A 62,764-nucleotide genomic window follows, 5' to 3' on the forward strand; every position below is an offset into this window, starting at 1 on the left:
TTTAGGGGTGAAATGAGTGCTAATGGAACCTAACCTAACAGGCCTAACCTAACCTCGTAGGCATACCTCGACCCCGTGAATGGATAGTGGGGCTATCGTGAACAGAAAGTGTAAAAAAAAAGGTACTTACCCGAAGAGGTGCCGGGTGCCGCACCACGATCTCGCACCGCGAATGCAAAGAAGCAATCACCATGCAGATAAGGACGTAAAGTAGAGTCTAGCCTCAATTTTCGCTTCAAAACCTTTCGTGAATAGTTTGTGCGGCATTTATCGGTTCATAAGTTTGGAAACACTGCACATCAGCTGACGGTACTGCATATCAGCTGACGATAGACAACGAGAGTCAAAATTTGCGCGCCGAATTAGCAACGACCAATAAATTATTATAATGTTAAAAATAACGCTTTTTTCATGGAAAAAAAGTTATCACCAGCTTATAATAATAATAATAATAATAATTTTTATTGTAGAAACATGTGAGAACATCACATGTATTACAATCGTCAGAAATATACATATAAAGTATCTATAGATCTTACAAAAAAAAAAAACATCCAAAAAGCATTTTAGAAAAGTAACACCACTTACATCAGAATAAAATCTTCCGCTATGCATATGAGGTAAGTATCAATGATTTTTATTTGAAAACAAACGAGTTTAATGTGTCTCCGGCTTATACTACTGTTACCCTAATCGGGACTGAACCTACAGTTTAAAGTGGGATCCGAACCACAGTACAATATGCCTCCACCAGGCATCGAACACGGGACCCCTTGTTTGCAAGGCGATGACATTACCACTACGCCATCGGGGAGGTTGCAAGAGATGAATCATATAGACGTATATGGAAGTGAAAAACCATTCTCAAGCAGTCATGCAGTAAAAGTCCTAAGTGTGTTAACATTAAAACAAAGTCCCCAAATGCATTCTACTAAGGTTCCGATTTACTTCTATATTCATTCCCACGCTTCTACGATAATTACTGTCGCTTGTCGACGGTGAATATTTTGTCAATGAGAAGTGCGTAAGGTAATTTTCAAGTTTTTTTTTCATCATAAATAACTTTCTTTTCGAGTCCAAACAGTGCTCATTACTTTAAGGAAGGTTCAAATTTCGTGTGAGAATGGTTTCCAAAATTCTACGATAATTAGTATTTGGGTAAAACTTCGATAGCGTCCTAACACCTCTCGCTCGTTTATTTCGTCATTTTTAACATTTTGCTTTTTTCACGATAAAAAGTTCAATTTTTGACATAAAGAGTAACTATTAAACCATTGACGTTAGCCTCAAAAATGCACGATAACCCCACGAACCATCACGGGGACGAGGTATGCCTTCGAGGTTAGGTTAGGTTTCATTAGCACTCATTTCGTTCAATTTAGCATATACGGACAACATCGTTTTTTCTCGATGAAAGAAAATACCAACAACAACTTCTAAATGCTGCAGAAACTCATTTCGGTAAGCAGTTTCTTGTGTAAAAATGAAGAAATCCGGGCTCGGGTACCCTTTTCTACACCCTCGATTTTTCGCACATTTCACCAGTCTTTGTGCTAGGAGAAATCATAAAACAAACGGAACCGTTACCCATTATACTCCTCGTAAAATTATCCTCGCTCTTATTGCTGACAGCATGTCTATAATTTTAATTATTAACACATACTAACTTTAAAATCCCGCTCAAAGGGCAGCAGCATCCATCTATACACCATAGCAGCACAGTCTGCACAGAGTACATAATCCCGCTCAAACAGGAACAGCCTAAGCACCTAGCTCCAGGAACGCTAACAGCGAGATACAGCAGATAACTTATCACTAAAGCAAAGTTGACTTTTAGCAGAAGCCATTATTCTGCACTTGAAAGTTGAAACAAAGGTTGAAATTAATGGAAGCATACTGGAGATGGGCATAATCGAAATCAAGTTAATACTTACTTACTTCCACTCACCACTCATCAGGTAATCCTCGGACAAAACCATGAGATTGAAATGATGAGTAAACATGAGTTGCAAAACATGGTCGCATATAGTCACAAAACCACAAAACGTTCGACCGTAGTGATTAACTGTAATTCTTATTTTGCCTGCTCTCGAAACACCCCTGCAATTATTTACTTTATACATCACGATCAGGAGCACCCACATCGCATAAATGTGAAGATGTAGATTCTTTCGTACTACTAGAAAACATTTATTTATGTGTAGTGTTGATTTGAAGCTGATAATAATGCGAACTTACCTTCCTAATAACATGAACCTGATATGTTATTTTTGTATATATAAATACAATGATAAACTAGAACAGTCTATAGTTTACGGAACACTTTAACATTTCGAATGGTTTCGCTTTGCATTATGTATTTTTTCCCCATTTATATTGCTCACTAAGAAAGTTTGCAAACTGCGTAAACAGACTCCAGAAATCAGGAGCGGAAATGGTACAAAATATGGCCCCACAAAATACAGACGAAAACAAATTGTCCGACGAAGGGTACCTTGTTGTGCGTGCAAAGGAAACACTAAAGAGTGATCCTTATGCTGCAAAAGCATGGATGATTACAGCAAAAACTTTGTTCCCTAACAATTTTGGCATACAGGTAAGCCCATCATCAATGAATTTCAATATATGTGTTCAGGGAATGCCCTATGGTACGTATGTAGGTGTAGTGGAGTATCCAGAAAAGTGTGAAGGGAGCAGTTAAAGATAGGAGAATTTCTTCCTGTAGCAACTTGTTAAATCTCGTACAATAGACCTACGGATCCTCCATGGTCAAAACATACATGTCAATTGTATTTTCAAATTTTGTTCTTTGTGGGCGGCAGCCCTAGTGAATTACCAGGTAAGAGTCTAGTTTACGTCCTTTTCATAAGGGATACGTGTCATATATCGTTGGAAAGGTTATTGTATAAGGAATTCAACAAACTAAGGTACTACTTTACTATTCCAGAGACACCTATTAATGATTTATTTCACAATTTTTTACATTGCTAACGTACTATTCTGCATTGTGGAACATTTCTTTAGGAGAAATAATGAATTTCTAACGAATATAATGTATATTTCTTACAATAACGAGTACTTATTGTTGTTCCTTATTTCCCACAAACCTTCCACGGGCAGCCCCAAAAACCATTGACGTTAGCCCAAAAATTCACGATAGCCCCACGAACCATCACTGGAACGAGGTATGCCTACTAGGTGAGGTTAGGCCTGTTAGGTTAGGTTCCATTAGCACTCCTTTCGTTCAATTTAGCATATACGGACAATACGAGAGCGTATTGTGCTCTCATGCAGAAAGCAAATGGCGGCAGCAGCAATAGCGTATCAAAAATAGATTTTCATAGAAAACCACATGCATTCGCATTAATATGGATCAAAACTACATTCCCGAACATCAACAACGCTACAGAAAATGATTTGTGTAAGTACTTTCTCCTGTAAATTTGAAGAAACCCGTCTCCGGTTTAGTAAAGTGTTACCCAAACTAAATCCCAAGGCGAGGAAAAATTTCCTCGAGGAGAAAAACCGATGTTGTCCGGATATGCGTGATTGAACGTACTGAGGACATTTTTCGATGATGAAGCACATATTTAGGGGTGAAATGAGTGCTAATGGAACCTAACCTAACAGGCCTAACCTAACCTCGTAGGCATACCTTGTTCCCGTGAATGGTTAGTGACAGAAAGTGTAAAAAGAAGAACTTACTTACCCTACTGATTCCAGAGCGCCAGTTTTCTGAACGTACTGAGGACATTTTTCGATGATGAAGCACATATTTAGGGGTGAAATGAGTGCTAATGGAACCTAACCTAACCTCGTAGGCATACCTCGTTCCCGTGAATGGTTAGTGACAGAAAGTGTAAAAAGATAAACTTACTTACCCTACGGATGCCGGAGCGCGGGTGTCTGCTAGCACGGTTTTGTAAACAGGCAAGAAGGACGTAAACTAGACTAGCCAATTACCACAGCTAGGGGTGATACCAAGAGGAAACCTTTTTCCTTTTGAAGTGTTCACCAATTTTTGATACAGTTTTCTGTAACAGTTGCCAATCGGAATAACGGATTTCTTCATTTTTATACAAGAAAGTACTTACTGGACTGAGTTTTTTTAGCATTTTGAGTTTTTTTTTTACGTATTTTCTGTCATTGTAGAATCTACTGCAACGGAAAATCATGTGTTTTTCACGAAAAATATCTCTCCCGATGCACAAATGCCGTTGCTGTTCCTTGCTTGCTAAACGTAAACCGGATCTTGATGATGTAACCTCCTGTAAGTGTTTCCAACGACACGCTTGTTTTACAAGAAGATGAAAAAATGAGATATACATTCCCAATATTACTACGACCCCAAATTTTAACTGTTTGCCTAACCGAAACTAACCTAACCTTACTGTGAATGATATGTGGGGCTATCTGGGAATGGTTTTTGGGGCTACCCGTGAATGGTTCGTGGGGCATTTTTCGGTTAAAAAGGTTGGAAACACTGTATACCCACTAACATCGATGCTACTGAAGCTGTACCCACCATATTGTGTCTTAAGCAAGCGAAAAAAATGACGAACAATAGTTACTGTTATTGACATTATTTTCGTCAGAAAACGTGAGAATAGCAAAATCACACCTTATACAATCTTTCGCAATGCACAATAGGTAAGTACGAATGTAAAAAGTGACGAAATAAACGAGTGACAGGTGTTCGGCTGATCCGACAACAGGTAATCAGTTTTCTTTCAAGTGAGTGCAGCTTAACTTCTTCTTTTCCATCCCCTTCTGCTATTAAGTGTCGGGTTCCATCATCCACTTTCTGTACACTTTTCGGTCCAAGACTAGTTTTCACACTTCCGGCATTGTTTTCCCTTTCTTCTTTCCTATCTTTTCCACATACTCTTCCCATTGAACTCTTGGTCGTCCTCTTTTCATCTTGCCTTCTGGTTTGACCTCCAGCACCTGTCTAGGCTTGCGATCCTCCTACATTCTTGTAACGTGTCCAAACCATTGCAGTGCCTTTCTCTCTATTGTTTCCAATAATGATTGTTGCTGTGACTGGTCTCTAATGGTGGTATTTCTAATCCTATCTCTTCTAGTCTATCCTACTACTTTTCGTTGGTATCTCATCTCCGCTGCTTGAAATCTACTATTCTGTTTTGGTAATAATGTCAAGCTCTTAGTTCCATACAGCAATGTGGGAATGTAAATTGTCTTGTTGTTCGTTTGTTCACTTATTTCCTTTTTTACCAATTAATGTGTTGTTGAGTTGATAGTACACTTGATTTGCCTTTTGTATCCTATTATTCACTTCTTCATCCATTCTTACATCTGACGTTATGACTAGTCCTAGGTATGTGTATCTGTTTACTTGTTCCAGCTGCTTCTCTTTCCACTGTATATTTCTCTTTCTTTGGTCACCAACATCACTTTACTCTTATCCACGTTCATGCTCATTCCTTTGTCTTCTATTGTAACTCCTCTCTATTCCTAGTGAGCAGGGCAATGTCATCAGCATATACAAATTATTGTACTTGTACTGGTCTCATCTTTCGGTTTCCTACTTTGTATCACCCAGTTCTTAGTTTACATTGTTTGATGATCTGGTTCATTAGGATAAACAGAAGGGGGCTCAGCCTGTCTCCCTCTTTTACGCCTATTTCTATCTTAAATTCATCTGAGCATTTCCCTGCTAATCTGACTGGTCCTTTCACTCTCTTGTATACACTTTGTATTCTCTGTACCAGTGCAGGAGGTGTTCCAATTTTCACCAGTGCATCCCATAGTTGTTCTCTTGCTATCGTATCAAAAGCTGCTCTCAGATCTGGGAAGGCCACACAAGCTTATCTTTCCATATTTAATGCCTTCTCAATGACTTGCTGCAATGTAAATATATGATCCTGTGTCTGACGATTCTTTCTAGATGTAGGTTGCTCTTCTTCTAGTCTGTTTTCCACATCGTTTTGTAATTTCATTTCCAGAATTCTTGTGTAGACCTTCGTAGCTACTGAGGACAGGCATATGGCTCTGTAATTCTCGCACTTGAGTGTACTACCCTTGTAAATTATATTTTTTTCTCCCAGTCTGTTGGTTTGATTCTTTACATATTTTCCCACAATCACAGTCAGTCAACGGCTCCAAAGGCGGAAGAAGGTGGATGGTCAGCTGAGGAGGCAGAGGAACCGGGAGGAGTAATACCTCTTGAAAAAAACTTGGTCCATCTGCCTCCGAATGATAATACCTTGTAAGGGCCCCTTGCCAGGGTTGCGGTGAAGTCCTCAACGGCGGAAGTGGCAGAGAGGAAATTCTCTCAGCACGGATGGCGGAATCAATCTAAATCTCACTTATAGTTTAAAAGTAAGGATCTGCTGCCTTGCAGATGGAAGAGGGATTTTCAAAGGCTAGGGGAAGAAATCCCAAAAGAAAATCTGGCAAGCCTAGAGGCCAAGAGGAGGCAGCGCCTCCATTAGGCTAAGCTGGCAAAGGGCCAATAACCCACCCAGAGTAAAACAACAAATATTCAGAGAAATCAAAGGAAAGAATATGGACAGATTCATTGGAGGCAACAAGGCAAGGAAAGGACAATGACATTTGGAACATGGAATATTACATCTTTAACAGGCAAAGAAACTGAAATAGTTGGATAAATGGGGAAATATAAATATTAGGTACTAGGAGTTAGTGAAACTAAGAAAAAAGGAAATGGATAGAAGATCCTGGATAAGAATTACGCACTTGTCTACTCGGGAATAAGCAAGAAAAACAGTGCTAAGGAAGGAGTAGGAATTATTTTAAAAGAAAAAGTAGTATATACAAGTATATTCCCCAACTCAAGATGCAGAAGAATTTGAAAAATACCAGTTTTACACAAATCTCCAAGAGACAGTGGATAAATCCAGAGATATTACAAGCCATATTGTGATAAGGAGCCAGAAGTACGATAGATACACTAGGACAATGAGAGTGCAGCTTAACAATACTTTAAATTCAATTGATGTACCTTATGTTTACTCAATTGATATAATGCAGAAAGTGTCATTATGTATCTTACACACTGGGAGAATAGTATGCCCTAAACTATTCAGGGTCTGACAGTTGTACGTAAGCAGCACTGAAGGAGTATTGCATTTTTGGGGTTGATTTCCAGCAGTATCAATCCTTTGACAAAGTGGAGCCTGAGCCAGCAATATAATCCTTCCTGGCAGCTTACATAGAAAAGCAAGTCTTGACTTGACCACTAGACGAAGTGGAGCCTGGGCCACTGATAATCCTCCCTGGCACCTTCATGTACAAGAGGTCCTTGTGACCGGCAGACAAGGTGGAGCCTTGGCCACCGAGAATAATACTCCAGGGCGACCATTTATTCTCACTCTATATATAGACACCGTTCCCAAACACATCATGTGTCCAGGGATTGAAGTATGATTTAGTATATTACACACTACCCTGAAGACGGAGGCAGAATCAGTCTCCGAAACGTTGGTATTTTTAAAATTCACACAGTGGTTAAAAATCCAACTAAGAATGAATTGGTTAATTTATAAATGTGACTGTTGTAGAGTGCTTTTTTATGTAAGCTTTTTCTTAATTGATGATACTCCTGTAACATCTCCATTTATTTGGCCAGTTTGCAACTGCAAACGTATAGATCTGTCTGCTTAATGTCATGATTTAGCTGACAACTATTTAGTTATGACATACTGAAGGATGGGGTAGACCCCATGGGACCTTGGGTAGGTGAGCAGGTTGGGATAATAGGTTACATTACGATTTGACATGGACAGATGTACCAGGCACTGTCGAGATCAGTGTTTCAAAGGACACAGATCCCGTTGCAGTAGCACTGACAGTGAGAATTCCAAACAGGCAAAAATCAGGTGAAGCCAGGACTGACTCAGTAGCTCAGTTGGTAGAGCAATGGCATGGTATGCCAGAGATCTGGGTGCAAGTCCTGTCTGAGCCTGCATTTTTGCTAAAATTTCTGCATAGGCTAGTAATATTTTGTTGGGCCAAGTTCCAATTTTTCAATTCTGAACTGATCACACATTTTTTTACATGGTTCAGTTTGAATTTTGTCTGTTCACACATACTTCAGAGCATGATTACTTACTGCATGTTTTCTGGAGAATTTTTTTCCCTTCTGTATACTTTGTATGTATGTGTTTGCTAGTGGAAATTCATTTACTGTCTTAGTATGTAGTCTGGCTGCTACTAGATCATGTGGCGTGAGGTGCAAAAGGTATTATGTCCTTAAATAGGGTTCTTAGCATTAAAATAACATAATCACATAATATTTGCTCTCAAGCACAAAATCCCCTTCGACTCTTACATGAAAACCTTGCAGCGCTCTGTATCTGAGAACTCCATAAACCAAGAAGGGTTGCTTACAGTGAAGCACAGATGCTCGCATAAATGCATTATGATGATTATTATATGCAAGCATGTAAACATAATTCAAACATTGAATCTTATTTTTGCATACACTGATCCGTTATTAAAGATTTGGCATCTTGGATGAGATGTTGGTCTCTGTGCTAAAAACTTTTACTACTGAGAATTTTTTACAAAGAGAAAGGTAAATTTTACAGTAAAATCTTTCCTAATTATGTATATTGCAAAGCATCAATGGTATTAATTTAGTAGGGCACCAATACTTCAAAGGATAAACTTGATGTGATGCTTACAAAAACATTTCTTCTGTAAGCAAAACTACTATCCGTGACAAAAAATATTGAGCCCTCGGTTTGCGTGCTTCTAAAATTGTACTCCGTGGGAGGAAAAAAGTCAAATATACCTCATTGGAAAGTTATAAGTGTCTGCTTTTAGAAAAAAGCAAGACCAAGTGATTTTAACCTTTTGAGTCCCAAGGCCATTTTCACAAGTAAGCCTCTCGGTCCCGAGCCGATTTTGAGCAAAATGCAGAGTTTCAATTAAATGAGTGTAGATCGGAGACTAATTGCCCTAGAGAGATGAGTGATATACCATTGTACGTGGAATGAACCAGAGATGAAATTTATGCAAATTCGGCGCATATGTGGCGGGGGGAGGGGGGCTAACTCTCAAAATTCCAAAATTTCGGAAAAAAAAATTGGTTCCCCCATCCTCCCCCCAAGAAAAAAGTACATGACAGTGTCGACATGCACATGGAAATAATCGCTGACATGTAAGGAACACAAAAATATTTGCATTATTATCATATGACCAATGTAACTTGAGTTGTACCCCAAAAAGGAATGGTCGGCACGCCACTGATTCAAGCTTCAAAATGCAGCGGTACCTTGAAATGACTATAGCTCAGAAACTAAATGCCCTAGAGATATGAAAGATATACCGTTGTATGCAGAATGAATCACAGATTCAGACGATATATAATTTATGCACATTCGGCGTATATATGGAGGGGGAAAGGGGGGAAATCCCCTGAAAATACTTTTTTTTAAAAGAAATGGGGTTTCACCTCCCCCCCTGAAAAAAAGGGTATGAAAAGTTCAAAATGCACATAGAAATTATCGCTGGCATGTAAGAAACAGAAAAATATTTGCATCATTGTCGTATGACCAATGTAACTTGAGTTGTACCCCCCAAAAGGTATGGTCGGCACGCCACTGATTCAAGCTTCAAAATGCAGTGGTACCTTGAAATGACTATAGCTCAGAAACTAAATGCCCTAGAGATATGAAAGATATACCGTTGTTCGCAGAATGAATCACAGATTTAGACGATATATAATTTATGCACATTCGACGTATATATGGAGAGGGGAAACCCCTGAAAATACTTTTTTTAAATGGGGTTTCGCCCCCTCCCCCCCCGAAAAAAAGGATATGAAAAGTTAAAAATGCACATAGAAATTATCGCTGGCATGTAAGAAGCAGAAAAATATTTGCATCATTGTCGTATGACCAATGTAACTTGAGTTGTACCCCCAAAAGGAATGGTGGGCACGCCACTGATTCAAGCTTCAAAATGCAGCGGTACCTTGAAATGACTATAGCTCAGAAACTAAATGCCCTAGAGATATGAAAGATATACCGTTGTACGCAGAATGAATCACAGATTCAGACGATATATACTTTATGCACATTCGGCGTACATATGGAGGGGGAAAAGGGGGAAATCCCCTCAAAAATACTTTTCTTAAAAAAATTGTTTCCCCCACCCCCGAAAAAAATGCACAAAATGCAAAATTTATGCAAATTTCGCGTATATATTAAAGGCGGATGGGAGAAAACCCCCAAAAATTATTTTAAAAAATTGTCACTTCACCCAAAAAATGTCCTCTCACTGGGGCACAAAACGACACCTACGCACAAGATTCACGGACGAAAAGCTAGAACGCAGTGAAAAATGAGCACCGATTCTTGCAGCTGCTTGAAATTCTATTTTTAGACAATGCAGGGTAACCCCTGTCGTAACTTGTGGACACTTGTGCTAAAAAAAACAAAGGTTTCCCTCAGCGTGCTTCGAAATTCCATTCTCACAACGCAGATTCAACAACCAGTCTTCCCCCTCCCCCCACCCCCTGCTTGTGCCCTTACGGAAAACTTTCATTTTGACATCGGATACTGATAAACAAGCTTCCTTCGAAAGCAGTTCACAGGCGGGAGTGAAAAAAAGCATTGATTTAGAACAACAAAGCTGGTCTTCTTTTGTCGGCAAAAATTTGACCTTGAAAAGAGATGCACCTTTCCCCCCTCCATTTTCATGAAGACAAAAAAAAAAATGCAAAAAAACATTTCTGTTAAATACATGTGTTAGGAACAATATAAACAAAATCAAAATTCTAGCCAAAAATAGAAAAGTTATAACGTAAAAACTACGACCTTGAGACAGCATCTTGATCGAGATGCTTGGGACCGTGAGGCTTACATTTTGGTATCTCGATCGAGACGCTTGGGATCCAAAAGGTTAACTCTGTCTGTTTCTATTCAGACAAAAATGTTTCTAAAAGTGTAGTTTTTTCGTGTAATTTTTACATTAGTCGAATTCAATTATGTGTAGCTTCATGTAAAACTGTTGTAAAAATATGATTTTTTTTGTGATTGAAGCTTGGTTATGTGAAAATATCTCAACTAAATATAGTGGTACTATCAGCTGTAGAACAGGCACAATTAAAGATTAATTATGATGTTGCAATGTCGGAAATGGTCAGTGCAATTGTCATAAAATGCATATTTAAAATGATGGCCGTGGAATAAAAATAAAATTTCCATATCTCATTTTTTCACACTGTGCGAATTGGAAACAACAGATCGAATTGTTTTCCTTGGTAACCGGTTCTGCGCGATTCACATCGTTGTTAAGGGCAAGTCAGCTTTGTTGCCAAGCGTTATCGCTTGCCCTTTAAACTCCGCATCCAAGCAGCTTTGACACAGGAAATGAGCCGAAACAATGTGTTGCGCAAAGGAAAGCATTGTAGAGATGCCGAAAGTTTCTTTTGTTACTTCTGTGTTTACATTCCTGCCATGAATATTGCCTGAACACCCACATAGCCATAATCATTCTTACGTGCATTCTGTGCAGGCAGTCTGTCTCAAGACGGTAATATCATAGTGGTGCAAAAGAAATGATAGTCAATGCCAAGAGATATTTCAACCAGGAGAATATATGTACAGTCAGTTATGAACTGTATGGTGTTAAGTTCCCCATTTGTGAAAATTGGAAGAAAAAATACACTTTTCAGTGATTTTTTTATTATAGTAAGATAACAAAGTTAAGATTAATTTTCAGATATTGCTTATTAAAAAGTAGATGCTTGAAGCTTTCCAATGAGGTATATTTGAATTTTTTCCTCCCATGGAGTACAATTTTACAAGCACGTAAACAGAGGGCTAAATATTTTTGTCACTGATAGTAGGGGGAAAAAATTCATTAAATTCCTTTTGATTGATTGATTGATTTTTGTTACTTAGCATTGCTTTTCTGCCACTTTTCACTGGGGACAATGATAAGGATGAGTGATTATATGATAAAATTGATGAAGGGGCACTCACAAACAACACCCATGCTCAGGCAGAAATTTGAACCCATGATAACTTCCTTTCCAAGCCATCAGTTTAATGTAAAATCTAGTATAGAAACTGCAATTTGGACTGGCTTTAGTGTAAAATTAGTTTGAAATGAAAAAAACAAATTAGAACTGTGAATTCTTCATTAATAAAATTGATAGAACTATGAAAAGGAAGAAACTATAATTAGGAACTAAACTAAAGATGTCAAGGTTGAGGAAGAAGTGTAGTGAAGGAAATTCTCTGACTATCCCCCCCCCCTTTTCCTTGCCATTTCAATTCGAACACTGCATTTGTATGTGTGTCAATGTAGTTCACTAGGATTATACTTGAATATTTCATAAAAGTATTGACAGATATGCATTGGAAAACTATGTATCAACCAAATAATGTGTAAGCATTACAATAGTATCATTCTGGATAATTTGAACACCATTTAAGGAAGTAGTCAGGTAACAGTTCGTTATATCGGAGACACTTTTCTTCAAATTTACAGGAGAAACTACTTACGGAAATCAGTTTCTGTAGCATTGTCGAAGTTCTTCGAGGTATTTTCTTTCATCTTTCAATCTATTTCATCAATTCCCGTTGCTTCAAATTAAGTGAAAACGTAACCACGCCATTTTTTAACTGTTTGCCTAACCTAACTGAACCTAACCTAACCTGTGAATGGTCCGTGGAGCTATCCGGGAATGGTTTTTGGGGCTATCCATGAATGGTTTGTGGGGCTCGTACTATGACGTGCGTTCCGTAACACTTCAAGAAATGGCTTATTTTAGTGTAAAAAATGTTTCTAATCATGTGAAAACCTTAATGGCACCTTCAAATATGTTCCGCAATACACAATTGGTAAGTACGAACCATACGAAACACAAAATATCCGATTTTAAAGTGTCTGATATAACGAACTGATACCAGTAGTCAATTTAATTTTAAATACAAAATAAGTTCTTTAAGCAGACATTGTCTTGCATCTGTATTATTACTTTATTTTCAGTTTGAGGCCTACAACATAGAAAAAACAGCAAAGCATGTAAAGGAATCTGCAAAGTGCTTTAGTGCAATGTAAGTATAATATTTATGGTGTTCATGCTTAATTTTTGGATGTGTCTATGGTGTCATAGACGTAATCCATTATTTTATTTTAGGGATCAGAAGGGTGCAAAATCATTGAAAACTGGTGGGAGGGGAGAAAGTTCTTAATCTTCAAACGATCCTCCCCCACAAACTAAACATATTTGTAAATTATATGATATACATAATATATTATATTATTACATAACATATTTTATTTAAAGTAAAAATAAATTACTCAATTAAATATATATTATTAAAAAAAAAAGGTAAAGTGCTCCCCTGTGCTTAGCACCACGCCATGAAGGCATATAGGGGGTGTGGGGGTAACGCCCCACACTTTCTTGATCCGGTCGTGAGTGGGGATGATGTGATCAGCATCACGCCCCTGACGACCTTTACCCCCCAGGGTTTCCCCCAGGTACCCATGTTATTCGACGCTGGGTGGGCACCGGGGCCGCTTCCATCGTTAGAAAAGTTCCCGGATTTGAACCAGCCGGGGATCGAACCTGGGACCTTTAGCATGGTAGTCAGACACGTTACCGACTGAGCCACCGCGGCCAACCTAAATATATATATTATTATTATAATTAATTAATTACATAAAGGAAATTAATTTGTTACTATTATACATAGGTTATCAGATATTATAAAGCAGCTGACTAATTCATTTACTAACTGGTTAAAAATGTTAATAAATTATGAAATAGTGGAAGTGCTTTTATTATGTGTAAGTTTTTGTTCAGTTTGTGCTTTATGTTAATATAAATCAATTAGATTTCATGGTTATTATTGTCTTGCATTCTTGTTTTACTTTTATTGTGCGTAAATTCAATACTCACAACTACACTAATTTGTGTTTTCGATATTATTCTTAGTAAAGTATATTTGAAATTAAAAGTAATTGCTTATATTTTGTTTGTTATAACAAAAACTCTCCCCTCCGGTTTTTTTTGGGGGGGGATTTTTGAGGTCAAGATTGTTGGTGGGGGGAAATCCCCCCAGGATTCCTCACCCTGGGTATCAGATAAAATGGTAGAAAAGTGTAGAATTTTAGAAATATAATTGTTTCCCCCATTGATTCTTTGCTTGAAGTGGTTGAAGAGTAGTTTCCAGGAAATTTGTGCTTGTATTCATGTTTTATTTTTCGAAAGACAAATTTTGAATTGTGTATTCTAATATGACATCTTATTGCCTATTGTTGGAGATTAATATTTGTTCTTGAATATTGTTGATGACCAGAAACAAAATTAAATACCCAACCCATAATCAGTGTTTCCAGCAAGAAACCTGTAAAAGTCGGCGATACTAACTAGCACTCAAAGTGAATGATTTTTATGATAGAAAACACAAAAAATGTGGGAAAGTTAAGATATATTAAGTATGGTTGTTGTATTGTAACAAATATACATTTTTCAAATTCTTGCAAACTCTTATTTTGATACAATGCATGATCATATGCAAAAATAAATTCGTATTGGCATTTCTTGCAATTGGAACCCATGGTTTTGTACCTTATTCTAAAGATATACATATTACAAATTGTGTTAATGTAAATGAAAACACTGCATTATAGTCTGGAAATCCGTGGGGAAGGATCAGGAATTATCATTTATGCCACAGTGAGAATAGGAAGATAAGATGATCAAGTGTATATTTAAGAAAAAAAACTCTTCAAGGGCTCTAATCCACGGTGGAACATCAATTTTTTAAACATTATTTGTTGCTATTTTATTTCGTCCCTGTCATTCTCAACAGGTAAGGATATGTTGTATCCAGTATATGAATTTTAAGAATATTTCAGTGAAATTAATTTTTAATTTTAGTTTGCTATAATTAAAACTAAACTCCATGGTGCAACCACCCTCTTAAGGGCCAGGGCCTGCCAGAGTGACTTTCTTATTGGATGATAAGTGGTTAGTGCATTGAGTCTCATCACTGCGGTTTTCTGGCTTTCAGGACCGAAGCCCACTACTTTTTCTTTTCAAGTATCTTCCTGATTGTTCTCACAAGTCTGGGCCAGTACTGAAATTTTGGTGGCTCCCAACATTGTGCTATAATTAGGAGGAGAAAACTTTCTCCACCAAAATTAGCTTAATCATATCCAAGAAATCAGACGTGCCCTATAGACTAGTTAGGAAAATAGATGAATGAATGGTTGTTTTAAATTCTGTAGCTTTTAAAATTTCATCTTAAGAAATCGACACTATAATAATTCTTTATTCAAAGCTTCAAGAAGTTCCAGAATGAGCCAGATCTATGGAAGGAGATCCAGGCTATTACGCTAGCACTCCGTACAGAGAGTGGGGATTCAGAAGCAGTGTTCCTGCGTGATATGTTCCTCAATCTTCCGCTTGGTATGATTTCCTTTATTATTCTAAATTTATGTTGGTTAAATATTTTCCAAGCTCTAATTCTTGCTGTACCTTTGATATGTAAAATGGAAGAGAATAAAATACAATGTAAATGACAGTAATAATGTTGCGTAATGTGCAACTTCAATTCTAAGTCACATATTTACATGCTGCTACATAAAGTTTTTTCCTGTTGAAGGTGACTCATTAGTAGAGGCATGATTTCGTTTTTGATGAAAACATGAAATGTGTAATAGCACATTGTAATGTTAGTTTTTCATGTTTCTGAAAGGTGTGAGGTGCATTTTCCTACTCTGTTTTGTCACGAAATAATGCGAAATGAACTGCAAAATGCGAAATAGACTCTTAAACACGAAATTTAGAGTTTATTTACCGACGCAACACTTTCTGAAGTCAGAATGAAAATTGATTAATTCTGCTATAAATATTAGAGTAGCAAAAATGGACCCCTTTATACAGGAATAAACATAATCTTCTGGTAATGACATAAATGTGTTATTAGAAGGCATTTGTTTATTTTGTGTAGTAATTGCAGTTTTTATATCAAATTTTGGATTATATTCACAATTTTAAAACCAAAAAGTAATTTTTATATACCGCTTTTTCACAGCTATAACAGCAAAATTTTATTTTATTTACTGCTTTTAAACCCAAAATTGACCGAAATTTTGCTTTTGTATTTACCAAAAATATGTGCCTCTACTTATTAGTGATTGACCATGTGGACACCTCAGGAGAAAGTGCAGTGTGTGTCTTGGTCCATAGACGAAATCAGACACAGGTACAGCACAACATTCGGACTACATACGTAGTTACGTGAAGGTTTCGTTGCAGACCTCGCTGAATTCAAGCAATGAATCATCGATGCGTTTCACACCATCACAGATGATATGTTACAACATACGTGAGTGGAAATTGACTTTCAGCTGGATGTGCTCCATGCAACCAACTGTGCTCACATTGAGGTGCACACCTGAGGGTGCACCTCTATGCACAAACTGTATGAGTTTCTACATCGTGTACAACAAACAGCATGTAAATAGGTGACTTAGAATTGGAGTTATTAGAACTTGAAGTGTAAAAATAATTCTAGGACACCTTGTATTTTTCCCATTTTTCAACACATACAACTAATGCTTTATTATTCATGTCTGCGCTGCTTTGTTATTATTAGCTGGGCTTTCCGATAGCTTGGCAATCAAAGGGTCTCTAGTTTCATTCCCACTGAATGCACATAGCATGTTGGTTGAGATCCCATGTCAAACTGTAGATCTAGTCCCTGTCTTTCAAGTAATTCCTCAATTGTAATACAGAAGTTTCTACAGCTCCCACCAGGGATGCAACCTGTAACTGCTTTTACCAAAGATGAAGGTGCTAACCATTCAGCTGTGCAAGGAAGAGATAAGGCACCATCAACATCATCAGAGTTTCAGGGAACAGATCCCATTAAATTATTACTGACAGAGATAATTCCATACACATAAAACAGCAGAAATGAGAAATCCGGTAAAACCAGAATTGACTCTGTAGACTGATTGATTGATTTTGTATTGCAGGCTGTTCAGCACATAGGCTATGTTTGCCAAGATTAATACGTATTCTCAAAAATATTTAAAAATACAAAACTTGTTGTACTTATGTTTAGGTGAGTATCTATTTTTTCCAAACGACGTTTCGGGAAACTACTGTTCCCTTCCTCAGGTTCTTTTTTTAGGCTATCTGAAATACTCCATAGCTACGTCAAATCTCTTCAAAAGCCAGGAAAAAGGATACGGTATGACTTTGGCGAAGGAAGAATTTGGAAAATTTGCTAAAACTATTAAAACTCCCATCCCACATGACTGTTTAAAAGCACAACAATAAAAAACTTTCTCAGTCTAAAACAACCATTTCAAATTAAAAAGATAAAAAGGTGCACGCCATTTCACTTCCTCGTATTAACTTCAGGATGACTCCTCGCTGAATGCAGGAAGTTGTCCGCATGCCGTTTCCCCCTCACACACTTCCCTTACATTTACCCTTCCTGCTTACGTCACATCGAATTCAAAGTCGCATATTTCTTGAGCCTTGCGAATTACGTCTGGGGTAACATGGAAACCTATTTTCTTGTATTCGCGCTTTTTCCATATTTTAAACATCTCTGTTCAATTTATTATCCCCACCCTTGCAAATGTAGGAAGCCTCATACACTTTCCTCCTAATTGGTTTATTTTCCTCCTGAACCACCTCTCGTTTTTTAATTTCATGTCTCTCCTCAATTATATGCTCAGAAAGCCCTGTTCTAAGGACTTCCTCCCTTATATCCTTGTTGTGCTCCTTCCATCTTATATCCATACTCCTACCCATTTGACCAATATATTCCTTGTTTCTCTCACTCGTTCGGAAAAAAATAGATACTCACCTAAACATAAGTTCAAGAAGTTTTGTATTTTTAAATATTTTTGAGAATACGTATTAATCTGAAAAAGTGAGTAATTCGCACAACCATAAGTTATGAATATGTTTGCCCATCTTGCAATATGGGAATATCCCCCTAAGACAAAATTGGGGACAGACCTCTAACTAACTCTCTAGCCTTCTTAAACCTGAAGGTTCATGGCTGCAGCAACACAGGCCTTCCATCTGTCCCTATCGTGAGCAAGATCTATATACTCTTTTCCATCCACAGATTCCTTTTAGGTCCATTTGAACGTTATCTCTCCATCTTCATCTTGGCCTTCCTACTGGTCTCTTAAGGTTTCCCAACAAGAATCTGTAAACTGTTCTTTCCTCTCCCATTCGTGCCACGTGGCCTGCCCACCTAAGTCTTCTTGATTTAATCATTCTAATAATATCTGGACATGAATACAAATTATGTAGTTCTAAATTATGTAACCTTCTCCACTCACCTGTCTCCTCATCCTCTAACAAGAAAATAAAATATCTCTATTAAAAACTTCATTATTCAATTTTTAAAAGTAACCCATTCATTCATTGCTTAACACGAGCTAAAAATAAATACTTTCTCTTGAGGACTAAAATAGCCTTACCTATTAAAAGGTAAAGGGGCACTCAGTACACAGAAGGACAAACACAGAATAACAGAGCCCTACAGAGAATTATACTGGCTGCAGATCCAGATGCCAGAGCCTCGTTGGCCTGCAACATTACAGTTACCTGGGTGTACTATGTGGAAGTGAGGTTGACTTTCGGGTGCCTTACCAGAAGGTCGAATTTCGTACACCCCTGGTAGCTCACTTCGTATAAAATTGGCACAGTATGCTAGAAACCTAGGTTCGAGTCCTGGTCAAGCCTGCAATTTTTGCTTAAATTTCTACGAATGGATTCGTATGGAATCTTGACTGGATTAGAGCAGCATAGAAATGCAAACAGCATCACAGCCCAAGAACAAGGGTCCTCAGAAGGCTGTCAATATTTTGGCAATATCATCATGTATCTGTTGTTAGGATGAGAACGAAGGGCAACTAAGGTAAAAATACATGAATGTTAGAAATGTTTGTTTGGAACAATTGAGATATATCAAGAATTATTCTTCTAGTGCTGGGTCTGCCATGTGCTTTTAGTCCATTTAAGGGGTGTATGGATGGCCTGCACTCACATGACATCTGTCAGATTGTGTGTTGTTTTGTCCTTAGGTGCACCGAGTGTCGTAATAACAGCCTTAGCTTTTATTAAGGGTATTGAGATTTTAGACTTCAGTTCTTCATTGATTTTAATCATTTTGCAAGATCAGTTTTAACTTAATTATTTCTTGTTTTTAATTTGTGAGGCCTGTTCTTGATGATGTTAGTGAGGAGGTTACTCGCTAGTTGTGTGATGGTTCAGATAATGTAAGTGATGATGCACCCATTAAATTTAAAATTAAAAAATCAATTTAGTCCAGTTAACACTACAGGATGACCATAAAGTCTGAAATATACATGCTTACTGTCCAACCACGGAAGAAAAGATTAGATCGAGAAAGGGGGGCTAGTTAGAAATGTAAGTGAAACAATGCTGTAGGTTCCAGATCAGTGTCTCATTTGTGTGTGTTCTGTCGGTTTTGTTTATCATCACTAGCTTTACTGTGTTTGTGATCTGCAATAGCTGTTACAACTCGTAACATCTCCCCATGTGACTGGCAATGTTACTATGCGTGAAACTTCAACCTTGTTTTAGCATAGAACCTGGTTCTCGTATCTGTTCCACTTGCAGCCACCACATCTATTTTGCCAGTACACTCCATTTAGTTTACACATACTAACTTGCACCAATGGTCACAACTAAGGTACACAGACTGTATATGGTTTTGGTACAAAAGAATCATTGAGCAATCACGAAATGACATTACAGTATCAATGTGCTGCCTGCCGTTCATAATGTATTGTTCAACTGGAAATACGAACAGTAAAATATGTGTCCATACCTCATAGTCTAATAAGAATTATAATGTAATGGTTTGTAATAGTGTGTAGTTGCATGCATTGCAATTGGAATTATCAATATTATATTATTGTTAAAAACTGAAGGAAAATGATTGATCTATTGTTATTTGCAGAAATTCAACATCAGATTCTCCTGGTCACTGCCGACCGGAGTGAAGACACAATGGAACACTGCAGGCTGCTTCTCCTGTTATTACAGAGATTCCCACAGACTGTTTCACAACATGGCGTAAGTTCCAATTTTTTTACAGTCCAATGAGGTGAGGAAGTTTGTAGTATGCTGCACTTGTTCGATATGCAAGCAAATTTCACTCTTAATTTTGTTTTTTTATTTGTAGTACAGCTTTTTTATTTTTATTTTCAATAACATATTTAAAAAGTTTTTGTACTTACAAGTGGAATTTCTTTAATTTCTTCATTACAAGGTTTCAGACTCGTATCTGGGCCCTTCCTCATGGGGTCCCTGGTCCAGTCTTGTGTATAGTTTGAAGCAGGACTCAATTGACAGGCCATGATGTCTCCCCAATGGAATAGTGGTAACATTGTTGCCTTGTAATCAAGGGATCCTGATTTTTATACCCGGTTGAAGGCATATCATGGTTCAGATCCAACGTTGAACTGTACTTTGCAATTAGCCTATATTTACGTAAAGTGAAATTAAAATAAAACTGATACCATGTCAGTCAAACTTTTATATTTGAGCACAATTCTTCCTTTTTTTTTATCCACTTTTGAGTAAGCTTTTAAACCTTTTGTTTAATGTTCAATTCTTGAAACAACTGCAGAAGAATTCAGAAATAGGTCCAAAATGTTGTGTTTGAGATCACAACAAGTTCCACTGCATTTAGGTAATTGCTGTTATCTAGCATCTGTGGTTGTAACACTAAACTTTTTTTTTTACAGGCAAGGCTAATGGACACATTAATGACTGCCGAGAAGCATTGTCATTACCAGAATTCTGTTAATTGCTATAGGAAGCTTCTAGGTAGGTAAGTTAGTGTACGGTAGAGTAGTTTTGAGCTCTAGAGGGTAGGAGCCTATCGGGATGGGAACATTTCAGGTGTACAAAAAGAACTAATTGTAGTAGAGAGAAGAAATCATTTTTTTTTTTTTTTGCTGAATGACAGTAACATCCCAATAATAAAAGTTCAAAGAAGAAAGTTGTAATTTTATGGTCATAAGAATAGACCAAAGCAAATGGAAACAGTAGCATTGGTATAATCCTACAATCATCAAAGTCACATTGAAAATTAATAGATACTTCTATCTACTTGAGGAACAAAATAATAACAATGTACATGAAATTCAGTGCTGTCATCTTACAGGAAAAAAAGTCTAGAAAATCGCTTCTAACGTCTGCTCTATGGACACTGGATGGCCAAATTTGCAAGGAAGTATGACAAAAGACCACTCTTTGAGGACCTGTAATCCCCATCTCCTGATTTTGAAAAGAAAGAAAAAAATGTAAAATATGCAACTAATTTTAGAAAATTAAAATTATAAGTCTCCTGCCAGACCCCTAATTGTTGCACATCGTGAACGAGGTTTTTTTTGTTTTTTCATTATTGCATGTAAAAGTAAAACATATCATGAAGAAAAAGTGGCATTGTTAATGGCTGCTATGTGTGCTTAATACCAGCCGTTGGCTAAAGGTTAATGAGTATATCCAAAGTACATTTTACTTCTAAGAACTGCTGCTAACTCCTGAAGCTAGAATAAACCTTGTTAAGTCAATAACTTGAAAGATGAGGATATCATGTTTGTGGTGCATATGGTAAATTAATTTTCAAATTCTCTTTTAAAAACAATAGCACAATAGTGCTTAAATTTGAGAATTAAATTTTGTTTTGTATCTAGACTAATGTTTTCTTGTAGAAACAAGTACTTTGTCTCTAGAATCTTTTTTTCTGTTTTTTTTTTTCTGTGAAGACCAGAAATTATATTTGTCTTGAAGTCCTGTACACTCTATCAGTACACTCTATCAAAGTCTGTCGGTCTTGAATGGTGACATCTTGTATGTGCTTAATTTGGATTTGTATTTTGTTTTCAGTTTGCGATCTGCTCCCTCTCATTGGTTCTAGTTCTTTGGAACTTCCTCCTAAAACACTTTTCAGACTCCTTCAGAAGTCAATTGAGTTCTATCTCTGCTACCTTATGTCACCGAACAAGTCAATCCAGGTAAGCCAATCCTTTCCTGGATAGAATATCCTTATTTTGCAGAGGGTGTTTTTTTTTTAGGCACCATAGAACATTGTTCCATAGAACAACAGTGTCGAGAAAAATGGCAATGCTTATTGAAAAAGATAAACCAATAGATATAATTTAGATATCATATTTTTTAGTAACAACACAAGCAAATTAATATTATTCTAAAAATTTATTTGGGGAAAATATAGTCTGAGATGCACAAAAAAGATGCCACTGCAGCAGTATGTCCATGATAGCATAGTGACTTAATGATGTTACCTTCTGATCAAGGTGTCCCATGGTTTGGATTTCACTTTAACCCTTAAAAGTGCTTTTCTCTGCACATCCTGTTTAGCACTTTGGTGGCCTGTGAGGCCTCTATTATTTTTCATCTGCCCATCGACAAATATGATTGTAATGCCTACATCGATTGCTATGAAATTACAAATATATTCTTTCTTACAGTAAAGTGAGTTAGAAAAATATATTTTTTTGTATTAAGTAATAGTTTTTTATTATTATTATACATTATTTTTAATATTTTACTAGAACATACAGTCATTCACAAAAATTTCATGTTTTTAAGTTTCTCCAGTACAGTCGCAAATTTGGCAAATAATTTTACTCATATTCACTTAGACCTTAAGTTCTAAAACAAAAACTACATGTCTTGAGAATTATCATACATTTTGTCCTAGGTTTTCATTGTGCCTGTCTAATGCAGATTTTGCAGACTACAATCATGTGCTCATGATGTATGTTATTTTCACATTTACCACATACGACTCTTGATTCTATATCCAAGGAGTGAGGGCATATGTGGTATAGTTTTCTTTCAGTGTATTTGTAAGTCGGGGTGGTATGCCAGATAGAAAATTTACTCCACACCGGATTAGACTTTCTTTTACAGTTTTCTTCTGATTTGAAGAAGATGCCCTTCTTATCATTAGTGGCTTTATCAGTTCATAAGCCAGTTTCTTGATGAAAATTCTTCGACTATGTGGTACATTTATATTCCAATCTGGATTATAATGCATATAAAGAACATATGCACCTAGTGCTGCAACATCCAACATATTCATGAGAAATGCAAGTGGCTCAACCAGCCTCAAATCAATGGGTACCTGGGAGCAACAGGAGAATGAGGGTTAAAAGTGGTCGGAGCATGGTGCTTATCACATCACCTCCAAAATGGCTGAGATCGAGAATGTGTGGGGCCCTACTCCTACATTCCCTAAATGTGCCTTCATGGCACAGTGCTGTATGCACGAGGAACTTTACAATTTTATGCAAGTGGCCACCACCTTTTTTTGCCTTTTGCACGTGTAGGCTTGCGATATCTATCCAGTGAAATTCAGAACTTGAATCACACACAAACGGATATTTAGTTCACACATTTGACCAGTAAACTCAAACAACCACATGCAAGAAATAAATTGGGCCAGAGTCAGCTGTCAGAGAAAATATAAAACTGTTTTTCACAGTTAAACTTCAAGGGGCCTCACAAGCTTCCATTGTGCTTTTAAGGATAAGTTTTCAAAACTGAATGTATTCAATAAACTTAAAATTGAAAAATTACAAAACTGGCAGCAAAATGTGAACAAATGTCCAAACGAAGATGTCTCAAAGTTTCAACGTTACACATGAATAAAAAATATGAAATATTTCATATTTGGTCTAGGAATTAATTCGTGCGCCTGGACAAGAGATGGCGTAACGAGCGTATCGTCCCACAGTTCCGTGTATCCACACATGCGTTGAAAACTCCTGTCAGCGCGCATCGTTCGTAGTATAGGGCAGTTGATTGACGCGTCAACAACAGCATTTTGTAGTCAACTGAACATGGCGCAGTTCGTGCCAGATAAAGTGTTTTTGCGGGGTGTTCTGCTTCATTACTTTAACATGAAGAAAAGTGCTACCGAAAGTCATCGTATTTTGGTGGAAGTGTATGGTGACCATGCGCTAGCTGAGCGAACGTGTCAGAAGTGGTTTGCACGGTATAGAAGTGGTGATTTCGGCCTGGAAGACGAAGAGCGACCTGGACAGCCAAAATAATTTGAAGACGAAGAATTGAGAGCATTGCTCGATCAGGATTCGTGTCAAATGCAGGAAGAACTTGCAGAAGCATTAGGCATTGATCAAACAACAGTTTCCAAATGCCTCAAAGCCATGGGAATGATTCAAAAGATGTCACATTGGGTTCCACATGAATTGAAAGACGAAAAACCATTTGCGAATTGCTGCTTCAAAGACAGAAAAGAAAGGGGTTTTTGCATTGCATTGTTACTGGCGATGAGAAGTGGATCCATTACGAGAACCCGAAATGAAAAAAGGCCTGGGTGAAGCCAGGTGAACCAGGTCCATCACAACCGAAACGAGATATTCACTGTGCAAAGGTTATGCTGTGCATATGGTGGGATATGAAAGGTGTGGTGTACTATGACCTGCTGCAACCGGGTGAAACTATTAATGGAGAACATTATCGACGACAATTAATGCGTTTGAAGCAAGCTCCGGCCAGGAAACGACCAAAATGGGAGAACAGACATGATAAACTTATTTTTCAACATGATAACGCTCGCCCACATGTCGCAAAACCGGTGAAAACCTATTTAGAAAATGTCTGATGGGAAGTTTTACCCCACCTGCCGTATTCACCAGACGTTGCTCCTTCGGACTACTACTTGTTCGATTGCATGAATAACGATTTGATTGGACAGCGGTTCACTTCTTCAGAAGATATCGAAAAATGGGTCTCTGACAGGATCGCTTCAAAGGATGAGGACTTCTTTCGCCACGGAATCTGTAACTTGCCTGACAGATGGGCAAAAGTGGTGGCTCGCGATGGACAATATTTTTCTTAAGGTATTTATGTATTTTGTGTTTGAACTACAGCTTCAATGTGTGCGTAACAACCGCACGAATTAATTCCTAGACCAAATACTTTATAGCTCACTGGGCCTCTCAGGTTTCCATTGCACTTTTAAGGATTAAACTGTAGGTCCTATCCTGATTTAAATGAAATTTTAAGATTCTATGATTCTTGTTTTAAAACTGTGTGTCTAATTTGTTATTCTTGATTGTATTCACCAGAACTTCTTTGGTTTACTGTATGCCACTAGTTTGGGAAAGAATCCTTGATGATATACCGGGTGTCCCAGTTAAAAGTAGCCCGGCTGAAAGAAATGTGTCTATGAGGCAAATGACGGCTACATTGCTCCAATGAAATGGAATAGTCCATTGTAACAAGAACCGTGGTAGATACTCAAGGCCATCAGTACACACATTTCATTTCTTTTCATGATCCTCGGCACGTAACTGTTGATCGGAGCCGTTCTACTTTTAACTGGGACACCCTGTATAATTAATACAAAAGATGGAAATAGTACTTTTTTACTTCTCTTCATGTAGGATTTGCCTGAGGCAGAGAGCAAGATTGAAGACCCTTGGAAAAACCTTTTCCAAATTCAGGAAGTGACTGGAAGCAAACTGGGCTGGGATCTCAGTGGCATTTTCTCGCTTAGCTGGTAAGAAACTGAAATATAGCCACATCCAGACAAACTTGTGTATACAGTGTGTTATGAAAGTCCTGCGGGATTCTAAAATGTTCGTACAGATGCGGTGTCGTTTAACAATATCCCCGATGAGGTCCTGAAAGCCAAGAGGCACCTGTGGCTAATCCTCCTACTTTATTTGGTGTTTGCGGGCATCTCTCTCTTTAGAGACTTCCCGCAATCAAAAAGGTCATCGCCCATGAAAGTGGTGGACGTATCTCAGACATAGAACATAGCATATTCTTGTAAATTGAAATACCTGGGCTAATCCCCCTTTACCTTTCCAACTTTAGACTTTTGTTTGTCCCAACTGGATAACTGGGGTTTATCAGGCATTTTTTGGCACAGGGAATGTGACTAGATCAGTGCCGGATCTACAATTCGCAAAACCCCGCAGTGCAGGGGGGGGGGAGGCAGAGACAAGTAAGCCTTTAGGGCTGCCTCAGCCATTGACATAGTTGAGGGTTCGTATATGCCTATGTAAAAAAAAAAAAAAACTTAATTACTCAGGGGTACAGGAAGGAATACAATATATGCAGGTAAAAGAAAAGTTATATTCCTTGTGCATATAGCACCATGCCATGAAGGCACATTTACGGAATGTGGGGGTAGGGCCCCCATATTTACGATGTTGGCCATCTTGGAGGTGATGTGATCAGCACCATGCTGTGGTCACCTTTACCCCCCCCTCCCCCGGATACCATTAGTTGCGTGCGTCTCTCAGATGTCAACTTTTTTCCACACAGTTCCCTTTGAGAACTGCATGAAGGTTAAGAAGTCTCTTTCACCTGAATCTGGAGCCAGTTTAATTCTCTGTATGTTGCCCTTGTGTGTATACAGGATGCACCATAATGTCACCAAGAGATTTCAACAGTTTATAACTTATGTATGTATTATATGCATACGTATTATGATTTTTTATTCACATGAACATTACATAAAGAAGATTTATTTATACTTATGTGTGTAAAATAAATCAATGTAAATGTAGATTATTATTGACTTCGCATGTACAGGCTCTTACCACAACATTGTTAAGCACTCGCCTGTACATGTGCAATATTGCCCTCTGTATAGGCTGAGCATTGTCTCCTGGATCATAGCAAGTTACTTACAGTACCCTGCTGCCTTAAGCAATCAAGTGCAGCAGAAGCAAGCAAGCAAGCAATATCCAATCAAGTGACTCATCATTGATTATGAAGGTGCATTAAAGTGGTAGACAGTAATCCTTGACTTGTGATTTTTAAAATAAAAGTTCAACAATTTTCCGTTGTGCAGTTGTAACTCTTTCCGTAAGAAATTTCGTGAACTGCTACTTACAGCATCTGCAAGAAATTTCTAAATAAGCAACGGCATTATTACTGTTAAAATGCTCTGTGACTTAAGCCAACCTGTAATAGGGATGGACTGATATTTAATTTTTGCTGTTATTGATCACTGATGTTGTACTAATCCAATCCCATGAATAGGTTGTCTACCAGTCAAGAAATTATGCTTGTGGTCAAAAATTTTTGCTATTTTTTACGGTATAGTAAATTTACATTGTTATATATCTGTACTTTATTGTTATATATCTGTACTGGGATTTGATAAAATTGAATACTGTATTTGGAAATCTAAAATTGTATTGAGTTGTGGTTAGAATTTATTCCCTTTGTTTCTTAAGAATTACATTCTTGTATGCATAATGTTTTGTAAAAAATATTAAATAAAGTAATACGGCCATTCCCCATCCAGAATGAAGTCTGAAGCATTAATTTTTCCATGCATTAGTAATTAAAGCAAGTCTAAATTTCTTGTTAAAGTACAGCTTCAGTTTTCATCTTAACCAGCCGGCCCTGTGGTAGGGGTTTTTCATTGAATGAAAATATATATTTTCTTAATTTCCAACTGTACCTAGTAGGGGTCGATTAAATAAGTGGTCAAAAAGAAGTCAAGAATTTTGGGTCTGTTATTTTGGTAGACACCCTGATAAAGCACCTGGATATCATTTTGGGCACCCCCTGCTCAACCTACCAGCCAGCAGAACATGGGTATTCTGACTGTTTTGTCTATATGTATGCTGTGTGTTTTTAACTTTTGAAATTCCTTGTTATGTACAGGTAAGGTGAACATGTTCTGATCAGTGTGTGGTGTTGGAAGTTATTCGGTGACCTCTCCCTTCTCTTACAGGAACAAAGATGGCTACTGGCAAAAGATTTTGAACTTCTGTCATTCAAGACCACTTGGAAATGAAGATCACCCAAACCACAAGCAGCTGTTATACTGCACGACTACATTCTTTCTGCACTGTCTGTATGAATATGTTGCGATGATTGACCAGACACTTTTACAAGGTTTGTACTGCAGTAATTGTACGTAATTAATGAAATGCTGACAAATATTACCGTGCGTTCATTTCAATCTGCAGCCAAGAGATCGGGAGAAGCGTGGCGGGCGGCGCTGACGGAGATGCCGACATTTGCGGCCTGTAATGCCCGCTTATTTTTATAGACATATGCAGACATTTATATAAATATTGCAAAACGATCACTAACCTGTGTTATAACACGCAAAAGTTCTTCTGTAATTCATCCAAGTTCTGCTCTTATATACACAAAAAAATACGCTTTAGAAACTATGTTAAGAGCCACAGATAATAAAACATTTTAATCATAGTTTTGACCAGTAACGTCCTGCTTAAGTTTATATCCTTGAAAGAGTTTTGTGCCGATGGGGATCGTTTGGAGGTTTTGAATGTGCAACACTGTATCAAAATTACGCTGTAGAAGAAACCATTAAAAGTCAATAGTGTTCGTGAGCTTCCTTGCAATCCGAAATCTCCGAGCTCGAGTTTTTTGTTCCTTCGCGACTAGATGAAGACAGAGTTGTAAATATAGTGGCAAGCAATATAAACCAAGAGCGTGTTAATTTCCAGGGTTCCCACACACCTGGAAAACCTGGAAAACCTGGAAATCTCAGGGAATTTGAAAAAAATACAAATCTCAGGGAAAATGTTGTAATTGATTAATGGTTCCCAATGAAGCAAAACTGAGGGATTATAATATGCTCCTGTCTGTGGATAATCCAAGCTGTTGTAGCATTTCTCTTTCTGCAAGGAACTCATATCTATTTGTTTGTCTGATTCTTGTTTTTAAATGTGATTCCAGGGCTGCTGACCAAGTGTATACCCTCATAAATTTTGCGCTTTTTAAAATTTAATTAACCGATTTCGAACTTTTACATGACGTAAAATATATTTCAAAATGTGGAAAACGCATAATAAAGATAACCTGATGTCTAAAGTTAACCAATGTTCATCTGATTTCCCTTATCATGGAGTAGTTTTAAGTTATTTCTTCCTTCTTTTTTTAAAAAATAGTAAAAAAATTGAGTGTCCTGTTTAGGGAAATATTTATTTTCTGCCATCTTTGTGTACAATATTGTTGATTGTGTATTTACTGCATTTAGAACAGAATTTTAAATATTTACTTACTAGTGCCATATATGAATTATGTTTTGTTCATAAATACTTGTTCATATTTTAAGTTTTTGATCATGTTCAACTATTGTTATAGTCATGACATGACATGTGAATTTTTACATGCCTCAAAAGCTCACATATGTGTAAAATGGAATTACTTGTAGGACCAGCAGATCTACATTAATATCATGTAGTGAAATAGTTTTCTCAACAGATATGCCAGAATGACATATTTGACAATGTTCCAAATCCCCAAACCTATGTTCCCATTTCTTTATGACTCCCTAGAAAGTGTTGTTAGAGATGTAATGGGGAGATTCATAAAAAGTGACATCTTGAACAATGCAAAAAATAGTTTTAAATTAATGCAAATTGATGTCAGGAATTCTGACAACTTGATTCCTTTGACAAAGATTGATATTGGAATTGGTGTGCCAAAGCTGCTTTGGAAGCTAAAGAGGTGAATGAAAAGGAGAAGCTTATGTTTTTACTAGCTGCAGAATTTAACCAACAACAGGAGAAGATTGTGGAACGTAGTCCCCTTAAGTTCAGGTTGGTGAGAGCTGCTAGTTGTTTAGTTCCGAAGCAAATTACTCAGTTTCCAAAGCGATGTGCTCAGCACATGGAAGACCTTATACAGGAACTTCTCAGAAGAAAGAGAATGAACGCTGTAACTGGTGATAAAGTAATTTGCCAGTTTAAAGGAATTGAAAGAGAAGTTTTGTAACTTTTCAATAAAAGCTGATGCACTAGATTCTTTTTTTACAGGTGTCGTGAAGAGCAAGGATGACTTCTCTGAGTTATGGAGCACTGTTAAGTTGGTTTTGATTTTATCACATGACAATGCATATGTGGAAAGTGGGTTTTCTGTAAATAAGCAGGTTTTAATAGAAAACTTGAAAGAAGAGTCTGTTGTGGCTATTCGGCAAGTTTGTGATGCAGTGAAAGTGGTAGGAGGAGTGTCAAATGTAGAAGTAAGCAAAGATATGATCCAGTGTGTTACAGGTGCACATATTAGATACGAAGAAGCATTACAGAAGTTGAGAAAGAAATGGGATCACAAAGAAAACAAAGGAAAGAAATGAAACGTAAAGCAAGTGAGATCTGTGCTTTACAAGCCAAACAACAAAAGATGCAAGAAGAAGCAAAGGCTATTGCAGAACCATTAAAAAAGCTTGAAGTTTCTGAGAAGTAATGTTTCTTAATTTGCAGTATCCAACATTAAGTACATTTCTTGTTTTATGTTTCAGTCTCAGTAACTTATTATTCCTTTTTAAATTTGTACTAAGAATTGTCACTTCATTTTTATATGTTTTAAAAATTCCAATAATTTCTTTGTCTTAACTAGTGTTGTACGCATTACAGATTAATCGATATTGTATCCATTTATAAACACATATGAAAAGCGTGAAAATATTTCAATGTTCTATATCAGATATGTTAGAAATTGTTTCAGAGTTTTTTAAAGTTCTAGAAAACTGGTCGTCTTTGTTCTTAATTACATGCAAAGAAGTGTAATTTTATTTTATTATTGAACTAGTTTTGTTATTTGCATCAGAAAACAACAGTAATAAAGAAGGTGAGGAAGGTATGGCTATGAGGGAATGAAATTATAAAATTATAGTAGTCATTTACTGTGCATTCAATACTCTGGAAAAAATATGAGGATTCTGGAAAACTCAGGGAAATCTCAGGGAAAATGGATTTGGAGTTTGCGTGGGAACCCTGAATTTCGTACTGTGCGCAAGAGTGTTATTCTTGGTTACTTGCAGTTACTTGTTTGTGTTATTGTAGTGTGTATGTGTGACGTGTCAGTGAGACGATTGGAATGCCAGCCACAAGATTCACGTTAGAACAAAGATTTTTTTATGTATGACACGTACCTACGTGAAAACAAACTCGTGTCGAGACGTGTGTAGGTAATTTGTACAGACATTCCCATGCGTTTCAACTCCACACAGAGGTACGGTTAGACATCTTGTCCTTAAATTACGAGAAACTGTATCGTTAAATTTTAAAACACCTATGCAAAAACGACGGATTCTAACCGAAGCAAAACTCGATGATATTGGTGCAGCGTTAGAACGTTCTCCAAACAAACCTCTACGCTGTGTTTCACAAGAGGTGGGCGTGTCAAAATCATCGGCACATACAGTCACTAAGCTACTAAAATTAAAACCATACTCTTATAACACAGGTTAGTGCTCGTTTTGCAATATTTATATAAATGTCTGCATATGTCCATAAAAATAAGCAGGCATTTCAGGCCGCAAATGTCGGCATCTCCGTCAGTGCCGCCCGCCACGCTTCTCCCGATCTCTCGGCTGCAGATCGAAATGGACGCACGGTATAATTAGCACTTTGTGACCCAAAAATGTGGAAAAGTCAGGAAAAATCAAATGTTTTTGTACTTGCTAGAATTTGGCATTGAAAATAGATTCCACTTCTTCTCTGTTTCTGAACCAACTTCTTGAATACTCTCTCCCACATGCACACAGAGAAAAGGATAGGGTTTTTTATGGCTTATTTCTGTTCATTCATTTTGAACAATGTTGAATAAACTGTTCTCTTGAAACACAATTCCATTTTAACACTTAAAATTGGTAATTAGCAGATTAAAGCATGACATATTGATCTGGAAATTTATTTTAAAATTGGTTGGAAAAGTTGGGAAATTTGTTTTGTCCAAATAAGTGGAAAACCCTGAACCTTGAATAAACCCATAGTCCAATATGATTTCAACAAAATCACTTTCTACGCCTCTTTCTACATGGTGACAGTACAAATTAGTTGAGACCTCAAAGTTGTGAAGCACCCTTATTATTATCTAAGCTATCAATTGTTCCTTCAGTTGTGTTTGCATTCTTTCCAGGTCATGCTAGCAGTACGGACACCTCACTGGTGCTTGTCGAAGCTTTCTCTGCACCTGAAGAAGCTATGGTTGGTGATCCCAAATTGAAAAGAAGGAAAACTGAAGATGAGCAAACTGTGCCTTTGATTACAGTAAGCAAGCACAACCACCTATCCAGTTCCGTTCTTTCCCAAAACTTCCTCGTTGCAGTTAGATGTTGGGATCTGCTTCATAGTACAGAGAGCCTGGAGCGTGGTGAGTAGTGTGTTTGGAATATCAGGTTTTTATGCTTACAATTTAGAGAATGCAGTTGCATTTTTTAAGCTATGATGAGGATTTCTGGCTCTGCTGACTTTAATTGCTGATAGATTCATTTCATGCCAAAGGGACCAGTAACACTCCCACGAACTGCACACACCAAAATATGCACTTTCCCTCAGTCTGCAAGAGGGTGACTGAGGTGGCATGGTGCACACTAGTAAAAATGGTCTGGTCCAAGCGACAAGCAAGTGACACATGCAGCATGTCACGTCTCTCCAGTGTAAGAGATTGCATTTTTGCTGAAGGCTCATTTTTGACTTTGGTCTGAAAGCTCTCCAAGACGCTCACGTGTCAGTCTACTTTCCATGGAAACTGTCTTTTTGCAGGCTAATGTTGCTTTAAAGCCTTGGCTCCCAGCCAGTTTAATTCTCTACGAGGCTGTGTATTGCCCTGCTTTATGTCCTTACGTATGCTGACTGCCTCCACATGGCTTCAGCTTATATTATAGTTATGGATAGTTTTTTTACCGACCTCCTAAACAAAGTGTTTAGCACAGTGTACTACAATGCCAGGGGTTTGCATCCCAGTCTGGGCATGGATGTTCTTTGTGAGTGTCCATTCATCAATTTCATTACATCATCACTCTTCATCATCTTCGCAATTAACCAAAAGAAACTGAAAAGCGAAGTAAAATATACCAAAGCAATGAATCAGTTGTGGATAGTTTTATTCTTTCTACAGAGTGGCCATAAAGGCAGCAATCAATGGGAGAACTGATGAATAGCACAGGCACTCCATATGCCTGCTACTGGTCTCAACACACTGCCTTAAGTATTTTTCAATATACAGTTAAACCTTTATTTTATTATTTTCAGGGGACAAAGCTGAAAAATTTAGAATTCAGAAAAATGTAAAATGCAGTAACGTAAAATTGGAGTTCCACTGCATTTCCTTGAATTCTTGTGAAAATGTAAGGATTCGGAGCAGCTGTTTACAATAGTTATCCTTTCCCAGAGATGATCCAGACCCTGGATTTTCACAGCATATACTTCACGTGTATCTTAGGGTGATTTTCAATCTCTAGGCTAATGGTAACAGTGTGTAAGGCTGATGATTATATGAATTATCTCGGCTCGGTGCCATAGCTCACTTGGAATCAGAAAACAACAGAGCCGTTGGTTTCCAGACTATGGCAACCTTGTATTCTTAGAGAGTTCATCTCCTCATAAGTTTTAATCAGTTGTTTTTTTTTTAGACCTGTTTTGTTGTTGGTAAAATTGGTAACCCAAGTGCTAATGTTCCCAGAATTCTAATATAAATAAATTTTTTAAAAAAAATTGTGCTTTATGGGTGTTTCAGAAAAAATAGTTTTTCTTGTATGTACGCATTGCTTGCATTATAGAATTATTTTCTTGTAGTTTACGGTTATTACAAGCATAAGAAAACAGTTTTTCTTTGTGACGTTTCAGGAGAACACACGCTCCTTTCATCAGACATTTCTGTTTTCTTATGCTTGTAATAACCGTAAACTACAAGAAAATAATGTTTCAGAAAAATCTGGCCGGAAGCTTTGTAGGTACCAAGGAAGTTGCCCCTCCCCAAATGTTACGAAACAATAAGAAATATACATGTACATATGAAAAAAAATGTTTCAGGGAAGAAAAAACTAAAAAAAAAAGGGCTGAAACAATTTAAAGTAGTTCAAAAATATTTCTAAATACAGGAAAACCTTGTTAATATGAAGTTCAAGGGACCAACATATGTCAACTTCGTATTAAACGACTTCGAGTTGTCCAAACTTTTAAAGATGGCGCCTGTTTTCAGGTGTAAACAAAGTAGAGTATAAATTACCCCCACAAAGGATGTTTTATACTTGGTGGTAGCTCAGAAAATAAGCTTTATATGTACTATATAATAATATTGTACGTTTTAAAGAAAGTGTAAAAATGTTACACAAAATGAGAACACTGAGCTTAACGCGGACACAAAGATTCCAAGGAGACAGTTAGCACCATTTATCCTGCCTAGTTATACAGCCGGTTATGCACGGAATGCATGTTGTGGCAAAAAGTCCTTTAAAAAATGGTATTTTCTTTTAATTGTGCAAAGTCGTTGCTCTTCCACAAAATTCTTACAATTTTAGTTCATAAGAAACTCGTTTGCACGGAGACCTACGGAAAGGAAAAGAATCTTGTTTATTGCAAGAAGTGAAACTCGGAAGAATCTTGACAGTAGTCACACTGGCGCAAGCAAGAGACGGGAGATAATCGGACAGAATGAATATTGGATTTTATGTGCGTTCACTAGAACATTGTCCGTTACAGGATTAACTGGTAAGAGAAGAGAACACAACCTTTCCCTGGCACAAAACAAAACAAAAAAATCGGGGCTGTAAATTTCATTCTGGTTTGGCTGTCTAAAACACATCGTAAAAAAAGTCACGTATTCTTTGCTTCAGTTAACTTCATATTTGCCCCTCCCCCTTTGCAGGGATCAGTTCAAACTCTTCCTCAATTTGCATTGTAATCCACTCTGAAGAAGTAAACACACAACTTGCGATCTGTTTGCACTCCTAGGACACATTAAACAGTGCCGCACTCGATAATCACTCTGGTTTGGATCCCACTTTAAACTGTATATTTAGTCTCGCTTAGCTCATCAGCATAAAATGAACTAAAAACAAGCTTTACGAAACTTGCGTATCTTCAGATTAATCGACAATTTATTGTAGGTTTCAGGAGTATTCTAGAGGTCAAACACTGGCTCGGCCAAAACTTTTCCTCTCGTATTCCTACATTGAGCATTGCGGGTTTATTTTTAACAGCAGCACGCTAATGGTTCTGAAGAAAAGCGGGGATTATATGGCTTTGCGAGATTCAAAACAAAGGATGACTGCATTCAAACAAGAAAGAGGGACCTGAATTCTGCAATTATCACATTACCATGCACACCAGTGGTGGATAATGAGCTGTTGTAGGAGAAGGAAGGGGCTCACTTTTCTTTTACTTATCATGCGGTTTCTGTTCGTTTTGAAGAAGGTATTCAGAACTGTTTGCTTTTTTTTCAGACACCAAAGGAAAGGAGCCTGTGTGCGCACACGAGCAAGAAAATCTTGGCCGAAACAATTAGCAAGGGACCCCCCCCCCTTCCCTGCCCATTTGATGATAGATAAAGAGGAGAAGTCACTCAGACACCAAAACACTGTTTTGGCAAATTTTATGACCGGCACAGTTTCGAAATGTATGAAGCGGGAAACTGGAGTTGCAACATACGTAAGATCGACGTCAACTTTTGCAGGAAATCTAGATGACAATGCATTAAGCGGGTTGACGATCTTTAGTTGGCCTATGCAGCTTTGATTATCTGTAACAGTTTCCCTTTTTTTTTTTTTTTTTATGAAGTTCTACAGGGCACAAAGAACACGCTTTTAATGAAAGTGGTTACCGGAAGGTGTCTGCTACCAGGCCAAAAGTTGCTCGCTCACGGGAAATTGCTGTATCTCGAGCTCAGAGCTAGACAGATGGGTGAGACTTCCAGGCGCCATGCATCTTGTTTTTTGGAACATTCATGCGATCTTATCTCGCATTTCTCATCTAGCACTGGTGAAAATTTCCAAGGTGGCGCATTCAGCAGGGAAAGAGCTTGACCTCCCATGCACATTGACAAAGAATGTCAATGTCCAGCGGGCATTTCGGGCTGCTTCCCTCGAGTTGTCAGCAGCTCTTAGGACAAGGAAACGTGTCAAGGTCAAGTTAAAATAACGTCCAAGCTCTCTCCACATTCGATCTTCTCTTGTCGACTTACGCAGGTGTCTACTTCGAATTAAGTGAAACCAGTTTTGCGGAAGGGTCTTATAAACAACTTCGTATTAAAACTTATCCATATTTCAATTTATCCGTACTTAAATACATTATAAATCCTATCTTATCGGCTGGGGAATGGGAAGAACTTCGGATTAAAGGGTACTTCGTATTAACCAATATCGTATTAACAAGGTTTTCCTGTATTAAGGTGTAACTTTAATGGGAAGTATACCTTATTATTTTTGCTTTAAAATATGCATGATTTCATGTGAAATAATTATTTAATCACAATCCTTTTTCCCCTCACAATGGTGGAACCAGAATGAAAAAAATATGCATTTTGCATAAATTCTGGGATATTTAGAATTGTTTGAAAACTTTGGTAATTTGCACCTTATTTTCACATAGTCTTGTTGTAAGTAATGATAGTCTTACACCACAGAAATCAAGACCCCAGCATGTATTTGGTTCTTCACTATTGCCTTATTTCACAGACACTTCATATTCATTCTGAGAATAGTGACTGCAGATCAGCAGTTGAAGTAGTGGCCCTGACAGAATTTATGAGAAATCCACACAAAAAGCACAGGAATGAAGAAAATGATTGAAGACTACTAAAATGTTATTAAATATTTTTTTACATATTACAGTGATTTATTCTACATACGTTGCATGTTTTGGGTACATAAAAGTCTGGGCCTTACTAATTACAGACTTTTAAGATAACACAAAACTACATATACTTTGAATTATTGTTTCAGAATTCGCAAAATTAAGCCAGCACTTGAAAGTGGACAGCTGGCCCTGGCTGCAAGGGTTCCTGGTAGACATGATTCTGTACACAGGGAAGTTTCAAGAGGCACTCGTCAAGATAAGGCAGAGCAATGATTCTCAGTGCAAGAAGAACCTACGTTTGGCAAGCACCTACTTTTGCATGGGAAAGTACTCCGTAAGTTCGAATGAATTTGCCATTATGAAGAATTTATGTAGAAAATTGTGATCTCATGAAAATAAACGCACTTGAAAATTAATAAAAATTGCACATTCTTTTTTTATTTTTTTTGTAGGCAAAGCTTGTTAAACATAATTAACATGTGATTATTCTGCAACAATATGCAGAATTAACACATGGTACCAATAATTTAACTGAAAGTAAAACCAATATGCACACAACTAAATTATTCTGATGGCTTTTTTTGTGAAATGCACTGTGTATATGTATATGTTTTTATGTTTATTGAAAAGGCAATGTATTCTCATTTTAATATTTCATCTGTTTGCTGCCATACAGGATTAGTTAACTCTATAAATGAGTAGTGTATGAGGACATATTGTGTGCATTTATTTATATTATTTTTCACTTGAATATTTTCTTTTATATCGTGAAATTGCCATGATAACTTATTGGTAAAAAATGTAAAGGTAAAGTTCCCCATACACTTTGCACCATGCCATGAGGCATATGTAGGGGGCTCCACACATTCTATTGATCTTGCCCATATTGGTGCTGATGTGATCAGCACAATGCTCTGGCTGCCTTTATCCCCCAGGGTTTTCCCCAGGTACCTGTTTAGTTGGGGCTGGGTGAGCCCCAGAGCCATTTTATGCAGGGACAAGGCCACAAAAATTCCAACCTTAGACCATCCACCCTGGGAATCAAACCTGGGTCTCCCATGGGGCAGTCAGATGCCTTACCAACTAGACAACCACGGCTCCATGATAAGTTATTGGCTATTTATAAATTAATGCATCAAGTATGGATGTTCTGATCTGAAATTTCTGCTGATACCAATAAAGTAAAGTAATAATTTATGATATGCTACCAATGAGTACTCCACTAAGGCCCTGGAATTCCCATACAACTCCTACTTTAATGTAAATGATTGCAGTTAGTTGTTTTTTTTTTGTTTTTGTTTTTTTTGCCCTGGGAAATGAAACTGTATTTAGATATTTACTTAAAAAAAAAAACAGAGTATATGGATTTTTCCTTTATGTGCATACAAAAAATGACAAAATGGCATTATTGTTTCAATAAATTAGAAGCTGTTTGTTCAAATGTGGATTACTAAAATATTGAAAATTTTACTGATACACCATTATCTCTGTAGAATATCGAATGACCTGTCCATCGACTTGTTATGTGTATACTATATGTATCCGTCTTTGTGTATTGATGAGAGAATTGTATTTTCCAGTCTGCTTGTGAGCATGTGTTGGAAGTAGTAGGCTCATTACCATCCACCAGTGGCCAGTTGTCAACTTTGCTGAAGCATCCGTCAAAGAACAGGCATCTACACTTTCTCGCTCTTAACAAGACTGAAGTTCTGCAGTATTGTGTAAAATTGCTTGTGATAGCATTCAAGGTGAGGATCTTGATCATTATCAACTTTACTTTTATATTTATGTACAGTCAACTCTCGATTCAACGACCTTTCACAGTTCCCGGGAAAAGGGTCGTTATTGGAATTTGCCCCAATTTTCTGCTTAAACGAAGCTCAAACGGACACAAAGATGCCTAGGAGATGGTAACACCATTTATCCTGGTAGTTATACAACCTGTTATGCACAGGATGCATGTTGTGAGAAGGAAAATAGAACATGAAAACGTTTTCACAAAAAATAATTTAAAATAATGTTACTTTCTTTCAATTGTGCACAGTCGTTGCTTTCCAGAAAATTCTTACAATTCTAGTTCATGAGAAACCCGTTTGCACGGTGACCCATGGAAAGGAAAACAATCTCTCCCTTATTGCAAGCGAAACTCGAAGAATCTTGACACCAGTCACACTGGCGCCAGCAGAAGTCGGGAGATAATAGGGCAGAATGAATGTTGGATTTTATACGGGTCTACTGGAGCATTGTCTGTTACAAGATTAACTGGTAAGATTAGATCTCTCGGGAGAAACAACACAACCTTTCTAGGCAGCAGACAAAAAAAAAAAAGCGGGGCTGTAATTTTCGTTCTGGTTCGGCTGTGTAAAATACATCGCAAAAAAAAAAAAGGCACGTTTTCTTTGCTTCAACCAACTTCATTCACCCTCCCCCTTCCCCATTCAAGGGAGCAGTCCAAACTCCTTCCTTTACTTGCATTGTAATCCAGTGTGAAAAAGGAAACGTGCAACTTGCGATCTGTTTTCACCCAATGCATATTCTAGGACACGTCATTAAACAGCGTCCCAGTCGAAAGTCATTTAGGTTTGTAATTGAATTTCACTTTAAACTGTATACTTAGTCCCGATGAGCCCATCAGCATAAAAGGAACTGAAAACAAGCTTTATGAAACTGCGCATTTTTACATATCAAAATGGTAGATCGTTATTTACTCTCACGTTAATCGATGATTTAATGTTGGATTTAGGAGTATTCTCGATGTCAAACACCCACTCCTCCAAAAGTTTCCCCTTGAATAATGTCTTTTTAATGGATCTCGGCGACCATTCCTATAGAGCACTTTTTTTTTTCTTCATGAAGAAAAGCGGATGCGAATTAAATTTACAGTTTTGTTTATCAGAAGGAGCAGAACATGAAGTTATTTTAACTCTTGTTTTCCTTTCTGGAGATCGAATTTCGTTATCGTCAAATCAAAACAGCTTTGCGAGATTCAAAACAATAACTTTTTCCTTCGCGCTGGATGAGTCATCGCTGTTATCGGCAAGCAAGAGCTTTGCAGACGCTAGACTAAACACTGGCGCCAGCTGCATCGTAAAAACAAGGAGACCAGCTGGAAGTTCGAGCAACAGGTGGCGGAAGAGAAAAATCCCAGCATTTTAAAGATAAGGCAACTGTCGAAGACTGAACTTTTAACAGCAGTGTAAAGAAGAAAGAAATGACCCTTGCTTTACGTTTTACCATGCAACAGACAATAATATGGGTAACATTTCCTATGCAGACAACAGCATAAAAAAATACCTGAATTCTGCAATTATCAACATTGCCGTGCACACCAGTGGCGGATAAGAAGCTGGGAAAAGGGGGGTCTTTTTTTTTTTTTTTTTACTGTTTTGTTCGTTTTCAAGAATATATCCAGAACTGGTTTTCCCCATTTTAGACGTCAAAGGAAAGGAAGAGGGGTGGATCCACTTCCACCCTCGCTGTAATCAGCCCGTGTGCACACACGAGCAAGAAAATCGCCCCTCCTCCCCTTTGCTGACAGGAAAAAAGGGAGAAGTCAGTGAGCCAACGGAACACTTTTTTGGCAGATATTACGACACAATTAGGAAAACGTATGAAGTGGGAAACGGGAGTTATGATGCACGTAAGATGAAGTAAACTTTTGTAGAAACCTGTATGACAACGCATTAAGCGGGTTGACAATCTTTAGTTCGCCTATGTGGCTTTGATTATCTCTAACAGTTTCGCTTTTTTATGAAGTGTTGCAGGGAACAAAGAACACGTTTTGAATGAAAGCGGTTACTGGAAGTTGTCGGCTACAAGGCCGAGAGTTGCTCACTCACGGGAACCTATTGAAATCTAGGTCAGAGCTGGACAGATGGGCCAGACTTCCAGGCGCCACGCATCTGTATTTTGGAACATTCCTGCGATCTTATCTCTCAAGGTGGTGTATTTATCCATGAAAGAGCTTGACCTGCCATATACATTGGCAAAGACTGCAAGTCCAGCAGTCATTTCAGGCTGCTCCCCGCCTCCTCACCTGCGAGTTTTCATAGGGTGACCAGATATTTGTTGACCAAAAAGAGTATAGTCTATAGCTTGTAGGTGCGCATGCACAAAACATAAAAAGAAAACGAAAATAAGGGTGGCTATTTGTTATTGCTTCTATTATAGCCCCTATAAAATAGGCCTACACTCTACAGATTCAAATTACTTATTGGTGTAATGTAATTAGCTACTTACAAATACTTTCTCACCAATGGGCACCGTCATTCATAGTTCTGGGATGATTTTGCTTTCTTGAGTATGTATAAATCGTCCTCAATTGTGGTCATGTCCACATTAAATTTCAGTTTCATTACTTGTTTGAGTGTTGACACCAGGAGTGTACGTTTTTCCTCTCGCCAATAAGTTTTAATAACACTGAAGAGTTTTCACAATCAACATTCGTACCAGGCAGAGTAGAGTAAACAAGAATTTTATGAGGCACAATCACTTTTAAATTTGACCCAGCCTGTACTAAATCTTTGTACAGTGACCTCCAATTACCCATAATTGCTTCTTCCCCCCCCCCCCCACAATCTTCAAGATGTTTTTCAACGGCTTTTGAAACTGCACAGTAAGTGTCAAAAATATCATTCTCATTAAATTCCAATGAATTTGAAATATGTTTTGCTTGTTGATGGATATATGAAAATTACTCTTGAAATTGTTCATAGGAAATTCTTGAGTCGAGGAGTAAATACCTCAGTTTCTTGACATTTTGAAAAAAACGAAGTGACCATGTTTCTAAGTATTTTACCACTTCACAATACGATACGGTAAAACCTATTTGAAACAGAGTATGCATATTCCTCCTTCATACTCCCTTCTTTTACAAGTTTCATTAGTAAATTTTTTGCTGAGAATGGGGAAAAGTTCTGTTCTATTCTGTAGGAGTTGAAATATTGAACAGAAACTTCAATTACTGTTATATCACACCTTTCAAATTTTAAAATAGTATCATTAAACAGGAGTAGCTGTGCATGCAGAAAATATAGCCATAGTTCATTTGTATCATCTTGAAAAAAAATGACTATAGCAATTGGGGTATTTTCCTCACTCAAAAAATAGGCCTTTATCGCTTCATACTGACGTATAATTAAAGTAAATAGAGGAATCTTATCTATGAGTGGTATAAAAGACCCTCATAATGGCACCCAATAAATTCACAGAATCTTTTCAAATTTTCTGTTCTCACAGTAAAAATACTAAAATGATTGTATATTTTGAAAACCAAGTTCTCAACATCTATGGGTATTATTTTCGCACAAGGTACAGAAATTGCATTATGTAGAATATGAGCTCCACAACCAATAGGCAAAATATTTTTTTTCTAATCTGCACTCTAACTGTGCACATTTTTATTTCCTGATGTTGTCTTGTTTATACTACCAAAATTTAATGGTGCATTATGTGCTACAAATCCAACAACCTTAGCTGCCAAACCATATTGACTTACTGTATCCATCAATACACTTGAAGAAACTATCCAACTTACGTGTCTCAGAAACCGATGAACATTCTGTGTGTGACTTCGATTTTATATGTTGTTCAATATCATATTTACCTTTGTTTTTATGGAAAAGAGTATATTTGGGGATTTTTGCAAATTGAAAAGAGTATAGAGTATATGAACCTCTAAAAGAGTATAATACTCTTAAAAAGAGTATGTCTGGTCACCCTAGTTTTCAGCAGCTCTTAGGACAAGGAAACAAGTCAAGGTCGATTTAAAATAACATCCAAGCACATTTGATCTTCTCTTCTCGCGTATCCAAGAGAAAGCGTGGCAAAACAAGCCTGGCACTTTGGGTAGCGGCCGTCGGGTGCGGGGTAACATTGTGCACTTGAGGGAGGGGAGGGCAGAGGTCAAGTGCTATTGGATATCACTCAAGCATGGTGTGGTGGTGTCTATTTTTAGTTCAGACCCAATTGTGAGTGGTAGAGCGCACGTGAAGGGAATGAGTGGGGAAAAAAAACAACGCATTTTTCGGCCGATTTCCTTCAATTTTTCAACTTTTTTTCCAAATTTTTCAACTTTTTCTAAATTTTTCACGGTTCCCGGGAAAAGGGTCGTTACTTCGAGGGGGTCGTTATACCCGGGGTCGTAGAATCGAGAGTTGACTGTACACATTTCTAATTTTAGTTTAGTGCGACTAGAAATGGCTGGTTCTTGGAAGATGTCCTGAGTTCATATTTCAGGCAAGTTACATTTATTGCACAAATGACTTAGCAATGTTTAACAGTTTACATGGTTAGTTCAGAAATCCACGGACAATATGTAAAGCATAAGGCAACTTTCAGATCTAAGTGACAAGCGACACAGGCCCTTCAACTATGCATGTGCAACCAACAGATGATGTGCGCTATTGAGACAATTGCTCAGTCCAAGTGGAACACAAGCTATGAGCGGCATGTGCAGCTTGTCGTATCACTCCAGTGCGAAATATTGCATTTATTTCTGAAGGTTTGTTTCCAAGTGAGACCTGCTGCTTGCTGCCTGTTGCTTGTAACTTGTTACTTCATTCTGATAGCTCCCTAACTCAAACCATATACCAACACTTTCACACAGATGTAATGCTCACTTTTTTTGACATATACCTTTACTTCTTCCATCTTTTACCACTTCCTGTAGATCCTTCAGAAGGTTGGATTGTCATTAAAATGATAGAAGGTAGTTTGTTTACAAGTTAAAAAAGTATTCAGAAGTTAATATCGCAATTGCCTGTGAGTCCTGCTGTGTCTCGTTGGAAACTGATGATGATAAAAAGCAGCAACAACATTTAACGTACCATTTGTCAGGTCCTGCTGGAAAAAAGAAAATAAATAAAAGCACGGCAAAACACTAAGTCCTTTCACACAGCTTCTATGAATAACCAAATTTTAAATGTTTGAAATAAAGTTGAATATGCTGGGAATAACATTTGTAAAAATATGATTGTTATAAGAGAATTTTAAAATTAATTCTATTCACCCAATATCATCTCATTTCTTTATATTATCAATTCATAAAATACTGAATATATATGCCCACGTGTGATATAAGCATTTTCTTCCTCTAATGAGTATATTTTGCTTCTGTAACAAAGCTTTTCTGTTTTATAACTACAGTTTTAGAAGCACAAAGTCATTTTGTTTGTTTGATTATGACTCAGAAGATCTTAAGGTATTTTTAAATGTTGAAAATGGTCTTGCAATTTTTGCATATAGCAAATATTTCAAGAGTTGAATATCACCCCCACCAAATCCAACTCTGCCCTGTGCATGTCTTTCTTGGATGCTTTTCATCATCCTTCGTTTTCTTCGTTGCAGCAGCTGTGCATGAAGAGGACACTGGAAACAGATGTAGCTTTAGGTCACATGATTGTGCTTCTCCAATACGATTGGCCCTTGGAGGAGGACTTGTTCAATCAGGTAGTGGAGAAGATCCGACAGAAAGGCAGTTTTTCTTATCCTTTCTTCATGAATTACATCGTTAACATTGACATGCTGGAAGAGTTCATGTATTTGTCCACTGAACATGGAGGTAGTATTACATTGGATATCATGCCTTTATCAACTTCTCAGCTTACAAGGTAAGTAATTTACTGTGCGATATCAGTATTACCTTATGATTTGGTACACACAGGAGATGTACTCCACAGAAATGTAAGCGAAAAAATGCAATCTTGCCTTGGACTTGAACTCGAGTCTCTGGTATACCATGCCACTGCTGTGACAGTGGAGCTACTGAGCCAGCTCTAGTTGAATTTGATCTTGCACTACCGCTGTTTTATGCCACTTTCTACACGGGTAAAACAGCAGAAGCAAGAAATGAGGCAAAGCCAAGGCTGATTTGGTAGCTCAATTGGTAGAGTCAGAGACCCAGGTTTGAGACCTGTTCGAGCCTGCAGTTTTTCCCCTTAAATTTCTAAACATCGTCAGTTCGTTTGAATATGGATATAGAGTTGATTTATCAAATACTGTCAATAATATTCAAATTGCTATATTGTAGTCCAAATATTTTCATTACTGATGCTTCCACATTTTTTTAAAAAAAATGCTAATTTTCTTATTTTGTGGCACTTTTCTGCTTCTCTGGGCTAATCACAGCAATTAGGATGAATGGTGATGATATGAAATGGATAAAGGAACACAACTTCAGTGGTCATACAACATAGCAATGATATTTTTAAAATGTCCCAGGCAGGGGTTAAAATAAGACATCCAGGGTTTCAATATTGCATCTTAGATTTGGTTCAAGTTACACTGGATGCAGATTTCAGTAATTTTTAAATTTAGATTTGAATTTCTATGCTATTGGATACCACCTTAAACCATAGATCCAGTTCTTAATACCTATTTTTTCTATCTGTGCGTAAAGTGGGCTTAAAACAAACTTTGGCCAAAAACATATTTTTTTTTTTAAACTAAACATACAATTAAGGTACTCCCTAATTTTACAATTTCCCGCATTATACATTCCATCTTGATGGTCCCAACATATCAAAATGTTATAAAATTTTCCTTGATTTTACATTTTCTTGCATTTTAAGTTTTGTCGGTCTCCTGAAAAAGTAAATTCTGAGGTTCCATTGTATTTGTATTTGAGATGGAATTGGATTATATTCGCCATATTGGTGAAATTACAAATAATTTTATTGAAATAATAATTCTGTAGGTACAGGGAAACCTCGAATTTACATTTTTTAAGGGACGAAGGTGAAAAAACTTAAAATGCAGGAAAATATATTTTATAACATGCTGCTCAATTGGGAACATGAATATGAAATGTATAATATAGGAAAATGAAAATCCTGGAACGCAACATTAAGTTCCATTAATGAGTTATACAGTGGAACCTCGATTTCACGTTTTTCAGGGGACCAAGCTGAAAAAACTTAAAATGCAGAAAAATGTAAAATCGAGGAAAATTCTATAGCATTTTGCTCTATTAGGACCGTGAATTTTGAATGTATAATGCAGGAAAATGTAAAACCGAGGAACGTAGAATCGGGGTTCCACTGTATTATCTTTTTTTGTGTGAATGTAATGGCCAGATTCACTTATTGTGTTCTGCATTAATTAGCGAGTTTATTGTTGAGGTTCTTTGTGAAGTGTCTGCAAGCATTATAAGTACACTTCTACCAATACTTCTGTAATTTGATTTTGTCAAAGTAGTGAAGATACAGAGATAAAACCTATAGTTTAAAGACAATATAGATTGACGTAACCATGCTAAGAAATCTCCCTGTTTCAGCCAAAGAAGAATTTCAACAAGAGGAGCAGATAAGGGCGTAAAAGAAGACTTCAAAATGGCCATGAGGAGGCAAGTGGGAAGAAGTAACGAACCTTTGGATTCTCTGATTGTGAAGTTCCTCACTACAGAGAGGGAGAGTTTGCTACAGAATTTACTCTGAACTGAAAAATGTTTTTAAATCAACGACCAGTGATAGATTCTGAGAGAGACTGAAGGCTGTTCTTGGAATATTGAATCTGATTTGTGAATGAACATTTACCATGTGTTTTCATATGGGTTGTGTATGTGCAGGACTTAGTAAATGTGCAGCACACTGTGATATTTGCTGAATGGGATAGAAGAATATTTTTGTTATATTCAGTGACATGAAGAGATAGAAATGAATAATGTAATATAGATGACACATTAATATGTATTTTGTTTTTCATTCATTCATCACACCAGTTCCTAGACTGCAGGAAGATTCACAGGAGTTCAATGCAAACCGTTGTGCCAGTGTTTCAAGATTAGTGGTTGCAAGTTGGAAAATGTGACTGCAACTTTTACTTTGGTACCTCACGACACTAATTAGATCACCACTTTTGATGACTACACAAGTGCCGTATGATGGGCAAATAATCAAATTTTCTTGGATCATATTTTTTTCATAAAAAGTGAATTTTTGGCAGGAAAGAGGGGGGGGGGGTTATGCACTTCTGATTAATTGCAACAATGGAATTGTCTGACAATTATATGAAATGTATTTAAACAGTTACAGATTTCAACCTGGACCATTTACATTTTTCATATACACTAATTTCAACATTTAAGTATATTGTTGAATTACATTTTTGGGGAATAAATTTTGACCTTTGGCACCTGAATATTATACACTAGTTTCGAACCTTGATATGTACCTCACTAGTTTTATTATCAGAGTTATTATTTTGAATCTGGGAGAATACAATGTCGCATCTTTCCTATCTGTTGTGCGTCAGTCTTGTTTAGAAATATCTATGATGTCTGTGCTGCCAGCGAAGGTATACAAGTTGTAGCAATGAACCCAATGCAGCATTACCACACCACTATCCTTTCTAACAAGTTGCATGTGACCACTAGCTACTATGGAGTGAAAGCAATCACACATTCTGTTTTTCATTTGTTCGACTTTGGTGGCTTCAAACATTGTAAGGTCATGGTGATAATCTGAAGAAACATTGTACATTTTACTGTTTATTTAGGAAGTGTACAGATATGCAGTGTATAATTTATCCATTGTCTTAGGGAAGTGGGGGTGGGGTGTAATTCCTTGTTGAATCTAGGTGTTTGCACACAAGATAATGCTTACTAAAGCATAAGTGCATTCTTATTATTATTACCGTATTTACTCATGTATGATGCGCACTTTTTTCCAAAATTTTTGCTCCCAGAAACTGTGGTGCGTATTATGTATGGGATAATTCGAACAGCCAACATGAAACCATACAGGGTCATTCCATGATTTTGGGACACTTGCATTGATTTTTCATGTTTAAGGAACCCTATCATGTTATATATCGTTGGAAAGCTTAAATCCTGGAGTTTCTGAATATGGTAACAGTATTCCATTCAAGATAACGACATTAATGTGAAATGCGGTTGAAAGAAGTTCATCACAAAATGAAGGAACATTCTGATTTATATGGTGCTTTGGATGAAACATAAGGAAAAAGAAAACAATACTTAAAATATATATATATATATATATATGGAGTGTGTAAATTCCTTAATGGAAGAAATCTTGTGCTCCTAACTGCTAGTTTGAAGGTCCTGAATGTGCTTCATATAAATGTTACATTAGTCACAGAAAAAGTATATATTTTGCAGTTCTTTTAGAAAAAGTAAAAAAGGAATGAGCAAAACCATATATAAAAGTTTGAAGGCCAGTTCACACGATTTTTCACTTTGTAATGTAATGTTCTGCGACACCAAGAAAAGCAGTGCAACTCTGGTGGAATTCGAGCATGCACCTTCCGTAACATGGGATGCATATCAGCAGTATTTGTAGGGCGAGAAATAATAGAAAATAAATTCCTGAGCACTGCAAATCCATAATGTCATTTTCATCTCGCTTTCTATTATTACAGAATAAATAAAGTGGCTAAAGAGTGAAAGCTTTGGGATGCTAAACACAATGGAGGGAGATGGGGGAGGTGGCATGAGTTGGAGACATTGTTTACACAAGAGGATATTCTCCTCTTGGTCCACATAGCAAGAGGTGACTCATTGAATAGGTGATGTTATTCACTCTTGAAAGCATAGCAACAGCTTTACGACCTACAACTAAGAAAGCCATTTCTTGAAACTGGATTGTACTGCGCATTATATACGAAATATATTTTTTTGTAATTTTTACCCATCAAAAACCAGGGTGCACATTGTACACGCGCACGCACTATACATGCATAAATACGGTATTATCAAAAACTAGAAAAGAGCATTACAATAATTTAAAAAACTACATTCATGTCCCCTTTCATCCCCAGAAAATTATTTTTTTATAGAACCAATATTTAAAGAAATTAATATTGATATGTAAATATATGAAATTTTAAAAACATTTCATCAGCTCTTGTTCATCTTTCTATGAACTTTTCATTGAATTTATTAATTTGTTCTGTTTTGTATAAAAAAAATTAAAAAAACACTTGAAATATTCATTCAGAATTTCTTGAGAACAAAGTAATTTGTATTGTTGTCGGTTGCATTGATGACATTTGAAAGCACAAAATAATACTTGTATCATGAACAAGTTTACATTTACAAATCTGCTGGCCCGTGTGGCGGATTGGTTAGCACATCACGCTAGATGCCAGGGGTCCCAGGTTCGAATCCTGGCCTGGGCATGGATATTTGTGAGTGTCCATTCATCATATCATCACTCATCCCCATCATCACAAAGTAGCCAAAAGTGGCACAAAAAGTGAAGTAAAAGAAAGCAAATCAAATCAAATCATAAACATTTACAAATCTAATAGAAATTCAGAGGAACCTCCATTTTATTGTCATTTTAAGATGCAAAATCTTAAAAATCCACCTCCTCCCCCCCCCCCCAGCAGGGATTAATTACCATTGTTGCAAGTGACTCTTGTAACTAGAGGTGGGGGACACTGAATGCATTCCCCCATTAATTTGGGTCCGGCAGATATGGAACACCGTGGAAAGAGAGGAGTGGTGGAAGACCAGAAAAGATGGAGAGGCGTGACTTCTATGCTTACTTATCCTGATTCTTGTCAACTTGTCCGGCATCCAAGCTTCTGACAGACAACTTTGCCAGAATTTCATCCAAACTTGGTGCTCACCAACCCACCGGCCATGGAGACTGTCCAGGATCTTCAAGTCACAATGGCACAACTTCAAGCACAAATGGAATTGATGCGCGAAGAGATGAAACAGGCTCAAATGACAGTCACACCAAAGTTCAACGTGGATGATTCTATTCACTTACTATCGAGCAAAGTGGCCGACCCTTCAACACCCACGTGCGGCATGGTTGAAGCCAAGCACTTACTTTTGGAACACAAGTTCATTGACCACATGACCGTGGATGACAAGACTTTCTTTTTTGATTGGCTTCGTACTCTGTCCATCGCCTTAATGCGTGGCTGGTAGATTGCAGCCCGCAATGCATCCTAGAGTGTCGTTCGTGGTTTGGACATAGTAGAGCCCCACCTGCTCCAGTTTATACAACCCAACCGGCAACATGTAGTCGCTCCAAGAGGGCAAAGAAGGAACCCACTCAGTAGAGTCCTTCTTTGCCCAGCTCCTGCTCCACCCATGCTACGCTCGGATCCCATTGATATTTTTGATCAATTAGCCTGAGATGCGGACATTCTGGTAGATTTTCAACCTGAAAATGTGGACGAGGGATGGGACTTTTGGAGCTCCTCGTATAGGAACAGTGACATTATCCATGAACCAGGACGAGACGATTCCTCGGAGGACGACGAGGAACCCCCACAGGACGGAACAAAGAAAAAGAAGCCACCAGTGCAACAAGAGGATTCTGATGAAGAAAGTGTTGGTGATAGTGAAGGTGACCAAGATACCGACACTGTTCGACTGGTAGTCACACAGTGCCTGCGTGGCCCAAACCTCCCAGTGCTTCACTTTAATGCACCTGGCACCATGCCCACGGCTCCTGCGCTTACTCACACACTGCCTGCTACCTGCCCATTTCGTCTCTGCCGAACGTGCATCACCATGCTCCCCACAGTGCAAAACATGGTCCAAGCAGACATCCTGGAAACATGTAAATCAGTGCTCAACTTTTTCCCACTGTTCCTGGTCCCGAAACCTGAACTGGGATAATTCCGGGTCATTTACGGTTGTAGCGAATGGACAGCTAAATATCCCACGCTTCACTTTCATTTGCCCACGCCTTATAAATTGCGTGGCCTTCTGTCGAACTTCACTCACCTTATCAAGCTTCATTTAAAAGGTGGCTTTTATCATCTGCCCTTGGCACCAGTGACACGCCAATACTTCGGCGTGAAATGTGGGGACAATCTCTTTCGCTTCTGTCTCCTCCCAATGGGATGAACCTGGTCCCCATATTATAGGCATAAGTACACTTGCGAATACATGGGAAATTTGGTAGTGCTTCGTGAAGTGTAGTATTAGTCTACTTTGACGATGTCTTTTTGTGGTACCACCTGACAACCTTCGAGATATTCCATCTCGAATTCAGACAGATGGAATACAATTCAATGTGCAATAATCTGTGCTACAGCCCTCAACGGAGGCTACCTATTTCAGTACCAAAGTGTCTCTAGCCTCAGTGTTGCCTGTGAGTGCCCCTGCTCCACTCGATTCCTCGATGCACCCTCTGCTTCTGCCGAGTTGTCAGGTTCTTGCAGGATTTATGAGGTGGGTGGTCCCCACAACTTCGGTGACACACCCCCTAACCTATGCCATACTCTTGGACACTCCAGACTGGGCAGTCAATATACTGCGAGGTATCGCAGATAGACCTTTTTCTCTGCTTCCCACACCTCTGCCAGATGTGTGTGTATTCTCCGACACTACACTATTACCAAGGAAAGAGAACTATTGTTTCAGATTGAAACTGGCTCCGACTGGCCAATCTTCCAGGCTGGGTTTTTAGCGGCCCTTGGGACCTTACTGTGTTTACGTTCTCAAGTGGGCACCTTTTCTATGATAATCAGGCAGTTGTAGCCTGTTTACATCGACGGGTTTGCCACATGCCTGAATTTCTTTTTATTGCTCATGTAGTTAATGTTTTTGTACAGTGTTCGAAAAATCTTCTTTAGATCTATGTGCCAACTCTGAAAATTAGGCGCGAGGAAACCACCTACTAGCAATTGTGCATACTATAAGAAGCTGAGCCGGCCCCCGTGGTGGAGAACATCGTGCTACAATACCAGGGGACCTGGGTTCAAATCCCAACCTGGGCATGGAGGTTTGTGAGTGTTCATTCATCAATTTCATCATATCATATAACTCATCCCCATCTTCGCAAATTAGCCAAAAGTGGCACAAAAAGCGAAGTAAAATAAAGCAAATCAATCAATCAATCTATAAGAAGCTGAGCATCACAGTATTCAAAACATGTGAGAAAAACGGGAAATGCAGGGTTGGGGGACAAAAAGTAAGAAATTGTTACTGATTCTATGGAATGTTCACAACGTTGATAAAAAAATCATTTGCTAACTTACACTGTACTGCAATTTGAACTTAGAATCTTCGAAATTTCGTACATGCAAAATAAAAAAATGACAATTTTACAGAAAGAGATCACAGTCGCCAGGCTTGAATTTTTATTTGCCATGGCGACCTGGCAACCGGGATTTTTCGAGCCCTATTTATGTACAATTTTCTGTATCTTATGTACCCTCAGAAATAAATAAAGCAGATGCTCCGAGCAGGTATCTGATCCCTTTGACCGCTAGCTTCTTTGAAGGACTTGCGAAGGAACACAGGTGAGGAGGGGAGCATTATGGTGCCTCTTTATATAAGAAGTGTGCCTTCGCAGTTTCTCCAAATCAGTGTTTTATCCCAGCATGGAATTTTTCCAAGAATGGGAATTTTGAAGCCAAAAGTTACAGGAGAGAGGAAAAGGGAGAAACACTAAAAATATGCAAGGAACAGGAAAATTTAATTAAATATAATACTTTGATGCACTATATCAGTGATTATTCAGGGTTTCTACCAGTCAGAATGTCAAGAAATCAACAGGTAGGTCAAGAAATGAAGTTTGTGTTCAAGACTTTTTTGCTATTTTCTGTACAGTATAGTGAATTTACATTGTTATATACCTGTTTTATGATTGATTAAATTGAAAATTTGGAAATCTAAAATTGTATTGAGTTGTAGTTACGATTTTTTCGCTTTGTTTCTTAAGAATTACATTATTTATACGTGAAGTTCTGTGAAAATATTTAAGTAGTGTGGCCATTCCCCATCCGGGATGAAGTCTGAAGCATTAATAAATTAAAGCAAGTCTAAATCTCTTGTTAAAGTACAGCTTCAGTTGTGTTAGGGGGTTTTCATGAATAAAGATATATATTTTCTTAATTTTGCAACTATACCTAAGCAGGGGGCGATTATATAAATGTTAAGGAAAAGGGGGCAGGGGAAGGTCATGAAAAAGTCAAGAATTTTGGATTTGTTATTTTAGTAGCTACCCTATTATTTCTGTCATTTTAATGATACGTTTTCATAATAATTTGTGACATATGTATTTGTAATCACAATGTCGCATCGCTTGAAAATTCCAAAATATGGGCGATAAAGAGTCCCCCAAGCACCTTTTTTTTTCTATTCGACACTCCAGTATGGCGAGATAGCCCAGTTTTTGAACCCATTGTACACCATCGTTCTGGGTATAGGTACTGTACAACTTTTGGATGCAAAGTAACAGTTCAGGGTATCCCAGGTTTGAATGTTCTTTGTGGATGTCCCTTCATCATATCATCACTCATTCTCATCTTCATAATTAGCCAAAAGTGACAAAAATGCAATGTAAAATAAACCAAATTACTCGAAAACAAAATAACGTTACATTTTATCAGTAACTGTTGGAGGATGTAAGGGAAAGATCAACATAAATAGATTTACATGGTAATGTTTATGCATACTAATGAACACTTGCCTCAGTCAGTAGTGCTGTAATATGCTTCTTTATACAGCATTTTTCTCCAAGGGGTACTTTGACCGACATTGGCCAAAATGCTGTATAGAGAAGCGAATATTATGGAGGTTTAAGAATTGAAAAGAGAGACTTCAACTACTACAACATCATTACAATTCTTTCTCCTGGAAATACACAGGAAATCAAAAGAGAATGAACCGTCAATTTGCCTTCTAAAACATTTGTCACCAAGTACAAAACATATTGATGCCCCTTGTATATGTAACCCATGGTGCAACAGTCTAGATCAGGCGTTCCCAAACTCTTTGTTTCATGCTGCCCGTAGTGTTTCAAGATTTTTCTGTGGTGCCCAAGTCAGAATGTAAACCTATCTAACACTTGCAACACTCAGTGTGGGTAGGTTGCTTGCCTTAAGCTAAAAAATAAACACATTTCAAATTCAGGAACATTTTATGTATAAAAAGTAGTAAATAACCTCATATTTGGAACAATCATATCATTTCAGTGAAAATATTGGAACATTTTGTGGCTCCCCTGTAAGCCAGCCATGTAGTGGCGTGCCCAGGATTTTCGAAAGGAGGGGGGTTAAGTATACATTTTTTAGTAGTCTATCCTCATTTTGCCATCTTTTCCTGCATTTAATGCTCTTTTTTTTTTTAGAAATACTGGGCCAAAGAAGGGGGGGTTATAACCACACCAACCCCCCTTTGGCATGCCACTGCAGCCACGGCACCCTAGGGCACCGCAGCACACACTTTGGGAACCACTGGTCTAGACACTAGAGTGCTGCATCGAGGACTTTTTGCTCAAGCATCTAATAGTTTGCACAGATGATACTAAATAGTGTACAGAATTGATGAGCTGCTTCACTTGAGCGAATATCACTCGAAGCCCAGTAGTATACATATAACTGTCAATTGTCTGTGGTAGTGGGCCCTCAAATATGGATTGTGAAGTGAAGGACACAATGAAATTGAACATAGTCGTCATCTCCATGTTAAAATGTAGTTTAGTCTTTCTTACCAATACATAGTGATATATGAAAATGAATAATAATAATAAATTTTCTTTATTCAGTGGGTGAGGTTCAGCCAAGGGCTGCTCTGCCATGATTATGGACTCAATCTACCAGGGTGAATTTTTACACATATATTTCTATGATTATTGTCACATTGAAATTATGTTTGATTCTATATACTCGAGCATGGGAGACTCGAACAAGTACGATTGAGCAAATGTTGTGTCATTGAGTACTCTACAACAGCCCTTCAGGGCCCAGGGCTAGCTTCACTCCCACATGCCTCAGCATGGGAACCACCACTCGTTGTTGCAGGTTTCCGTGGCCAGTTTACACTACTCATTTGTACCTTCCCAATTTCCTAGGATGGTGTGTAGTCACTAGCCAAATCTCAGGAGAAAAGTTGTTCCACTCCCCTCCAAGGAGACTCGAACCAGCTCGCATCCAGTAGCCTGAGGCCAAAGTCTGACACCTTTGACCACATGGCCACGCCCACGTATTATTCAAAATCTTTCTCATTGTGGAGGTGCTCTGATCAATGCCATTCTGCATTTTAACCCCTTTCTTCAAGGTATCCATTTTTGAAAGGGTGGATGCCCAGAATAATTGCGACCTACTCTCCTTCTCGTAATGATATTTTGGGCCCCTTTGAACTTAGTTGAAATGTAGGCTAAATCAACTGCTTTGTTATATTATGGACCTAAACCATACAGCCAATTTAACTAAATTCTTAATGAATTGGGGATAATATCCCTCCTCCTCTCTTTGCATATGCAGTTTGCACAGTTCTGAAAAAGGAGCTTTTATTACCCTTTAAAAAGAATACCTATAACATTCCAATTTGTACTAGTCAATATATTTTCATTACTCATACAATTGGCTATGATCTTACATGCACTTCAAATACAATTACTTCCAACCAATTGATTCCGTTTACATGCAAGGACCAAGAACTTTATATCGTGTTTTAAAGGAACACCCATTGTACATAGTAATTGCTTCTTGAGAAAAAGGCATAAAGTCAGCAGCAAAGCAGTGAGCAACTTCATAATATAATTGTGAACGCTTGCTTTAAACTTTAAACTGCTGTCGATACGGCATGGCTCATTGTTCTGTAAATCTTTCATGGAAAGTCTAAACAATGCACGAGTTCCTGGCTGCTTATACTAGCTCGGATAGAATTCATTCGCCCATTTGATTTATGTGCAGATGTGCCATTTAACTTTTGTAAGGTTATCTAAGCCTGACAGTAAAGTATCGCATATTACAACATTTCCGCATTTGGTCCAGATTCGTGAGAAAAGCAAAGGAAGTAATTTTAAATTATCCTTTCATGATTAGTATATAAATCAAATTATTGTTGCCCCCTATCGGCAAAAATTCGTGTTATATAAGGTCATATAGAAAGGTAAAGGGACAATGTTTTCCAACTTATTTTTTTCCTGTGAACAAAAGAAGTAATTACCGTAAAAGCCTATATAGCATAAAGCTGTAATGAATTCGATTTACTATACAGTGTGACATTATTTGGACGTATTATGAACCTTTAAACGTCCAATGATGCTTTTTACTGTCATGGTCAATTTTACCCTACAAGATTGAGAACAATTCTTATTCCCATGCAAACATGTCTAGATACGGTTGTAAATATGGTAGAGACGAAAATAGTAACTCGTGTTATTCGTTATACTTTTGTTTATTTTGCTACCTTACCTATTAAATTTAATGATAGGCACTAGCGTATGCAGGATTTTTTTCGGAGGCTGGAATTCTAAAAGTTGATATTACATAGCTGCTTCCTAGTTAGAAACTTGATACGCTATACAATGCGAGGGTATACATTTTTCACCTTGGTTTTAAAAGTTGTTGAAAGAAAAAAAATTGTAATCCTGGATTATTTTAAGGAGAGTTTGAATTTACCACTTTTGTTTTTCCCGAATTCTTGAGTGCTTTCATTTGAAAAGTTTGATTTTCTCAAAATTTCAGGAGGAGCTGCAGCCCCATCAGCTCTCCCTGCGTACGCTAGTGATGATAGGTGAGCGTAAACATAAAAAAAAGAAGTGTTTTATTTATAATATTCACGTCCACACGCGCTCGCGAAAATAAAGGTTGAAGTGGGTATGTTGGGTGTGCCACTGGACTTGAACCCTCTAACATCCTCACATTCCCCATAAAACCCGCGCAGATTAAGGAAGAGGAGGAGAGGATGTCTGAAACTAGTCAGGATAGCCACCTCCCTTTATCTTCTGAAAAAAAGATTTACCAATCCCTACTGAGGCATCCAAAACAGGGCTGGAACTGGAAATTTTCACGAGACTTTCGTTGGAGTCGTCTTTCCTTCTTTTTCTTTTTTAAATCTGCAGCGACCAGTTAACAACAAGTGGAATGACGCGCAGTATTACAATTAATATTTAATATTAAAATATTGACACAAGACATCAGATAATATAAAATACATTGGACACACGAACCTTCTGGAATTTTCTCCCGTTTTTAAAATTTAAACCGACGGAAATTATGAATGGTACTCAACTCGTCCAATCGGGATTTTTTTAAAAAATTCATTGTACCTATTCTGAATACTTAGACGAATTAATTTGTGGAACTGAAAGATGTTTCTAGGGCCTCCCTGGTGGCGTAGTGCTAATGCCGTCGCCATGTAATCATAAAGGGGTCCCGGGTTCGATACCTGGTGGTTCTGATCCGACTTTAAGCTGTAGTTCCAGTCCCAATTAGCCTATCTGTGCATAAAAGTGGGCTTAAAACAAAACTCAAACAAACAAATGTTATTTTTGATCAAGGGAATGGATTTGGTCTTCAGAACGTCAACAATATCTCATAAAAGAGAACCAGTGACGACGCCAGAGGAGGGCGCCCCCCAGTCGGACACTTCGCCCCCCTTCCGCCCTCCCAACTGATATTAATGAAATATCGTATAATAAGAGAGTTCATTTCTAAGAGTATGACGATTTTCACCTTTTCTAAGTGGTGTATTCTGCATGATATCACTTTTCCTGCTTATAATACCAACATGACTATAACAAGACTTAATTTTTGCTTTAATTCAGGGATTTGCTTTTCGAGATGGTGATGAGTCTGAAGCGGAGGGAACTTTGGAACTCTTGAATTTAATTTCAAAATGGTGACATTATTCGGAAATGTATTGAACTTTAACTTTAAAATGCACACTCAAAATTCGATTGAAAACAAATGAATCTGCGTAATGTCCACACTTATTCACAGCCAAATAGGCCAGAAAGTGGAAGAGGCGAAAGTATTCGCACTGATGTAAGATGAAATAAAAGACAGTGCGAGAAAGGAACAGGACAAATATTTGTATCGCGGGCAGGTAAAAGAACGCATTTTAGGATTTGCTGTTCCTCAATCATTAGATGCAGGTTCGCTCTTTGCAGATATCAAAATCAAAGAACTTATTTCCAAGATCTCCATAGATAGATGCCTGTAATTGTGTAGCACAAACATACTTTGGAGTGGTAGAGTGAGAGGTGCACCAGGGTCAGAATATTTCTTGAATTATGAGATAAATCTAACCTTTTTTCAGATTTGTATTCCTATGATATGATTTCTTTGAAAGGGGAAACGCAGATTTTGCCCAAAACTCTTCAGCATTACGAAGATGGAACGAAAGTAGTCCTAATGGATTTCTTCGATATCCTAGGAAAATAGAAATTGGTATTTCACAAGGTTCACACTCTAGTTGTATTCTCTGTAACAATCCAAGTTTCAAATGCAGCATGTGAAAGAACCTCTTCTTGTTTGAAACATTTGAAAATCCTTGCTCGAAACAGGATGCTGGATGCCAGCTGCCTCATTTGGCTGTCCTTGTATTGAGAAGATGTCAAGTCTTTGACGTACCTAAGGTAGGCAACGTGTTCTCCAAAGCACATGTAGCAGAATTCTCCTGCAGAAGAAATACACTTCAATAAGTGACTTTCGTTGTTTCAAATAATTAAGAAAATTAATTTCTTCCAACGTCATGTTTATTTTGCAAGAAAATTAAACTCCTCGAAACATTTTTTTGTCATTTATGTTATTATCTTATAATTTTAATTCTGTATTTATATCAGTAGTTTCATCTCAAGAAAGACGATGAATTATAAAATTATAAATGGGGAACCATTTTCTACCTGTCTTCCAACACTGAAATAGGCCACTAGAGACAACGCAACTTACCAATAAAAAAATAATTAATGTCTTTATTAAAACGAATCATATGGATCTAAAGTAGGCAGTAACGTCCACTCTGAATAAGGGACAAACACAAAACACCATACATGAATATAATAATAATAATAATAAGTATTATTAATATTATATATTTATATGTAGGCTATTATATGTAGTGTTTTCGTGTGTCTTATGTGACTGCCCCTACAATATTTTTTCGTCCCCCCAAGTCACTTTTCCCTGGCGCCGTCACTGAAGAGAACCCGAAGTTGTATAAAAGTTCTTGGGCAGGAGGATATCTGTGTTAGAACAATTGAATCCACAAGACAAGACAAATAATACTATTAATTAACAAATAAAAAATAAAAATAGAACCACGAGGCTCTAAAGATGCTAAATTCCCTCACAGCAACAACATATCTTCACACAGAGGGGAAGGTTATATATAAATGACGTTGTAATATGTACTATTAATTAAAAAGTATTAACAATTTAGTTCACACTGAGAAGCAAAATGTATTGAAATATGTAAAATTATAATAAATAAATAAACGAACCGGAACGGTCCGGTGCCATTTCTGACGAAACAGAAGGGGAAGGTTCCGGATATTCACGAACCGGAACGCTGTTCCGGTCTATTTCTAGCCCTGATCCAAAACAACAAGAAGTATTTTTTTAAAAAACATATTAATATAAGAGTAAATTGCATTCGTCCTTCATCTCCTTCCCACAGTTTGACATCTGAAATTAAGCAATCACCACCGGAAAAGATTTACCCGACCTAAAAAGACATCCGTACCCCGAGAGAAGGTGGTTAATCCGCCACTGCCTACAAAAGTTGTAATTTACTTTTACTACTGCATGTTGTAATATACCTGAGAAGCCATGGCATTATTTAATATATAACAAACATCATCAATCGAATGATATCAAGCGGCCCCATCATATGAACATACATATTCAGAACTACCTATGTTATTAACCAAGTGGCAGAAAAGTGCATTGAATTTAAGCTTCAAATATAACGACACCCTTTCTTAAAAATAGTAACCTGAAAACTTTGATTACAAGATAGTGCACCTCCACTAACAGAACAAATAATATTTTTCCATGATCGCACAATACCAATTTTAATTATAATTACAACACTAGTAGGATATTTATTAGCATCCCTATTTAACAATAAATTAACCGAATATTATTAGAAGGGCAAACCCTAGAAACAACATGAACAATTATACCAGCATCCACTTTATTTTTTATTGCACTAACCTCACTACGATTATTATATTTATTAGGCGAAATTAATCACCCCTCATTAATAATAAAAACAATTGGGCACCAATGATACTGAAGTTGTGAGTATTCCGATTTTACAAAGGTCAGAATTTGACTCATATATACGTATTATTTGTTAACAGTAATTTAATAGGTATAATTTGCAGTGGTACAATGCGTAGCGTAGTCTTCTCGCTCCGTCCCCCGCAGGTAAAATATGCGGGCCGCTTCGTAAAAATTGTCGAGAATTCTCTAACTTATATGAGGCTGGATGGTGCCAGAGTGATGGGTTGATGAATGGTTAGTTTCCCCCTAAAAGAAACATGAAATCAATTCTGTTGCAAATATTATATTCCACCATGTTTCCCACGGCTAATCGCAGAAAACTGTGTCCTTTACGTGTTATCAGAAGAAAGAAATGGTTTGAGAGGGATGAGAGAAGACATGCTGAAGAAAACTGCAGAGAACGAGAGAAACGAAGTGAAATAACTCAAAGAGAGGAAGAAAAAGAAGTTAAATGGAGAGAGACGGAGAAAATCAAAAGAAGAGAAGCAAAGAATCGACACAGGATAAATAAATAGACGAAAGAGAGAGAGAGAGGGAGAGGAAGAAAGAAAATAGAACGAAGACAGAGAGATAAAGAAGAAATGATCAAGAATAGGAGACGAAAATATATGTAAAGAAGTGGTTAAGTAGAGAGATTGTGAAAATAACAATAAAAGCTAGAAAGAAAAAGTAAGAAATGAAACGGAAAAATAAAGAATAAATAGATAACTTATTCCGGATGATTGGGGGGGTGGGGTGTTGAGTGGTACAAACTCCGACGAAGCCGTTGAAAACCTCTACACCAGCAACGTGTATAATTTTATTGCTTGGAGAGATAAACGTATGCAAATAGTGGTTTACAATTTGCTTGTTATTTATACTGTCGACTCTACTATGACACACTTCAGACTAGTGCCGGATCTACAAGCCGCAAAACCCCGCAGTGCGGGGGGGGGGGGGGGCGGAGAGAAGTAAGCTTTTAGGGGGTCCTCAGCCATTGACATAGTAGAGGGTTCGTATATGAGTAGTTACGCAGGGTTACAGAAACGAATACAATTTATACATACAGGCAAAGGTAAAGCTAAAGTTCACTAGCACCGTGCCATGAAGTCATATTAAGGGGGTAGGGCCCCACATATTTCGAAGTAGGACATCTTGGAGGTGATGTGATCAGCACCATGCTGCGGCCGCCTTTTCCCCCTACCGGGTACAATTTGATTTGAGGATGGGTGGACCCAGTAGCTGCTTTATGCGGGAACAAAGCCGGAAAAATTCCGACCTTAAATCACCCACCCAGGGTCTCCCGCATGGCAGTCAAACTAGAATCAAATCAGGCTGGAATTTCACTTGAAATGCAGTGGTGAAGGTTTCTTCAACCAATCTTTAATCAGGAAAAAGTTATGACTGCATGACTGTAACAAATGTATCACTTTCCAGGTGTGAGTAAACAGTGTCTCGTATATTACATCACCACGGGCGCCCAAATCTGAGGCGGGGAGAGGGGGCAGGGGTCCGGGCTCCCCCTATAGTTTTCGTCTGACTTAACTTTCAACATATTACATAACTTTTGCACATAGAAACTTCGCACACAACAGGCGGGAAATTACGCAGGATTCTGCTTTGAAATGGGCAGAATCAATAATGTGGGACTATCACCCAGTTTCAGTGTCTTTCTTGTGCTTGAGGCAGGGGGTGACAGGGTGAACAGTTGGGGTGCCAACAAAAATCGACCTCGCCTGTATGAAAATTGTATCTTGGAACTTCCATTTTTATGTAAATATGAGTGAACATATCAAACTCCTATAACGAATTGTAGGAATAAATATTCTAATCCGAATATAACAATCAAATTCCGTCAAAATTACATGTAAAGTATTATGTTGTATAATTACATAAGGTTAAGAAGGTAAGAGAAACTAAAGAAGGACTAAAATTAAATGGTGTGACTCAGTTGTTAGCATATGCAGATGATGTAGACTTATTAGGGGATGATGTAAATACAATTAAGAATAATGCTAAAATATTTTTCAAAACTGCTAAAGAGATAGGTTTGGAAGTTAACAAAGAGAAAACTAAATATATGCTTACAGGCCGAAACCAAGTGTTAGGTAATAATCAAAATCTAATTATTGATAACAACTCGTTTGAACCAGTTTCCAAATTCAAATACTTAGGAGTAATATTAACAAATGAAAATTATATTAAAGAGGAAATAAAAAGTAGGCTTAATTCAGGAAATGCATGTTACTTCTCTCTTCATAAACTTTTGTCTTCTCGTTTAATATCTAAGAAACTAAAAGTTAAAATATACAAAACAGTAATATTGCCTGTAGTATTATATGGGTGTGAAACTTGGTCTCTTACATTGAAAGAGGAACATAAATTGAGAGTATTTGAAAATAAGATCCTTAGGAAAATCTTTGGACCTAAAAGGGATGAGGAGACAGGTGAGTGGAGAAGGTTACATAATTTAGAAGTATATAATTTGTATTCATGTCCAGATATTATTAGAATAATTAAATGAAGAAGACTTCGGTGGGCAGGCCATGTGGCACGAATGGGAGAGGAAAGAGGAGTTTACAGGATTCTTGTTGGGACACCTGATGTTAAGAGACCTGTAGGAAGGCCAAGACGAAGATGGAGGGACAACGTTGAGATGGACCTAAGGGAAATTGGTAGGGATGGAAAAGAGTATATAGAACTTGCTCAAGATAGGGAAAGATGGAAGACCTGTGTTGCTGCAGCCATGAACCTTCGGGTTTAAGAAGGTTAGAGAGTGAGTTAGTTAGTTAGTTAATTACATAATCACTATAGTACAGTGAATTTTGTCTAGCAAATAAAGTCCGACGTAGCCTGATATAGATGTGTTGTTGTCAAAGTAGTTATTGTATTTATACAATTTTTCAAAGGTTAATAGTAGGTCACAACTTTAAAAAAAAAAACTTTGCCTCCCCCCGCAAATAGAAATTAGTATTTATGCTTTACTTAGCTTTGCCTCCCCCAAATCTCTGAAGAAATCGGTGCCTATACACATCACTCCCTTCTCATTTGATAATTGATAATAGTTGAATTCAATATGGCGGCCACCAATATGGTGGTAGAGGGGGGCCTTTGGTAATATTTTGCTGGGGGCCCAAGATTTGTAGATCCCGCACTGCTTCACACAAGCAGCACTCCACAAATCTATAACATTCACTACATTTTTTATTGCTGTAAAGACTGAGCAACT

At 37.6% G+C, this 62,764-nt stretch overlaps 1 protein-coding gene across 2 annotated transcripts; it reads left to right on the forward strand.

Annotated features, from left to right (window-relative positions):
• The first annotated feature begins 2,077 nt into the window (after positions 1-2,077).
• On the forward strand, positions 2,078-46,277 carry IntS10 (integrator complex subunit 10). Of its 2 annotated transcripts, none has more exons than XM_083118916.1 (13): positions 2,078-2,596; positions 12,991-13,058; positions 15,297-15,424; positions 19,980-20,095; positions 20,770-20,851; positions 21,917-22,044; positions 25,465-25,580; positions 27,780-27,943; positions 31,943-32,176; positions 36,747-36,934; positions 38,181-38,348; positions 43,948-44,210; positions 45,875-46,277. In XM_083118916.1, exons 1-13 carry the CDS (start codon positions 2,435-2,437, stop codon positions 46,032-46,034), a joined length of 1,977 nt encoding a protein of 658 aa, XP_082975042.1. In that variant the 5' UTR covers positions 2,078-2,434; the 3' UTR covers positions 46,035-46,277. The 2 variants fall into 2 exon arrangements, with proteins under 2 accessions (XP_082975042.1, XP_082975043.1); XM_083118917.1 differs by having other exon boundaries at positions 43,951-44,210.
• Positions 46,278-62,764: the final 16,487 nt, after the last annotated feature.

The sequence above is a fragment of the Lepisma saccharinum genome, chromosome 3, assembly GCF_977018435.1.
Source record: "Lepisma saccharinum chromosome 3, izLepSacc3.1, whole genome shotgun sequence".
In the NCBI taxonomy this organism is placed as follows: Eukaryota; Metazoa; Arthropoda; class Insecta; order Zygentoma; family Lepismatidae; genus Lepisma; species Lepisma saccharinum.

Bases quoted from the DNA above. Each gene is read 5' to 3' on its own strand.
- IntS10 (XM_083118916.1), top strand. From the start codon at position 2,435: ATGGTACAAAATATGGCCCCACAAAATACAGACGAAAACAAATTGTCC. The intron at 25,581-27,779 runs GTAAGAAACTGA...CTTCTCTTACAG, and splicing joins GGCATTTTCTCGCTTAGCTG to GAACAAAGATGGCTACTGGC. The intron at 44,211-45,874 runs GTAAGTAATTTA...TCCCTGTTTCAG, and splicing joins TCAACTTCTCAGCTTACAAG to CCAAAGAAGAATTTCAACAA.